Source organism: Vulpes lagopus, chromosome 24, assembly GCF_018345385.1.
Source record: "Vulpes lagopus strain Blue_001 chromosome 24, ASM1834538v1, whole genome shotgun sequence".
In the NCBI taxonomy this organism is placed as follows: Eukaryota; Metazoa; Chordata; class Mammalia; order Carnivora; family Canidae; genus Vulpes; species Vulpes lagopus.
This window is the reverse complement of record NC_054847.1, coordinates 45,789,248-45,861,336: the sequence shown is the minus strand read 5'-3', so window position 1 is coordinate 45,861,336 and position 72,089 is coordinate 45,789,248. Positions and strand designations below refer to the sequence as shown.

The window sequence follows — 72,089 nt, the reverse complement described above, 5'->3', positions numbered from 1 at the left end:
CCGAGAAACTTAAGCTAACAAAAAGGTTAGAGATTACTTCCCTAAAGTGTTTGCCACTACTGCCTTTGTAGCTCAGGTCCTGGGGACCCGTTTCAGCTCAATCAGATTACACGTTCCTTCTCAATGATTTCAGAAACAAAAGTCCACACTGTGGTGCTTTCTTCTTGTGCTTATGCCTAATCATACCCTAGAAAGAACCCACTTAACAGAAAGTTCGTTCAAACAGCTACATCTCAATTGGGTATTTGACGTTAGCAAAAACCTAAAATGTAACAAAGGTGAAATTTCCAGACTTCCTGTGGGACAGAATTATAGCTCACCTGACTTATCAAAGTCACCACTTTGCTATCACATATTGATGCTCTGATCTAGTAGCAAAAGTGACATAATGACTCGTTTGGTCAAGGTCCTGCAGGTGGGCTGTCAAGGTAGGCTGCAGGTTCTGAAACAATTCCCATTTCTGCCTCCAGCTGCTCTTTTTCCCTCACCACGGTGCCTCCTGCCACCCACCAGCCACCCGCCAGCCTGCCCTGGCTTCCATCAGCTGCTGTGACGTATGAAATGACGAGCTCTGTGAAAGAACCGAAAAAAGCGACCCACTGTTCTTCCTCTGCGACAGGCACACATACCTGGGACATCTGGGCAGCGGTGTTTCCTTTGGCCCCCATGAAGACCATGGCCAGGGCAGAGGAGATGCTCAGAGGGGAGCAGAACACATTTCGCGAGCTGTCCTCTCTACCCAACATTTTTAATAAGTTGATGGCAAAACTGCCATTTGCTTCATAGAGATCATCCATCAGGGAAGGTCTGTATCAAAAGGACAACACGAAGCACATCAGCCAAGCCCACCGTTGTGTCATCTGGCCAACAGCACCCCTGTCAGTGGTCAGTGGCATGGCCAGAAGAATAACCACACCCCCACAGCCAGCCACGTTCAACCTCCGAAACCTTTGTTATCTTGCACAGCATTAGAGGCCTTGCAGATATGATTCACTGAATCAAGGACTTGAGACAGGGAGATTTCCTCCAGTATCCAGGTGGGCTCAGCATAATTCCTGGGTCCTCCTAAGAGGAAGGCAGGAGGCTCAGAGCCAGAGAAGGAGATGCGACAAGAGAAGCAAAGGTCAGAATGACATGAGGCCATGATCAAGGAATGCAGGCAGGACACAGACTCTGCCCCTGCAACTGTATCTCCTTAGGCCTTGGGTGAGGCGGGGATCTCCTGGATGTCTCAGGGGCAGGAGAGCAGAGGAGCTCAGTGGGTGCAAGAGGACAGGGAGACAACTGTTTCAACCAGAGCCTCCCCAGGGTTGACTGGTTCCTTGAAAGCTACTTCTTAAGGCTTTTTTTTAAAGAGGAGATAGAAGATGTCTCTGATTTAGGAAGGAAAAAAAAAAAAGTGTGATGTCAAACCAACCAACCAAAAAAAAAAAAAAAAAAGTATAAGGTTGGAGTCTAAATATAGATTCTATAATAGACCCAACCAGTGCAAATTCAGGTTTAAAAGAAATGATATAACATATCAACCAAGGGGTGCTTGAATGGGTCGGGAGGTTAAACAGCCAATTCTTGGTTTCAGCTCAGGTCATAATCTCAGGGTCCTGAGATCAAGCACCACCACCACCACCCGCCCCATGACAGGCTCTGCTCAGCGGGGACTTGGCTTGAAGATCCTCTCTCCCTTTCACTATGCACATCCTCCTGCTCACACTCACTCTCTCTCTAAAATGAATAAATGGATAAATCCATCCATCTATCAATCAATCATACAACATCAACCAAGAGAATACAATAGTGGCAAAGCTTGCACAGCGGTATGCTATACTTTACAGGTCACTTCTTAGAGGACAACAGTGGAAGTTCCTCACTGTCCTCCCCTCTGGAAGCCTCTCCAGAACCTTCAGCTGCTCGGCTTGAACCCGAGGGCTGCAGGTGTGGGAACGCTGATGCATCTGCAGTGGGCAAGTCCCATGAGGGAGCAGTGTCCAGCCTGCCTGCAGGCCACCTCCGGCCACACATTTCCTCGCCTGGCATTGGAGGACTTTCAGAAAAGGAACAGCTAGGAGCCCGAGGGAGACGCAAACTGCACAGCACGGGGCCCAGCACAGGTGGCACCAAAGGGACCCGAAGGAGGAGAGAATTAGGTAAAGCAGAGGTGATAGACACAACTCTGGAGTTGATCCTACCTGAGCCTAAACTTAGGTGGCTGCGTGTGAGTGCTGTGTGTGTGTGTGTGTTTGTGTGTGTGTGTGTGTGGTCCTGCCTGAACAGGCAAAGGAGTGTACTGGAAATTCACACCAATGCCAACTGTACATTTTAACTGCACCTAATGGCAAATGCCTTCTTCTGGGTCCTTCCATCTTTCCTCTTCCTTCATTGCATTTCCACGTGGGCAGGTGCTGGTCAGTAGCAGGGTATTTCCCATCAGCGTCTGCCCCATCCATCAGCGATGACACACTGGCACACACTTATCCCGAGGGCGCCTCGGGGGTGTGTCCAGGTCACACCCATAAAGAGGCAGGAGCTGGAACAGGATAACCCTATGACTCTCTTTCCTCGTGATGCCCCATTACTTTGTGATGACCCAATCTCATGTGCACATTAAGCTTTCGAGAGGGCTGGGCTTGAAACAAAGAGGAATTTGCCCGATATAAATCTAAAAAGGGATGAATTTCAACATGATACGAAACAACACCTCTGGGTACCCGTGTCACCATCCCACTGCATCATAAGAACACAATAATGTGGAAAGGTCTGATTTCCAGCTATAGGGAGCCACACAAACATAGATGGGTGGTTTCAAGCCAGCCCTGTGCTCTGTAACTGGATCATTTATAAAGTCCTAAGGAAGCCCACAGAGAAGTGAAATAAATTCTCTTTAAAAGCTCAGGAGAAGGCGAGGGGTGAGCTGGCTTTCAGGGGCTGGGCAAGAGCTTCTGGGAGGTGAGGAAGGGGGAGGTGACGTTAAGGCCACGGTGATGGGATTGGCAGGAGAAAGAAGGTGGCAGGAGGTGCAGGGCAGGCGATGTGGGGCGGGGGCGCTGGCTCTCTGTGGTCGCGTGACACAAGGTGGCTGGAGACAAGAAGCCTGACCTTGAGCTATGGTCCGGAAAGCCAGGTATGGTTTTTAAACAAATGTTTTTCTATGAGTCCACTGGATTTTAGAAACTCAGCGGCTCACCGCTGAGCCTGGAAAAAGGCTGGGGAAGCTGCTGGCTGCCTACTGCCATTAAGCAGTGGCTGCGGGATAGGGAGGAAGCACGAGCAGGGCAGGGTGGAGGGTGGCACTGCCCGGGCCGGGTGACCCATCACATGAGGGGCACATGAGGGACACGGAAAAGGAGTCAAGGATGACACTGAGGCTGGCCAAAAACAAGACAACAGGCCCCAGGTGGAGTTGCTTATGCTCAGCCCCAGATCCGGAGTCTTGATTTCATTAGTTTCAGCTCTCCCCAAAATGGGATCTTAAACCTGTGAATCAGGAGCCGCCTAGTGAGGTCCCCTGCTGACAGTCCCCTGCCATCCCCTAATGGAAGATAACTTTGCAATAACCAACCCTCTGTTTTGCCAGGATAACTTCCTTAGTCCCACTCCCCTTCTGCTTAGAAGTCTTCGATTCTGGACAGTTCCTCAGATCCTTCCACTGCCAGACGGGATGCTGCCCCATTCGAACTAATCTGCGCTCAAGTGAACTCAACTCTTCAATATGCCTCAGTTTATCTTTTAGCAGACTCCTAGCTAATTGACGCTTCGGGCTGGCCATGAACCACTGGAGGTTTATCTGAGGAGCCACATGGAATGAGGAAGGTGATACATTCCATCTGAGATGTGTAGACCATGCAGAGCACCTAGGTACCTAGGAACCTGTGAGGGAGACAGGGAGGGGTGCTGGTGAACCCAGGCAGGTTCCTGAGGCCGGGAGAAGTCCCAGAGCAAGAGGTCCCGCCCATTAGCACCAGGTTGCCAGAGATCCCAGGCAAATGGGATGAACCTACGAGGTACAGAGAGGCCTACAGGGGAAATCCACCTAGATTGCTGTTGTTGTTGTTTTAAGATTATTTATTTATTCATGAGACAGAGAGAGACAGAGAGAGAGAGGCAGAGACACAGACAGAGGGAGAGGCAGGCTCCCTGCGGGACTGGATCCCAGGCTCTGGGGACCACGACCTGACCCAAAGGCAGATGCTCAACCGCTGAGCCCCCAGGTGCCCGACTCGCCTAGTTTTTAAGAATTTCCAGTATTTGCAGGTAGGAAGAGGAAGATGATAAGGGCCAAGGAGGAGGGGTCCCCTGGGGCCTGGGAGGGCGTGTGCCAGGGGCCAGGGCAGCGGGAGGGCGCGGGTGGGGGGCGGGAAGGCAGCACAGGCGGCGGCGGAGGCTGCTGCGCCCGAGGCCTCACCCGAGCGGCAGCGGCGGCGGGAGCCGGAGCCCGGGAGTCCCTTAAACTGATTCCTGGGGCCGCAGACCAGGCGCAGACAGGCAAGGGAGCGTGGTGTCGAGGAGAAGCGGCCACTGAAGGCCACGTGAAAGAAAGAAAAAGGATGAAGAAAAGCAAAGACTACGGAAGGGACAAACGGGGCACAGGAAGGACGGAGGGAAGCGCGGCGGGAGGGAGGAGGGAGGAGGGGGGAGGGGGAGGGGGGCGCGGCGCGGGCGGGGGCTGCCCGGTCGGGGGCGCCTCTCCCTTCCCGCGGGCTCCGCGCAGCGCAGGGGGCGCCCCGGCCCGGGCGTGTCCGCCTCCGCCCCCCCCCCCGCTCGGTGCCTCCGCCGGCCCCGCGGGCGCGGCCCCCCCGCCCCCCCGCCCGGGACCCCGGGGACGCGCGCCTCCGCCCGGTACCTGCGGCTCCGGCTCCGCGGCGGCTGCTCCCCGAGCTCGCTGCGCGCTGGCGGCCGCCTGACCTGGGCCGGGCTTCCGGGGCGGACTCAGCCGTCGGGTGCCGCCGCCCGCGCCCGGCGGGGGGGGGGGGGGGGGGAGCAGCGCCGCCCCGCGGTCGCCTGGGGCCCGGGCCGCGCGCTCCGTGTTTGGAGCGTGAGCGCGAGAGCGGGTGCACGGCGGCCCCGGGGCTCCGCGGTGTAGCGCCGCCTGCAGCCCGCGCCTGGTCCTGGGGACGCGGGGTCGAGTCCCGCGTCGGGCTCCCTGCGCGGAGCCTGCGTCTCCCTCTGCCTGGGTCTCTGCCTCTCTCTCTCTCTCTGTGTCTCTCATGAATAAATAAATAAAACCTTAAAATAAAATAAAAGCGACCCTCCACTCTGGAAATTTACCAAAAGCAAGGCCAGAGGGTAAAGGTTCTTAGGGCCCCTGGCTTCCAAACTGCTCTGGTCGGACTTCAATCCAGCGTCCCGAGCATGCACCTCTGGTATCGGTATTCAGACTTAGATGTGCAAATAGGCTAAGTACTAATATAAACGCTACGAACACTTCAAATAAGAAAAAATTTATTAGAAATACACATTTTTAAGTACTCAGAAAGTTATTTCAAGATTTAATGAAATCCACGAGATTGAATATGTGTCTTAACCTTAATTTAACGCTTTTAAATACAGTAACTTAAAGACCAGTTTTGGTTTTTTTTTAAGATTTTATTTATTTATTCATGAGAGAGAGAGAAGCAGAGACACAGGCAGAGGGAGAAGCAGGCCCCATGCAGGGAGCCCGACGTGGGACCCGATCCGGGGACCCCAGGATCACACACACACGCACACACACTGAGCCAAAGGCAGACCCTCAACCACTGAGCCACCCAGGCCTTGTCCCAACACCAGGTTTTTTTGTTTGTTTGTTTGGTTTTTGTTTTTTGTTTTTTTTTTAAATAATAAATTTGTTTTTTATTGGTGTTCAATTTACCAACATACAGAATAACACCCAGTGCTCATCCCGTCAAGTGCCCCCCTCAGTGCCCGTCACCCATTCACCCCCACCCCCCGCCCTCCTCCCCTTCCACCACCCTAGTTCGTTTCCCAGAGTTAGGAGTCTTTATGTTCTGTCTCCCTTTCTGATATTTCCCACACATTTCTTCTCCCTTCCCTTATATTCCCTTTCACTATTATTTATATTCCCCAAATGAATGAGAACATGCACTGTTTGTCCTTCTCCAATTGACTTACTTCACTCAGCATAATACCCTTCAGTTTCATCCACGTTGAAGCAAATGGTGGGTATTTGTCGTTTCTAATGGCTGAGGAATATTCCATTGTGTACATAAACCACATCTTCTTTATCCATTCATCTTTCGATGGACACCAGGCTCCTTCCACAGTTTGGCTATTGTGGACATTGCTGCTAGAAACATCAGGGTGCAGGTGTCCCGGCGTTTCATTGCATCTGAATCTTTGGGGTAAATCCCCAACAGTGCAATTTCTTCAGAGAGTTAGAACAAATTATTCTAAGATTTGTGTGGAATCAGAAAAGACCCCGAATAGCCAGGGGAATTTCAAAAAAGAAAACCATATCTGGGGGCATCACAATGCCAGATTTCAGGTTGTACTACAAAGCTGTGGTCATCAAGACAGTGTGGTACTGGCACAAAAATAGACACATAGATCAATGGAACAGAATAGAGAACCCAGAAGTGGACCCTGAAATGTACGGTCATCTAATATTCGATAAAGGAGGAAAGACTATCCATTGGAAGAAAGACAGTCTCTTCAATAAATGGTGCTGGGAAAATTGGACATCCACATGCAGAAGAATGAAACTAGACCACTCTCTTGCACCATCCACAAAGATAAAGTCAAAATGGATGAAAGATCTAAATGTGAGACAAGATTCCATCAAAATCCTAGAGGAGAACACAAGCAACTCCGCTTTTTGAACTCAGCCACAGTAACTTCTTGCAAGATACATCCACGAAGGCAAAAGAAACAAAAGCAAAAATGAACTATTGGGACTTCATCAAGATAAGAAGCTTTTGCACAGCAAAGGATACAGTCAACAAAACTAAAAGACAACCTACAGAATGGAAGATATTTGCAAATGACATATCAGATAAAGGGCTAGTTTCCAAGATCTATAAAGAACTTATTAAACTCAACAGCAAAGAAACAAACAATCCAATCATGAAATGGGCAAAAGACATGAAGAGAAATCTCACAGAGGAAGACATGGACATGGCCAACATGCACATGAGAAAATGCTCTGCATCACTGGCCATCAGGGAAATACACATCAACCCACAATGAGATCTCACTTAACCCCTGTGAGAATGGGGAAAATTAACAAGGCAGGAAACCACAAATGTTGGAGAGGATGCGGAGAAAAGGGAACCCTCTTACACTGTTGGTGGGAATGTGAACTGGTGCAGCCACTCTGGAAAACTGTGTGGAGGTTCCTCAGAGAGTTAAAAATAGATCTGCCCTATGACCCAAGACCAGGTTTTAAGTTCAGTTTATTTCTAAACTTAGATTGGTTGCTGTCAGAGAGAAACGCTTCTCAGAAAATGGGTTGATTAAAATGGGATAAAGTCATCATCATTGGTTCTGCTGACTAAACCGTGACATTTGATTTGCATTCACATACTAACCATGCAAAGATGTCTGGTTGAAATCTAAGTATTAAAAATCTATTTATCCTCCTGAAAATCATTGGCTTTGCAAACTCATGTTTTCCGACTTGTATTTTCCATATCTGAACAGTGAGAAGCCCACCAAATCTTCTCTGTTTGGAAGACTTTCATGAAGTTTAGAAAATTATATTTGCAAGTTTTTTTAAGTGCCCATGTTTGAGAGTTTTAACATCTTTTTTCTAGTAATAAAATCATATCACAATGGAAAAACATCCCAATGGATGTTCTCAAATGATCACTTTGCAATCCTCCGCAAGCAGTTGATTTCACATTCATAGCTAAAATACACCTTTACCTAAAGGCAATCAGTCAATGGCATTTAAAAAAAAAAAAAAACACTTTCTAGGGGCACCTGGGTGGCTCAGTGGTTGAACATCTGCCTTTGGCTCAGGTCCTGATCCTGGGGTCCTGGAATTGAGTCCTGCAGTGGGCTCCCCACAGGGAGCCTGCTTCTCTCTCTGCCTGTGTCTGCCTCTCTCTCTCCGTGTCTCTCATGAATTTAAAAAAACATTTTTTTTTTAACAACACTTTTTTTTACTGTAGGTGTTCTACTAGTGTCAGCCACTTAGCATCACAGGAGAGATCAGTACATTGGAACACTAGACTTTTTTTAAAAAAAATTAATAATAACAAGTAACCAATAATAATAATAAACTAATACTAATTAACTAACAAAAACAAGAGGTGAATTAAAAGGCTGAATTAGATCATCAGGAAATGCAGTAGAGAAATCCCTGTAGATGAATAGGTGAGGTATGTAGGGAGCAGGACCTGACTGCTCTGACATCTTTTCTAAATATTTAAAAAATTAACAATTTTACCAGTCAGAGCATTCTAACCCATTCACAATGAGTCATTTGTAAACAATTACAAAATTTTAATGCATTTGACTAAAAATATTTGATTTCCATATGTCAAAAAGGGGCCATAAAATTAAAAGATGAATGACAAAATAAGAAAATATTTGAAAAAAAATCTTTAAATGCCACTTAAATTGTTCAAGAGAAAAGTTGATTTAAAGAACCAAACCCCAGGAAAAACATGTACAAAGTACATTAGCAAATTTGCAACAAAGAAAGGCAATGGCTCTTGTAGTCCTGAAACTAATGTAACAAGAGTGTGTCAACTATGCTCAAAGTTAAAAATTGAAAATCAAAGAAGGAAATAAGAAAAGCAATGGCAATCATTAGATGAAGTATTATCCTTGAAGAAAATATTGAATATTTTTTTTAGTATAAACTATCTGCTAGATCCTATTCTAGAACTTCTCTTGAAAGATCTGAACAACTCTGGGAGGTAGGGGCTACGAATATCTGAGCAAACCATGGAACCTTAGCTTTTTAGGTTTCTGGTCCTCAAGATCCCACTGCTCCAAGGAACAGAGAGGATTGGAAAACCAGGTCTGTGTGACTCTGGAGTTCGCTGTTCTAATCACTGTGCTACACTATGGCCTTCCAAAAAGGAGGAAGTGGCAGAGAGGAAATAAAAGTTATTATTTTAAAACATAAAATTTGCAAGTATTCTTATTCTCCATAAGCAATGCTGTAAATTGGGTACCAGTTACGTCCAGAATTGTGTTTAAAAAAAAAAAAGAAAGAAAAGGAAAAAAAAGAGAGAAGAAAAGAAGGATGGGTGGAATAAGGAAGAAGAAATTACCATGAAAACATTGATATTTTCTGAATCCAAAATTGAATTTCAAAGAATTTCACTGAAAGTAAAACTCACAAACATGGGCCAAAATATTTTGCAGAATGATGACCTCTTCTTCTTTTACTTCATGTGCGTGGAGAAAACCTCCCAACAACAGAGAAGAGATTAGATTCTCTCACATCCCTGATAGGATACGAATGGAAATATTAGTAGAACAGAACAATATTGCCACAGGAGCATGCGATATTAAGAGTAAATTAGGAGTAAAGTTACCTGTGAGCATAATCTATAGATCGATGAGAAAGAAAGAAATTCTGTACCTCGTGTGTTTCTGAGTGACAAGTCATTTTTCTGTTATTCGTGTTTTTCTGAGAGTTTTTAAACTTTTTCCTTTTATGAAATTAATGTACATACGCTTAGCTGAAAAAAAAATCAGATAAAGCTAGAGGAGATAATTGAAAAGATAGTGGATTCCTATTCAGTCTTCCCAATTCCCCAGGAGCAGTCACTCTTTTTCCTCATATCAACCTCCATATTATTTCCAAATAATATGGCTATACTCCCATTCTTGACTTAACAATTCTAGACATTTATTGCCTTCCTATTTAGGGGCTGAGGATTCAGTCTTCTGGCACAATTCACACTTTTTCACTTGTCCTGAGTGTTAACTTTATTGCAACTATAGTATTCGTTGCTAGATTAACGAGTGTACTTAGAGTGCATTCCTTTTTTTCTCATAAAGCCATTTTTCCTTATGTTCATATTTCCTTCTTCCCCAGTTTCCTTTATACTGATGGCAAATATGCCTCCAAGTGTTCTACATATCGAGCAAAACTTGTCAATGTTTTTTCACATGTGCTCTCCCATATGAGAAACTCAACAATTCATCAGTTTTTCCTCTCCTAGTCTGCCACCAACCAGTACGGACAAGGTTCTCGAAAGTTTGTGGGATTTTTCCCTCCCACAGCTTAACTTCATAAGCAAGGTACAACTTTCCCTCCTGTTATACTTTAGCTAGCAGGCAATTTATTATTTGTCAATGGAGTAAAAATAATTTTTTCTCGGACATTAAAACACACTGCTTAAATAGCAAATACATTATTTTTTCTTAAATATTTAGACATTGATAACATAATCTGTCTGATTTTTTTAAGCTTTAAATACCTTTAAAGGCAAACTTACAAAGTTCACACACTTTTGCAAACATTTGAACTTCCATAAATCTAATAAATCAAGACTTACAAGTCCAGTGAACTAGACTCTCCTAAAACTCAAACATATCAAAAAAAAATACACAAAATAGTACAATGATTGCAAGACTTATTCTACTAAGATAAGAAAGAGTAATCTCATTCTTACTCATGTGAAGTTTCTAGTATCATCCTTTTTCCTCTCTTGTTTGTTTGAAAAATACTATGTTTAATACTCTCTCCTCGTTGGTCTCTGAGAATGTTATAATGGTCTTCCTGTATGATATTTAAGAACTTTTAATTTACTAGAGCAGAGACACAAAGAACTTGTCTCCTCTACTTAGTGTGAGACATAATGGATGGAGCCAAAATATTTCATAGAGATATGATTTTTTAAATTGTATATATTACAATTTCCTATCTTTGAAGCTAAGGCATAGATATGATAAAATGTCATATATATTACAATTTCCTATCTTTGGAGCTAAGGCATTTTTTATGCTAAACATTGAACCAAGATTTCATACAGAAAACACATTTTCTTATACTACTTTATATTGTTCATATTAGGTCTAGTCTTTCATTTTATTAGATGAATATCAAAAAAATATAACCTAGAATATATAATCAATCTAAACTTAGAATAACAGCTGATGAGACTACCAATAAGCAGTTGTGTGTGAATATTTTTTTAAAGAACATAGGAAAAGCACAGCCAATTTTACAGAGATTTAGCATGACTAAGAGTATCTTTTAATAACTTTCAATACATATTTATATCAATTAGAAATGTATTCTTCTGGGGCACGTGGGTGACTCAGTTGGTTAAGCAGCTACCTTTGGCTCAGGTCGTGATCTCAGGGTTCTGATATGGAGTCTGCTTCTCCCTCTCCCTTTGTCCCTCCCCCACTCATATGCTCACACTCTCTCTCTCTCTCTCTCTCTCTCTCTCTCAAATAAGTAAATAAAATCTTTAAAAAAATTTTTTCTTCCACTTCATAAGATTTTTAAAAGCAGGGAATGTTAATATGACTATACTTTGACACATGATAAATGCCTTCAACAAAATGTTTATTTTTGAATACTTTTAGCTTCACAGAAAAGTTGCAAAGATAATCCAGGAAATTCTGTGTACTCCTAACACATTTTCCCCAGTGCTAACATCTAATTATCAGTATACATTTGTTCAAACTGAGAGGACAGCATTGGAACACTGCTACTAACCAAACTCCGTATTTCACTTGGATTTCACTAGCTTTTCCATTAATGTCAACATTTAAGTATTTTTTTAAAATACTCAGCCGAAAGGGGAGGGCCTTAAATTTACAATGGTAGTTTATGAACCATTAAAATTATATTCTTGAGAAAATTCTTGCTAATCCATATATCACCTTTGTAAAGATTTTTCTTGACCCAGTGAGGTATGTGAAATATAAGTGACAATGATAATACAGCGACCAAGTAGTTCAAAAATTGTATAGCATTCAATTGAATAACATAGTACTTCTGAAATGTAAGTAAAAGTCACTTGAAGACAAGATGTTAAGTGGTAAACTCTACCTCTAACTATATATAGGTATGATAAAATCGCTAAAATGCATTGTTTCAAGGTTTATTCACTAACATTCAAATGTGAAAAAAGATGCAAGCCACAAACTGGTTTTTATTATAATTGCGTTTTCCCATCTTTTGGTGCACTTTTTACACCATAAGATGGTCTTGTTCGATGACAGAGAAATGTGGTTTAGGGGGAGCAGAATCTCCCATAAAAGAGAATGCTAGCAGTTTTGTTGTGCCTGATGAAGAAGAGGAATGGATGGTTTGCATTAAATTCAATGAGGGGGAGTCTGCTGCGAATACTCACCTCACTCCCACTGCCAGCTGCAGCCTCTGTACCTTGTTCATTTATTTCTATAAAAGACTTATGGAAAACATTGGACAGAAATAAGTTTCCCTCCGTTGACATTCCTGAGAAGTCAGCCGTGCCCTGGTTAAAGGCATCACTCATCCCCATACTCCTCAGGGATGACTTGAGATCATAAGTCTCTTCCAGCCTGAACTTGGGGAGATGCAGCTCCACTTCATACAACTCCATCATGTCTGCGCTGGTCCACTCACTCAGCTTCTCGTAGGTGATGGCCCTTTCCAGCTGCAGATGCACAATGAGGAGGAGAGAGTCAGTGAGAAATATTGGTTGAGTGAGTCCTCAAGGGATTACACAGAGGAATTACCATCACTCCTATTATCCAGGGTAACAAAGCACACACATTTGGAAATTCTTTGTGTCATGAGATTCTTCACACTGTTGACCTACAGAATCTTCGTTTTGCAACACAGTCATTCCCAGGACATGGGAGAATTTGACCTTGATTCAAAATGGCAGTACTTCTGTGCCATCAACTACACACAGAAATGCATCAATGTAAATGTGCATTTAGGTGCTATCTACACTAAAGTATAAACTTTAGAATAAATTATGTGCCAGGGAACAAAAATACATTTGTTATATTAACATGGGAGATGATTCTTTGAAAACAAAATTGGAGATAAAATAAAATGTCTGTATAATCACGACAATATGAAATTAGTAACCATAAACTATGACAAAAAAAAAAAAGCGAAGGAAAAGTAAAAAAAGGAAAATCTCCAAATCTGAATAGTAATGTCTATTTTCAGTCTAGTTTTTGACAGTGTTTTTTCCTATTACATTTAGAAATTTTAAGATAATATATATGAGGTATACATCCATATGCATAAGTATATATAAGAAAAAATATGCTTGATTTTTTTGAGTCACATGTTTGTTTCAAGACACATGCTTTTGCTACTTTGAGAGTTTTCTACACCCGAATATTGCGGTCAGTGACATACTTGTAGATGATATACATAGTAATCTGACAACATATTTAGCTTCCTGCATTCTTAGGAAGAAAGGCTTATCTTATAAGGGTGTGACTCTCATGGTTTAGTGTCCACACTTGGTCTTATTTTTACCAATCTTTCTAGATTTTATGATACAATTTGGAAACTTCTTTTACATTCCAGCAGGGCTGTGGACACTTAGAAGTATAAAGAAAGTGATGTACATGAAAAGTTATACATGGTGCAATGAAAGCCAGGCTGCCTATTGCATGAGAAACTAATGTTCAATTTAAATATACTGATTGCTCAGACACATGGTCTGACCAAAGTTATATCAGACTTCATAGAAATTTGGCTGATAAATAACTTAAATAATACTGGAAGGTAGTACTAATACACACTGTTTCTCCTGAGGACTTAAACAAGACTCTGACTTCCAAAACTTGAAAAAAAATCCATTTTAATTAAATAGAGTCTTGTTTAAAAAATATGTATCTAAAACTAGATTAACGCAAATGATTAAAAAATTAACCTCCAATTAGAGAGGCCCTGGCAGAGGGAGAAGAAAGACCTAGAGTGAGGTCAGCTCTGTGGCTGACAGAGAATATACGTATTTGTTGCTCGTGTGGCTGTTTGTTTAGCTACACAGGGCTAGAGCCTATAGATTACTTAACCTTTCTGAGGAACAGTAATACCAACTTAAAGAGTTTTATAAAGCTTAAATGCCACTGTGAAAGTAAATTCCCTAGGGAGCAAGGTACATTGGTTGTCTTCCTCTACAGGAATCAAAGAACAGACAGGGAGACCAGGTCTTATATTTCTACCCAGAGGGGTAAATACCAGAACTTTCCCAGGAGACAGACTGTACCTGATCCAGCCCATCAACATCTTCTGGCAACAATACAAGCAGGCTGAGGTCATGACTGTCATAGTAGAGTTGAAGGCCTATGGCTTGTGGCTTTTCAATGTGAAAAATGTGGAGCTTTTCTTTCATGGACATCATTAGCACTGGTTTGCTTGTACTCTACAGAAAGTAAGTAGCAAAGTCACTGAGGAAGTGTTTCAGCAAATCCTTAATTTTGTTTTATCATCATTAGTTCCCAGTACTCTGGGACACTGGCAAAATTGGTGATTCTCAACAAACTGCTGAATAAAGTTATTTAGACCTTACTTTCTGGAAACAGAAAATTTGAATTTCAAATTGGCAAGACTTTATCTACCAATCGATAACATTATCAATAAGTGATGTGGAAGTCTCTATTTATAATGCTATTGTGGCAACCCCTGTAAATTATAGCAAGCTGGATCCTACCGAACACTTAAAAAGTATCTAACCTTATGCAAACTATATAAATGTCGATGATTCGAAAACTGAATAAGGGGTATTTCACCTGTTAACATCTGAGAAAGTATTTTGGTGTCATAAACACTGAAATTTATTAAGAGAACAAAAAGACAATAGGCCAGGAAGAAATGTTTGCAAAACACATATCTGATTAAGGACTAGTATCAAAATATATAAAGAGCTTTTAAAAACTCAATGATAATAAAAGAACCCAATTTTATAAATAGGCCAAAGATAAGAACAGATACCTCACCGAAGGAACACATACAGCCTATGAAAAGATGCTCTATCATATGTCATTAGGGAATTGCAAATTAGAACAATGAGATACTACTACAGACCTTCTAGAAAGGCCAAAGTCCAAAACACTGACCATACCAATCACTTGCAAGGATGTGGAGCGACAGGCATTGTCATTCCCCATCAATGGGAAGGCAAAGTGGAAGCCACTTCCGGGAGACAGTTTGGCAGGTTCTTACAAAGCTAAACATAGCATTGCCATGGGATCCAGCAAATGTGCTTCTGAGTATTTACCAAAAGGAGTTAAAAACATATGTCCACACAAAACCTTGCACCCAGATATTTATAGCAGCTTTTTTCATAATTGCCAAATATTGGAAGCAACCAAGATGTCCTTCAGTAGGGTGACTGGCTAAACAAACTGCAATACATCCACACAATGGAATATTATTCGACAGGAGAGTGGATGATCTAGAAAACCATGGCACGACAGGGAGAAAGCTTCAAATACATATCTCTTCGTGGAAGAAGCCAGTCTGGAAAGGCTACATACTATACAATTCCAACTATATGACATACCAGAAAAAAAACAAAACAAGAGACAGTGAAGAGATCAAAGAGACCAAAAGGTTGCCAGATGTTTAGAAGGAGGGATGAACAGAGGGAGTACAGGGTATTTTTTACAGCAGTTAAACTATTCTGTATGCTACCTGGCGTAATGGCGGATACATGACATTATGTGTTAGTCAAAACCCATCGAACTATACAAGACCTAAAGTGAACCCTAACATAAACTGTGGACTTCAGTTAATAAAAATGTATCCATATTGGCTCATTAACTGTAACTAAGGCAAAAGGTTAATAAGGGAAATTATGTGAGGGGAGTTTATAGGAATTCTACTTTCCTCTCAATTTTGCTGCAAACCTAAAAATGCTCTTTACAAATGTCTATTTTTAGTAAAGCCCATGCTCAAACAAAAACAAAACCGTGCAATTCAGATGCTGTAGACATACTGTTTTGTCTATTCTATGTGGAGCTGTTGATCACCAAGTCCCAACCTTCTGCTAATGTAGTGGTCATATGACTAGACCTGTCCATTCAGAATACCTCATGACACAGTGATTTTTCAGGGATGAGCACATGAACGGCACAAAACAGACACCTCCTTGGGAGCATTCTATCAGAGTCAGCAGCAAAGGCTTTATCTACCAGAGTTGTGAAGCTCGAAGGCTCACGACGAGGCAACCATATTCCTGGTCATACAGAGAAATCATATTTTCAGGATTAGAGCATGAAGGCAACTACCAGAGGGACTGGTGACGGTGGGAGTAGAGGTAGAGAGAGATAGAGAAGTGAGATTATGGTTTGAGACTCCCTGGATGTCTTGGTTCATCTTAGTTAGGTGACTAATGCTAATACAATTCCCATTTTCCTGGAGCTGGTGTGCAATGTTATTGTATCACTTGCAACTGAAAATTCCTCGTGGATACACTAAGCTAGGCAACTATCCAGCTCATTTCTGGTTAGCCTATCCCATTGTATGTTTGGTCCGTTCCTATCTTTAGCCCACTGATTGTCTGAGGGCCGCCCATGGCACGCATCCCCAGGATTACCCTGATAGGTCCTTGGCAGCACTGTTTATGTGAGAAGACTGCACCCCACCCCCCAACGACTAAATAGCTTTAACCAATGATGGCTAATCAATTCCTTTCCTAGGAATTTAAAATGAGATCAGACTGGTCTCTAAAACAGAGGCAGCATTGTGAGTAGCTGTGTTCTGTCCTTGCGAAAGGGAAAGAAGAGAAAGTTAGACTTCAGCCTGAGGGAAGAATAAGATGGGAGAAGCAGAGCTGAAAAGATAGAGACTGAATCTTGACCACATCCGACTCCTTGTTTCCACTCAAGTTCTAAGGCCCAGCCACATTCCAGTCCTGGGATTCTCTGCAATCTATCTGTCACCTCTTATTAGTCTCCCTTCTTGCTGTCATCGGTATGTTCCTATCACACAAACAAGCGGGTTGTGTCCTAACATAAAGAGGAAACTTAATGAAAGAGATGAGATTTTTTTCATTTGTATTTCTTTTACTTTTGGAAGGGTAAGAGTTTTGTAGAAGAGAGCATTGGTCTAGTAGAGCAAAAACAGAACTAATAGTGAAGATTTGAGGTTAGAGTTCTGGTAGATGTCTAACTTAGGCATGGCTCCAGTCACTTTACCACCTGAAACAAATAAAATAACCACCTTATCTACTCTGTCATAGTCGTAACAAGGACTAAGTGATAAAATATGTGAATAGCCTATTTTCAGAGAAGAAAAAACAATGGAAGAGGAATTCCCAGGTGGGATGGACCTGGCTTTTAGCTCAGCCATCCCTGGCCTGGTAAGAGCCAGACTTCACAGGAACATATACTCAGCCAGAAGAGTGAATTTCAAACAGAATCTCCTTTATGAAGCCATGTAAAAAGCCATGATGACTATTAAAAAGTTTCTACCTTGTTTATTCTGAAAGGCTTTTCTGTGGTGTCTTGGACTGAGAACTGATGTTCCCAGATTCCTTTAAAGTAAAGAGCGTTCACCAGGACCATTCTGGTCGCAGAATCCACAGCATCATCAGGTAGGAGATTTGGGATTTTTCCTACGAGAACAAAAGGACAGATTGCAAATGGTATAGTTACATCCTAGCAATATGCCACACTTGCAAAAATGATAATTATGAAATACTGCTAAGTGATAATATCTTATATCCACCAATGAGCCACACCAGGAAGTTAGCATTAATAGAATATTACTAACAGGTCCTGTTTAAATTTCATCTACTGTTCCAAACAGTCCTCTTTCAGGACCAGAAGTCAATCCAAGATCTCAAGTTGTATTTAAGTGTCATTCCATCTTTGTGCCTTTGGTTTTTTTTTTTTTTTTTTTTTTTATTGGAGTTCAATTTGCCAACATATAGCATAACACCCAGTGCTCATCCCGCCAAGCGCCCCCCTCATTGCCCATCTTTGTGCCTTTGAATCTGGGACAGTGCTTCATTCCTCCTTTGTCTTTCACGACTATGACACTTTTGAAAAAGTTTGGTAGCATGCCCTTCAATTCTCAGTTCAGATTTGTCTGATGTTTCTCCTCAGTTGTATCTGCCCCCCCCCCCCCGCCACACACACACCAGAAAGATAAGTTAGGCCCTAACTACCAGCTCCTATGAATGTGAATTTATTTGGAAATAAGATCTGCAGATCTAATCAAGTTAAGATGAGATCGTACTGGATTAGGGTAGCTGTAATCCAATAACTGATGTCTTCACAAGAGGAGGAAAATTTGGACATAGGCACACAGAGAGAACAAGACTCTGAAAACACAGACATAGGACAGAAGTAAAGAAGATTATATGTTGACTGAGGCAGAGATTGAAGTGTCCATAAACGAAGGAATGTCAAGGATTGCCAGCAACCACCTGAAGCTAGGAGGGAGGCATGCAACAGTGCCTGTCCTAGAGCATTTAAAGGAAGTATGACCCTGCTAATACCTTGATTTCAGGTTTGCAGCCTCCGGAACTGTGGGAAAATACATTTCTATTGTTTGAAACCATCCAGTTTGTGGTAATTTGTCATGACAGCCCTAAGCAACCAACACAACCACAGGAGCAATGTTGTGCTTCTCAATGAATCATACCAGGAAATATATTATGTTCCTGTTTCCCATTATGGGTGATGTTAACTTTGATGATTTGAATCCCACAGGTTTCTCACTGTAAAATTACAACTTTTACCCTTTATAATTCCTAAGTATCATTTGGGGAGCTACTTTGTGACCACATAAATTTCCCATTTCTCATCAAATTTTTGCCCATCAATTTTCGCATTCATGGCTAATCTTGCCTGGAACAATTATGACTGTGGTGTTTGCCCAATGGTGATTTTTCAGTTTCCACTATTTTTCTACGTTTATTAATTAGAATTCTACTATGAGGAAGAACTTTTTCATATCTTCCTTTTATTTAGGTATTCAATAATTTATATCAATATAGACTCATGGATATTTGCTTTACTCTATGGGTTATGATGTATTATTATCATTGCCTATTTTGTTGCTCAAATCATCCCCAATTTGGTTATTGGAAACCTCCTTGAGGTGGCTCCCATGCCCTTTTGACACGTTCCCAAGTATTTTGAGCACTTCCCTACATTCTGGTACCACAATGTGTCCTAAGGTTTATCTGGTGCTTTCCATATCCCAGACCTAGAATTGGCATTTCTTCCAGAAGCCCTGGTTACTTTTTTGAAGAATGGCTTTTTAGAAATCAAGATGTGGATATTAGCTATGCGCGATATTACTAGAGTGTCATTGCTCAGCAGAGAAAGCTAGGAAATACATATATATTATACACACATCTGTCAATAGTTCTATATCAAATTCTCTTTCTACTTATATATTAAAGATGAGGAAGTCATATTGCTATCTCCTATTTCAATCCAGCACCACGGAGTTCATGCTCACCTTTGCTTTTCCTTATTTGCAATTCCTTTCTTTGTCAGTGAGAAACCTGGACCTTATTATTTCCAATATATTTATTTATCTACTCTATCCTAGAATATACATAAGGTAGTTTCAGACTGGCTAACCCATTCTCCTATGAAAAACAAATTTGATAACTAGGTTACAAGATTTGTGTACAGTTCTCTTTTTAAAGCCTTAGAGTACAAGGTCAAAATATTATTTTTTCTAGAACAAATATTTGTTCAAAAGAATAATTCTGCAACAGGAATGTCAGCCAAGAAAACATGCTATTGAAAGAGAACTTTGAATTTTGAAGAGAAAATACAGATGGGGTAGGCTGATAGGTGAAACCCTGCACACTTGTGTGTGCACACACGCTCCCCGATACCAGAGGGCTACTGAGCAAGTCCAAGTGTTATCCGGGAATTGGAAGCTGACAAATCAAGAGCAATGGAGCTTCTTGGGAAAAGGGGAGTGTCAATGGGATTGAAGTAATTATTCCATTTACAGCAATTATTCTTCCTTGACTGTGATTTAGAATCACCTAAGGATTTAGAAATGCTGATGCCAGAGCCTCACTCCCAGAGATCTGAATTAATTCATCCGGGGTTGGGCTTAAGAATTAGTAAACTTAGTTTCACGAACAGCAAGGACTGAGCGCCACTGGTTTGGAGCCACTTGATCTATTGGCCTTTTATACCTCTCTCTGCATGCCAGCAATGGGTAGCAAACCTATTAGCTTGCAGGTTAGTGCAGTGAGCAAGGATACCCATGTCACAGTGGGTTTAGGATATAATGGGGTAGCTGAACTGCATTTTTTTAGAAAAAGGATTAGATATAACATGTGTAATGAAACTTTTGGAAATAATGAAAAACAACTAAAGTTAAGTCTATTTAACTTCTCTATTTCCCTTTATTTCTACAAATGAAAAGTAGGTAGGGAAAACAATAATACATAAGTGAAATATAATAAAACAACAATTAAATGAAATCCAGAGCTCCAGCTTTCCATTTTTAGTAATTTGCTGGTAAACTGGGTTCAGGTAGGGGTGGGAGAGAAGGAGATTCTTGATTTATAGCCCACTTCTGCGGTGTAAATATTCCCACCATATTGATTTTAAGCTTCCAGCATGAAGTCTCTGAAAGGGGGATTGGAGAGAGATGTGCACATGCAGTAAATGGGCTCCCTTCTACGTCAGCACACACCCTGCCTGCGTAGTCATCACCGGTGCACATCAGAAGCACTGGAGTGGCTTTTTTTTTTTTTAAGTTCTGGCGGCAGCACTTTTAGAGATTCCGGTCGATTTGAGGCATGACTTGGCTATGTCTATTCAAAACAAAACAAAACAAAACAACACCTCCCTCATCTAAGAAACAAACATTTTGATTTTAACAATTAAATTTTAATTTTATTTTATTTCTTTTGAGATTTTATTTATTTGAGAGAGAGAGAGAGAGCATGAGGGGGGGAGGGGGGTGAGAAGGTGGGGGATAGGATGGTGGGCAGAAGGAGTGGGAGAAGCAGGCTCCCAGCTGAGCAGGGAGCCCAATGCAGGGCTCTATCCCAGGACCCTGAGATCATGCCCTGAGCCAAAGGCAAATGCTTAACTGACCAACCCACCCAGGCATCTCTGAATGTGATTTAAATGCTGATGTCAAAACTTTCTGAAACATTTTAGTGTTGTTTTTGGATCTTATTAATGACAGTATATTAAACTTAATTTAAAATTTGATGATTCAACATGGGGAGGCCGTCTACATTATTTTTTTAACTTTATTTTTGCATGGAAGTTTACTTTTTTAAAAGTTCTGTGTAATTTTTAATTACTCTATCATTTGATAGAGTTGTAGATGCAAATAGAGAACATCTCGAGGACTAAGTTTTGCACAGACTTATCTCAAGTTGGTTGCAATCCAAATGATGTTAGTTGTATTGTATTGTTCTCTGGGTTCATATGTTTTCAAAGAAACCAACCTTTTGAACCTAGGCTGTATTAGGACATGTAAAATATAATTATTTTACAAAGAATGTACAAAGTGTAGTTAAATACAACTTTAAAGTAACAGAAAAATTGGACCATGATTTTGCTTACTCTTTAGAGCTAAAGTGCCACCTACTGGCTCACTTATTGCACACACCCTTGGTAGTTTGAGGTCACGAGGACAGTCTTTGAAGATATTCACATTAAATCCTGCTGAGCATAGTTATTAATGTGACACGAGAGTGCCCATTGTGTGCCAAGCACACAATAGATTTCGAGATTACAAACATGTAGATAATAACCTTCCCCAATATCCACTTTTAAGTAGCTTCTACCTGTAAAGAAAACAAACCAGAAAAAAATGTGCAACATATGCCTGACACTATCATTGAGACTTTGACTCTAAATGCCATGTATATCCCAGTAGTGCATATGGCTACTTGAAAGCAGGCCTATTTCAAAGCTTACAGAAAGAAGCTTCTTTCAGGTGATTCAGATGGAATGTAGTCATGCCAAAGAGTTTCTTAGCAACTTTTTCTTAAGGATGTGCAGGACTCTGCCCTGACAAAGTCAAAGTTCCTGAGTAGCTGGTTAATTCCTTACTTTACTTGGTATTGAATAGCCCTCAAACAACTGATATTTGTGTTTAATGTGTAAAGAGAGAATAGAGAAGGATTACAGCTTTCTTCCTCTTTGGAAGATTCCACTTCTAAGACAGAGCCGGCAGGGCCAGCTGGAGCAATGAAGTCATGAGATGTGGGAAATAGGGGCTTCATAGAAGATCCTGTGAAAAATCTAACATGCCCTGGGTTAGATAATTTTGGAGGAACTCTCATTTTGCGAGTAGTATGACAACAGAGGATTTTTCAAAGTGTATCTACCCTATATCTTGACCATAGAGTAGCTGTAATCTGAAGTCTATTCTTTCCTCCATAATTTCAGATTATTAATTCAGCTCTTCCTCAAAAGCAAAACTTCTTTTGTGCTGTCAAGTATGGTGGCCACTAGACACACATGGCTACTTAAACATAAATTAATTAAAAAGAGCTCAAGTTAAAAATTCCATTCCTCAGTCACATTAGCCACATTTAAACTCATCCATAGGCACATGTGGATAATATAGGTGACCATAGCACACTGGGCACGGCAGACTTATGGCACATTTCTATCATTGCAGGAAGATCTCCTGGGCAGCTGTGTGATCTAGATAGATGGATCTGGTCATGTTCCTTGAGGGCCAGTCTGTTCTGGGGCAGCATGGCAAGGACCCTAAGAACTGAGCTTACAGCAGCAGACAATGGCTCTCCTCTAGGCTCTAAAATTAGCTTTGCTTGGTGCATAAATCTTTTCAGAGCCTAGAGGAGGGCCATTGTCTGGTGCTGCATAAGCTCAGCTTCTTCGAAGACAGTAGATCAACTGCTCTTAGCCTTTCTTTCTGTAGGGATCCCCTTCTCTTCCAGTCAACACAACAGTCACTGAGCTAGGAATTTGAGACCTCAGATATAGTTTACTCTCAGACCATTCTTGCAGCCACTTCTGCAATGTTGAATTTGTGTTGTATGTGACAACATACGTTTGCCTGTACAATCCCATTTGGTCTTCCTGCCAATGGAAACAGTACAAGCACTCAGCAAATCCTAGCTGATCTATAATTCTAAAAACAAGCTTGCTTTTGAATGAATCTAAATCAGGTGTAAGTTAAGTAAAACAGTCACTCTTGCCTCACATGTGGCTTTTGAGTCACTAGTTCAATGAAAAAAGAACTGAGAATTCAGGGCTGCCAAGTTCCTCAGTGCATTTCGATAAACATTAACATTCTGAACAACTACAATTAGCAGGCCTGCTGTGTGTTAGTGACTTAAAACTGAAAATCCCATCAGGCAACATCATTGCACTTGAGCCCTTGAGTCTAGTAGGGGAGGCTGCAGCAGCTAACCTCACTAGCAGGGTGATGCATGTCAAAGTAAATTTTCACACCGAGTGCTATGTGAGCAAAAAGGAAGGCAGAAATAAACTATTGGAAGTTCATTAAGATAAAAAGCTTTTGCACAGCGAAGGAAATAATCAACAAAACTAAGAGGCAGCGTATGGAATGGAGGAGAAGATATTTGTAAATGACATATCTGATAAAGGGTTAGTATGCAAAATAAGTTTTAAAAACTTAGAAAACTTAACATCCCCAAAATGAATAATCCGGTTAAGAAATAGGCAGAATAGGCAGAAGAATAATCTGGTTAAGAAATTCATGGCAGAAATAGGCCATGAATACACGTTTTTCCAAAGAAGACATACAAATGGCCAAAAGACACATGAAAAGATGTTCAACATCACTTGGCATCTGGAGGAAAATGCAAATCAAAACTACAATGAGATATTGCCTCATACCTGTCAGAATGGCTAAAATCAACAACACAAGAAACAACAGGGTGGGTGTTGGTGAGGATGTAGAGAAAGAGAAACCCTCTTACACTGTTGGTGGGAAGGCAAACTGGTGCAGTCACTTTGGAAAACAGTATGGAGGTTTCTTAAAAAGTTAAAAATAAAACTACCCTATGACCCAGCAATTACACTATGAGGTATTTACACAAAGATACAAAAACATTAATTCAAAAGGATACATGGATCCCTATGTTTATAGCAGCATTATCAACAATAGCCAAGTTTGGAAACAGCCCAAGTGTCCATCAACTGATAAAGAGATAAAGAAGATTATATATACTCAATGGAATATTGCTTAGTCATAAAAAAGAATGAAATCTTGCCATTTGTAATGATACGGATGGAACTAGAGGATGTTATGCTAAGTGAAATAAGTCAGAGAAAAATGATTTCTTTATACCAGATGATTTCACTCATATGTGGAATTTAAGAACAAAACAAATGATCATAGGGGAAAAAAAGAGAGAGCAAACCAAGAAACAGACTGTTAACTACAGAGAAAAAAACAAACGGATGGTTACCAGGGGGGAGGTGGGTGGGTGGGTGGGTGGGTGGGGGATGGGTAAAATAGGTGATGGGAATTAAGGAGGGCACTTGTGATGAGTACCAGGTGTCCTATAGAAGTACTGAATCACTAAATTTTATACCTGAAACTAATATTGCACTACATGTTAACTAAGTAGAATTTAAAGAAAAAATAAAAGCATTAAAATTAAAATTAAAAAATTAGGGATGCCTGGGTGGCTCAGTAGTTGAGCGAATGCCTTCGGCTCAGGGCGTGATCCTAAGATCTGGGATCGAGTCCCACATCGGGCTCCTTGCAGGAAGCTGGCTTCTCCCTCTGCTTGTGTGTCTGCCTCTCTCTCTGTGTGTGTGTCTCTCATGAACAAATAAATCAAATCTTTTTCAAAAATTAAAGACGTTTATGTTGGCAAATCAAACTTCAAAAAGAAAATAAATTAAAAAAAATTAAATAGAACACTCACCTTTTAGGTTAGCACGTGGCTACCCAGTTAAAAACTACATCTTATTGATCTTTATGACAGCAAGTCTGGGTGACCAGCTATATCCTGGTTTGCCTGGGCCTGAGAGGCCTTTCGGTGCTAAATCCAGGAAAGTCTCAGGCAAATCAGAACAGGAACATAAAGCCATGTAACTGAGTTTGGGATATGAGTGCAACTGATGTGTGAAACTTTCAGGTCATCTCCTTAAAAAGCAAAGAAATTTTCCTTTCCCCATTTCCTGGTGGCTGTTAAATGACAAAAGCAAGAATCATCTTAGATTTAAATATGAAAGCCAGGTTTTGAGGGTGGCGCAGCTGACGCTCCAGTCTGGGTCTCCAGATCACCTCAGGAAACAGAATACTTATCTATCTGCCTTTTGACTATTAGGTGAAAGAATAATAAGCTTCTAGTTATCATTAAGCCACTGTATTCCAGGTCTCTCAGCTGCAGCAGCTTAGCCCACTACTCTAATATGACCTAATTTTGAAAATTACTTCAGATTACATCTAATGCCACAATTTTGTTGTTAATTACTAGCTATTTTTCCTTAGAAAACACAAATGTAGCAGTATGTCAACTTTCCCCCTTGCATTTTCCTGCTTTTTGTCCCTGGGCTCCTCTTTGGAATTATTGGGATATGATAATTTTCTTGTCCACTTAGTAAAGTGGGTATCTTGACATGTATGTTTTAGATACGGCCGATTGGGAAAGCTGTGGATCTGAAAATCATGGGCATGGATAGAAAGAAATATTCTGAATATTTAAAATGTGTCCATAGTTCTAGTTAAGAAATACACATACTTCCACACAATGCAAGTTCAAAAAAATACAACAATGCTCAGCAAAGACCCTCTGCCGGAGGGTGAAAGCTTACCCTCCGTCTGGCTTTCAACCCAAGAATTGATCTCCTTTCGAATTTGTCCAGAAGCTCCCACAAAGTTAACAGACTGTGGTTCTGCACCAAAGTATTCTTTCATGTCTTCTAAGTATTTCTGGAAGATAGAGGTAAAAATCTCCTTTTGTAGAGTTTGTCCGAAACTGGGAAATCCAGCCTATCGAAGGACAGTTGCAAACCCTCACCCTGTTGTCCCCTTCTGTCTTTCCATACTCTGTTTTTGGTCAAAAACTAAGGGCTCCCCTCTTTAAAGTTAGCTGGACACTGACTAGCCATGTAGAAGTCCAGGTGTGAAGGAAGGCCTGCCTCCCATAGTTCTGGGGGCTTCTATACCCTCGCCTATTTTTTTTTAAGTAGGCTCTACACCCAATGTGGAACCCAACGAAGGGCTTGAAGTCACAACCCTGAGACCATGACTCAGATGCTTAACCAACTGAGCCATCAAGGTGCCCCAACCCTTTCCTATTTTTATTCATGCCTGTGGAATGGGGCTGGAATGAAAATGAAGAGAACTCTAGGAATCTCAGGACTGACTCCAGTGACTAAGACATATTAGCAGTTGCACTTGGCTTTCTGCAGCAGAGCAGGAACCAACGTGAAGCCTGTAGTTCTGGCAGCTGCCTGCTATGGACTCTAGTGCCCAAGAACCTGTGGAGGTCCCCTGTGGAAAACTGTAGATTGCTAAGCATGGCCAAAGGTTCAGAAGCCTGTCTGAGGGAAGAAAGCTGACATCATCCTCGCAACCCTTTGATGTCCAGCCTGGTGGCAATCATCATAAGCAGGCTGTAGGGTTGTTGCTATGAGGGCACTGCCATGAGAGCATAATTTATTTCTCAGGACTGCTGTCCTTCATACTCCTTCAGTTTATTACTCTATGGAGGAATTGTGTGCAATAAAAAGTGTGAGTTAATTTAGCCTCCAGGCAGCAGTTTGAAGATTAGGAAGTCTAAATTCTATAGAAATTATCACCTAGTAAGAAAGGAAAGCTTAGAGATTTACAAGGCATCATTCCCTGTCTCAACTCAGCGGTTCTGATCAACCTCTCCAAGCACATCCAGAGCTTGTGAACATTTTAAAAGACGTATCATTTTGTATTTATGCATCCTTCTCATCTCTAAGTACCCACCCCACTCAAATACCTCCTACTTCTGGACCAAACTCAAATGCACGAGACTACCAGTAACAGAAATGTCTTTAAGTCCTCGTCTGGATGCTCTTCTGTCTTTAGTAATAACAAAGCCCAAGTCCTTAACTCCCCAGAATTCACTGGCTATGGGCAGGGACAGTACTGCTTGTTATCACAAAAAAGCTTTATCTTTTCTATTGCTCCCCCTCTACCCTATGCAATTTCCTTGCTCTTTGCTCACTGGGCCAAAGGATGTGATGGACTAACATGAAGGAAGTCAATGCTTGGCCTGGTTCAGGGTTGACCACTCTGAGGAGCCCTTGAATCTAAACTGAGGACAAAAGCATGGTCTGCATTGTGGGGTCTCAACCATCTGAGAAGGGGAGAAGTTGATTTTATTCCATGTTAAGAGTCTTTCGTAAAGTCTCTAAAGTTATGCTGTGACATGACTTGTCTGATCTCAAAGTCAGCTTTGCACTTGAGGACTTGAGTCTCTTGCCTCACTCCTAGGACCAGCACCACCTTCTGCTCCTGCAGATTGACCCTACTAAGTTACTTGGCATCTTTTGCTCCATTTCCTGTGAAACACATGCTAACCTACACAACCCACATTTCTATGCATGTTCATCTGCTGAGGTGCACCCCTTCATTCTGAGCATAATGATCTGCTCACTAGATCTGGTTTGAGACCCATTATTGGTTTCCTCTACAACTAGACACGTATTGGTGGTCTATAGGATTGTTTACCAGTAAAGCCGACCACGTCCATTAACATTATCCTGGGATCAGTAGAGAAATGTACAGAGTTTCCTGATTGGTCTCACATGGCTCTTTCTTTCCCACCAGCTTAAAACAACATATTTGCACTTACAGTGTGAAATGGGTAAGTTTTCTCTCCATATAGCCTGTTGGCTGTTTTAAGGATGTAAGATGTGCTGGGATTGTTGATTTCTGAGATAAGAGTCTGGAAGTGAGAATGTATTTCTTCAACCTTGCCCAAACTGAATTCCTTTAAAAGAAAAGGCATTAGTCAAATAGTCAAATTAAAACATTGAACAAGAACTATGTATATATGAACACCCTATACCTAAATGATTTGGTGTACTGCAAACAAAAGCTGAAATCAATTTATGGTGGACAAAAAATGTTTTCTTCAGTGATAGCAGGGCAAGACTTTAAATGTTGCTGGGGCATCGTTTTCTTCACATTTAGTTTGAAAAAGCAAGAACAGATTAGAAGGTGGGGAAGTTTTGAAGGGGAAGAAAAGATGGAGATAGAGAAAGGGAATGAATACAACACCCCTTCCAAAAAAGTGTACAAATTTTTGTATTTTTGAAAATGTTCCATAATTTTATGATATTTTTCTAAGAAAAGTTCCCTATCAAAAGTTGCTTAAAATAGCCACTAAAATACATGTGCTGCAAGTGTTTTCTGCTTAATTATCAAATGTATATTAAAAATAAGACATACCATCTTTCTTTTCTTTTCACTTTCAGGACAAGATTTGAGGTCCTTGTCTCTGCTAAAGTGAAGCACCTGTCATTTCAATAAAAAGGCAATAAGTGAACATGCTTTGTGAATACATAATTATATGAAATACTTATCAGCAAATACAAGGCAGTCATACCCATCACTACAGAACGTATAATTAATTAACTAGGGGGTCTCTGATTTCACTTAAATGATGTGTTAACTGAATGGATGGAGTAAGTCAACAACAGCTTTTAAATAAATTTTTTAAACTCCTGTTTAAATAGCTGGTGTCTTTATTCTTATTCTCTTTATAGGACATTTAAGATGATGTTGGGAAGATCCTTAGAGGTAAAAATCTTGTATTCCATGTTTTATTTTTTTCTCTAAAGTTCTTTTGAAAACTAGATGTCCAACTGAGAGATTCATTTAGACAATTTAAGCGTAAGCCACTGTTGCCCCAATTATCTAGAGAATTTGGGGATTTTAGTCATTTATTCTAGTTAAGTGTTTGTTCTCATTGTCTACCCCACTTGGCAATTATAGACACAGTCTCTGTGGTCACCCCAGCATTTCATTTGAAAGTTAACTAGAAGGTTGTGGACATCCTTGCTTTCCCTGACTTGTACAACAGTAGAAAAATAAGGTGATTATTCCATCTCCCACAGCCTGGACCCAGCTCACAATAAGGAAAAAACTCTAGTTTACCAAAGGTTGTGCTGACACATAGTGATGGGGTGCTTGAGTGACTCAGTCTCAATTACAATTCGATGTTGTTGATATATAAATAGTATTTAAATAAAGCAAGGCCAAGAAACACACAGCAATATATTTATATGAAGTTGACCTAAATTGGAATCCATCTAAGATTGTCTATCTTAGTAATAAACAATTATTAACTAGTGGTGAACCAGGATTTGCTGTGAACCAGGATTTTGTTGTTGTTGTAAACTACGCAATATCTTGTGAACTAAAAGAGTAAGGATGACATCCTAGGCCCAAACTGACAAAATATATATTCTTCCTATTTCTTTTTTTTTTTTTTCTTCCTATTTCATTCAGAATTACTGGCTGTACCTTTTTCTGTATTTGGCCCTGAGGGCGCCACCTTGAGTGGAAATTCTATCACTTGGCCTTTTGATTATTGCATGACTTAGGGCTGGATTTGCTCTTTTCTATTTCTGTTTTAAAAACTGACACATATATTTATGTTTGCGCACATGCACACATATACACGTGGCTTTTTTAATTATGTTTTTGCTATCCTTGGCTATACTTGGGTGCACACATGCACACACACACAATGCTTTGAAGATGCTTACAGCAAATCAATAATTACTTATACAATACTATTGTTTTGTTATTTTAATGCTCTCAATGGACTCTTTACATTCATTCAAACAACCAGGGATTGAGCACAGAAACAACCAAACAAAACAGAAAAGGCTTGATTGGTTAGAAAATCACTTGATTTTTCTATTTGTGTCTCCAAGAAAATCCTTCTGAGATTGGAAAGATGATGACTAATTCTATTGTTTAAAGTATGCGCCATTCAAAAATGATACGGTATCACTCAAATGTATAATTTAAGAAACAAAACAAATAAACAAAGCAAAAAGAGACAAACAAAAAACCAGGCTCTTGACTACAGAGAACAGAGGGTTACCAGACAGGAGGTGGGTGGGAGGGTGGGGGAAATAGATGAAGGAGATTAAGAGCTCACTTGTCATGATGAGCACTGAGTAATGTACAGAACTGTTGAGTCACTATACTGTACACCTACAACTAATATAACACTGTAGGGTAGCTTCACTGGAATTAAAATTTAAAAATAAAGTATGAGCCATTTCTTCTTGAAATATATTAATAATCAAAATAAAATTGTTTTTGGTGTTGAATCAAACTTGGTAACCTTATCATTTGATCTTGCTAGGGAACACGAGCTCTTACATGGTTTTTCAAGCAGCAATTTTCCAGGTGATTCTCTTTCCCAGACTTCTTTTTACATCCTAAAATAATATGTTTAAGAGTATCCTTTATTTTGAAGGAGATGGCTATAAAATGTAAGCTATTTGGACTTCAGGAAGCAAATGACGATGAAAATTAAAGAAACACTGTTTACAGGCCACAAAGAATGCTTGCCCTCTTCTGCTCACCTGGGCCATTTGGGCTGCAGTGGTACTTCCGGTGCCCAAATATACCATGGCCAATGAGGTCGAGATGCCCCAGGGAGAAAAGAAAATATTTTTGCCCTCAGCTGATTCAGCTAGCTTTTTGCTAAAGTCCAGGGCAAATTGGTTGATTGATTTTGCTAGAGAGTCCATTGGGAAAACCTAAGAAAAATAAAGCAGAGATGGAAAACTTGTTAATAATCCTTTCCATTTATTTTACTTTTATATTTTACTGTTGGCTGACACAATTATCTTCTTCAATCACTCCTTCTTGAAATGACAAAAATATATATCTAATTTGATTTTATATAGTATATTTAATGTATATACTTTCATCCATTTTATACGCATGCATTTCCATTTATTCTTACACGGATACCTATTCATAACAACCAAATGGGCTGGAGGAAACTTTCATACCAACAGTATTAATTTACATATTAGAAAACTGAAATCCAGAGAGTTTAAGAGAATTGCTCAAATTTTCGTGCTAAGGTGCAGAAGACAACAATTGGGGGCTGGTTAGTTGGCAGCTCCTTGTTGAGAAAAGCACAATAACAATGGCAATGGAAGCAGGTTTTCACACTGTCAGGCTTGAGCTGCTTTTCAATGCACAACTTGACTATTGACTTTACACAGTAGTTGAGAAATTGTTAGACATATTTTCAAGACACTTTATGTTTTTTCTCACTTATCAATCATTCATATTTTTATACTTTTGAACCTTATTTATTCATTCTTGCCTTTAGATATGCTCTTCTCATTTCCGAGAGTGCTCTGCTCCTCCTTTACTCTATTGGAATCCAATTCTGTTCAAGTTTCTCTTTTTTCTTTAGAAGCTTTTCCTGATCTCCGTGTGCATAGAAGCTAAGTCCCACAACATCATTTCTGCCCCTTGCTTGACATCTATCCCACTGGTACTTCTGTCTTCATATATTTATGTTTTTCCAACTCCAGGTAAGTTCCTTGAGAGTAAAATTGTCTATTTCTCCAACCACACCTCACTCAGGACTTTACACAAAATGTGTGCATATAAATTCTTGTTTATTATTTCTTTACAATGTTCATTATTTGGGCTTTAGCCGCCTTTTTTTATTCATTTAAACTTGAAACCATACAGTATAGTGGGAAATGCTCATAGAGAAGTAGGGAGATCAAGGCTCTTTGCCTTTACTCCCACTCACTTGAGTCCCTCTGAAACTGGTCTTCTTGAACAAAATATCTCAGTTTTTCTCATTAAAAAAAAAAATATGTTACCTAGAACTTCATCTTATACTGGCATTACCTGACCCTTAGAACTTTAGAAAGGCCAAGAGTTCTCTCTAGTCAAATAGTTGAATCAAGGGAGAGCCATATGTAAGCCAAGTTTTGATTTCATCATGAATTATATTAACAGTGATCCTGCTAAAATCCCTCCTAAACATAGGCTTAAACCTAGTCAAAGAACTTTCCAGCCTCTAAATCCTGCTTCAGCCATAGTTCCTACCTATTATTAAAGATGATGATAATCCTAGGCTAGAATTACTTGACTAAAGAAGAAACAACTCTGGTTTTGTAGTAAATCTACACCCTTTCAAAATGTTCGAAACTTGCCAGTACATATTTTTTCTTAATAGATCCAGTGACATCTTGGAAATAACCTCCTTAATCTCTTTTCAGCTATATTCATTCAACAATGTGTTGTTTATTGCCTATATATTAAGTTTTATCTCTTTAGAACTCATGAATCACATTCATATGGAAAATGCTTGGCTCCTCGAAACCATACTAACCATGAAGGGAGGAAAAAGTAAAATCTTAGGGCCTGAGATTTTTATCTTTCTAACCATAGGTAGAATATAATAAATTCCTGAAAACAATACTTTTATCTAATGAAAGAGCTCATTTCTTGTAGAAAGCTAATACCCAGTTATGTTCAGCTTCATTAATTCTCTTGTTAATATCATAATTAATATATAAGATATTGCCCAGAAAATAAAGGAACAATCCCTGTCATTTTTTTCTTACAAAAAATATATAGACATGATAATCCATTAGTAAAAGTTAACCTAAGTGTGAAATGTGCTTTCTGAAGAATGCAGAATTTTAGGATGATTTTTTTAAAGATTTTATTTATTTATTCATGAGAGACAGAGAGGGAGAGAGAGAGAGAGAGGTAGAGGCACAGGCAGAGGGAGAAGCAGGCTCCATGTGGGGAGCCCCAGATGGGACTCAATCCTGGGTCTCCAGGATCATGCCCTGGGCTGAAGGCAGGTGTTAAACCACTGAACCACCCAGGCTGCCCTAGGATGAATTTTTATAAGAATTAATTAATCCATACAAGGGTTAGACAATGATTTTTTTTCAGAGATTATAAACATTTAGATCAGAAACCTACTATGCCATTTTCAAAAAAAAGTTTTCTTTGCAGTTTTCAGGAGTTATAGATGTTTCAGCTTATATATATATATATATATATATATATATATATATATATATATGCAATATGTATGTAAAGTATGTAAAATTTCAATCTCTCAAGGGCTTAGGGGAAAAGCTGGAGAATTATGAAAGTAATAAAAGGATTGTGTCATTCATCAAAACGTCCCATCATACACATAATCCCAAAGAACCTTGGAGTCCCCTTTAGTCCAATTGCTTTGTTCTATCTACTAGGAAACTAAGGCCCAGAGAGCTTACACGTGCTGCCCAATGTGTACAGCCAGCTAAGAGCAAAGTTACTGCTGCAATCCCATTCTCTGGGCTCTGAATACGATTGCTTTTGTCATTGCATCTCATTGTCTTCAAGATTTTAATGGTAAAAGGGAAGGACTGGGTGAGGAAAGAAGGTGAACAAGAGGAAGAAGAAAGGAGGGAAAATGGTGAGGAGGAGGAGGAAGTGGGAAGGATACTCGCCCCTTTTTCCATAAAAGGATACCCAAGGTTCCTTGACTGCCCAACAAGACTACACTGCCCACTTTGCGGAGCTGTGCCTTCCAGAGGATGACATCTCTCCTCAGCACTTCTACATTTACCCAAAGCCATTTTCTGAGGGAAGCAATAGTTTGGGGTCTTTAACATTGAGCACATAGTGGAAGGCTGGGGCTGAGGCTACTTGATGGAAGAGAAGAAAGCTACCAGCCCAGGGAATGGTGGCCAGTATGGGATGTGAAGTGGGGACAGAAGAGAACCAAACCATTAATTCTACTCATTAATGACTGGGACCAATTCATATTGCCAAGCCTGTTCTCCTGAAGGGTTAGAATGGGTTGGGCTCAATTATTCTAAGAATACTCTATTTCTCTTTGCCTATGTTGGCAGACACAGAGGTGGCCAATCTAAAAATGTGACAAGAGGAGATTCCATTCACGGCCTCACAATTCCTGGTGAAACCATTTCTCTACCTCCTTTTAAATGAATGCTCTCTCTCTTTGCCCTCTTTCTCATACAAACTTGGAACCAGTCCGGGGTTAAATCCATCTGACTTGCATAGAATTCTCAGGAGGATGAAACTTTATCAATATTTCTGTTTTCGGAGTCTTGATCATTTGTTACTCAGGTAGGCACTTCAGTATAAAAGGAAAACATAAACATTTTGAAACAAAGAAATGCGTACAATACCTTGTTTTCTTCTGCTGGAGCAGAATTGGCAAGTGGTTCGTTCAGTAAGCGATTGTGGCTGAGTTAAGTAACTTCTAACTGTAGAAATATCTTTAAAAATCCTAGCTCCTCCCTTTTCTTAGCTCCACCCTCTGACTCACTTTTACAAGCCCTTACACTCTTCCTTTCAGGCCTGGCTTGGCCAGGAACTCAAATAGAAAGACAGAGATAAACAGTTAAGGTTTTGCCTGAATGACTTAATTACCCACACTTTCCATGTCTGTCTGCATGTGGAGACCTGAACTCTGACAAATTGTAACTCACACTTTCCTTGCTTGCTCTCTTCTCTAGTCTGCCAGTTGGCAGCAGTTATAGTAGTTTCCCCAGTTGCCTTCCTTAAAAAAAAAAAAAAAAAAGCTCCAAATTAGTGGAATAATAATGGGCAGTAAATTGGAAAATATGAAGTGAAATATTTGCAGTTAAACTGTTAAAGCCACTCTAAAGGGGCACCTGGGTAGTTCAGTGGGTTAAGCATCTGCCTCCGGCTCAGGTCATGATCTCAGGGTCCTGGGATCAAGCCCTGAGTCTGGCTCCCTGCTCAACAGGGAATCTGCTTCTCCCTCTCTCTCTTTCTCTGCCCCTCCCCTCTGCTCATGTTCTCTCTCTCTTTTTCAAATAAATAAAATCTTAAAAATAAAATAAAGTTGCTCTTCAGGTGCCATGTGCAAGAGGCATCCAACAAATGTTGGTGCTCTTCTCCCTTGATGGGTTGATGCAGAACCCAGGCACAATTCTAACCAGTCCCATATCCAGTCTCCCACCCCAGCGACAAAGGGTCTGGATCAATGTTTTAGGGACACTGTGTCGGATGCTGGTTCATCATTTTTAAATTTTCTTTTATTTCTTCCTATGAATGTTCCTTCACTCCTTCATAGTTATTGGGCAGGAAAAACAACAGTTACCATTTTATCTTCTACCACTGAATACCTGTCCATGGTGGGGTTGTAAGGGGATCAGAGAGAGGAATGGGACTGAGGATAATTCAGAGGGATCAAGGGAAAGAAGGAGCCTCTCTACTTATCAAAGATTTGGAATGTTCTTCATACACTTTGCACTTTCCTTTCACTGGTAAACTGGCTCAGAAAACATTTGAATGTTAGTGGGGACCCCAGGGCACAGTTTTTCTCTTGACCTCACTAGGGAATGTGACCTGTGTTAGAAATTCCATCGCACCTGCCTAATGTGGGCCAAGTAGATAATTATATCTATGGGTGCCTCCAGACTCTAACATGGAGGCTGTAGATAGAGAGGCTTCATCTCACCAGGCAGCAGTTCACCCGAGAGTGACCCGGGCTATATCAATGCACAGAGATGTGCTCTAGTTATTCATGTTGCATTAAATGCATCAACACAGGAACTGCCAAACCAGCCAAGAAGTTCTTTCATCTTCTCTAAAGTCACAAACTAAGTTTTACTCATTTGTTTCCCCCAAACCTTCTCCAGATTCCTTTCCCACTTACCCCAATTAAAAATAGTATCCTGGGGGGACACGTGGGTGGCTCAGTGGTTCAGAGTCTGCCTTTTGCTCAGTTTGTGATCCTGGGGTCCTGCTTCTCCCTCTGCCTATGTCTCTGCCTCTCTCTGTGTGTCTCTGATGAATAAATAAATAAAATCCTTAAAAAATAAAAATTAAAATAGTATCCTAAGCTAACAATGTAATATTATCAACACAATTTTGTTTGTTGTTATTTATGACCTGCCTATGTATATGTGGTAATCCATACAGACATTACTAATGGGGCTTTAAGGATAGGAACTATATGAATGGGGAAGAGCAGTGGGAGGGATAGTTTTTGCTTCAGCCTTTTAATGCTATTGTTGTTTAGACCACATGAGTTTATTAGGTATTCCAAAAATTTCCAAAACAGAGAGAACCCCAGATGCATCAATATTATTCTAACAGGAATCCAGAAGAAGAGCATGAATTGAATGGACAGAGACAATGAGTAGATAATAGTTGTCCTATTTGGTTTGAGTTGCTATAGAGAATACCAAAGACTGGGTGGCTAAAACAACAAACATTTTTTCATAGCTCTAGAGAAATCTGAGATCAGGGTGCCAGAATGGATGAGTTTTGCATAAGGTCCCCTCTTCTCAGGTCACAGAAGGCTGCCTCTCTCTGTGTCCTTATATGGTGGAGAGAGGAAGCTCTGATCCCTTCATCTCATCACATCAGGAATTAGGGCTTTAACATTTACGTGGAGGTGAGGGGCTACGAACATTCAGTCCACAGCAATGGCTGAGAGTTTCCTAGAACTGAAGCAAGATACACATTTCCAGATGGAAAAAAATATCTGATGAACAAGATAGATTTTGAGGAACAATTAAAAAATATACTTAATGCAAGGAAATATCAAGAACACCATGAAGAAAAAAAAGTGAAAACTACAAGGAGCAACAATTATCTTGACATAAATTTTCCTATTAGCCACTTTGGTGCCAGAAGACTGTAAGAATCATACCTCTAGAGTGTTAAAGAGTGCTCTGAATCTAGAATTCCACACCCATCTTCTAAGTCCATTATGAGCGTGAGACATATAGATACCCAATGAGGCACGATGATTCCAAAAGCTACTACCTGTTGAATTGCTTAATTATTGAAGAGCATAGAAAAATGAATCTAAATGTAAGAGAATGAAAGAAGTAAGAACTCTTAATTTTTAAGAATGTCTAATTTGGAGGAAGCAAACCACGATGCAAGCCTGAAGGACTCATTTTTTAAATAATTTCCAGGGATTCTATGTTTGACCAGCTGACTGGGAGACAGTTTTACTTCTGACAAAGATAATAAATATCAGCACTAGTACTAATTAAACACCGTACATACTCAGCATTCTCCGAATTGCTTATGATGTGTAAATTCATTTAACCATCATGGCAACCTCATGAGAAAAGCATTGGTTTTTCTAGTTTACACCAAAAGAAAATTGAATCATAAAGAAGCACCATTCCTGGCCCATGGTTAGATGACTCATAAGTGCTAGCACTGAGATTTAGGGACTGACTGTCAAGGGCCTGGAGTTACTTGTTTAGCCACCATGTTCCAGTGGGTCATCGTCTCTGCCTTGTGTCACGGGGAAGGTGCTTCCTGGGAGACACTCTCAGAGTCCAGCCGCACTCCCGCAGCCAGGCTCTGTAGCTAGCTCGGATACCCCAAACCAGATCTGTCTTCATTCTTGTGACTTAAGCGATGATCTGCTCTGTCTCTGATCCACTCAAAAGCATTCTGTGCTATTTGAAGCAAACACCTCTAAAGGAAGACATTTGTGGTTCCCCTCTGACTTTTTTTTAAATAAAGATTTTATTTACTTATTCATGAGAGACACAAAGAGAGGCAGAGACACAGGCAGAGGGAGAAGCAGACACCCTTTGGAGAGCCCAATGAAGGACTTGATCCCAGGACCCCAGAATCATGACCTGAGCCAAAGGCAAATGCTCAACCACTGGGCCACCCAGGCGTCCCTCCCACTTACTCGTATACCCAGCCCATCTCCTCTTCCCTGAACTCTCAGCTCAATCCTTGATCTTGATTCTATGTCTGAACCACTGGACCAAGTGTTTATTCCCACTATCCTTGAGGTTTAAACATGAATATTCCCAAAGGACTTTGACTCAAACTTTTCTGAGTTGCTTTTTTTTTTTTTTCCCCTGCTATAAGAAGGCAGCTCTAAACCATTTTACACACAACCCCATCTGACTCCTAATACTGGCTCCCAGCAGGGGCGGTTATTCTCTTATATCATTTATTCTGTTTTTCCTTGTTCTCCCACAAAATGAAGCATGATTCCTGATCCCTGGGAATCAAGGTATGACAGGTCTTATGAACTAATGACCCAATGGAATGACAAGAAACAAATGGTTGCATGGAAACATGTTTATTTTTTATATATGTTTGCAATTTTACATTAGTTATAGACACATCTATGTAATAATAATGCTAGAAATACATATATATTTCAATGCTTTCTTCTAAGTATTTATTATAAAAGGGCATGGAAGGGCAACTACTCATCCCTCATTATACAAACAAGTAAATGCATATTTTAGAAAAATAACTGATCACTCGCTTCTGTAACTATATCAGTTACATAAAACTGACAGTGAACAATAATTAAAACCATTATATAAAATAATAAATAATACAATTAAAGTTAATGCTATAAAATAAACCCATAGTAAGGAAGACCTAACTGGGACATCCTTCTACTTACGAGAACAAATGATTAGTCAGCTTTGCAATGCTAAGGTGGATAGTTGTCTAGTTATTTCTGTACTTATCATTAGTGTGTAGTAGAAGTTATTCAGAAAAGAGCAGAAATGTGTAGAAAAAAAGTCTCTAAATTTTTGGCACTCATCACAATTCTGAGGCTTACAGCTCATACTACAAAATCCTGTGCAGAAACAGAACTTTTCAATTTTGGGGTGAGACAAGCCTGCCAAAAAAGAGGATGCTCTTGGTGATTTTGTGCATGATAAGGAAGAGGAAAGGATGGTCTGCCACAAACTGTGGGCCTCCGTGGCCAGTTCTCCCTGACAGAGTGGCCCCAGTGCCAGCAGCTGCTTCCGTGCCCTCCTCGTTCACATCAACTGTGGCTTGATGGAACACTTGGGACAGAAACAGGTCATTTGTGTTGGACATTCCTGAGAAATTGGCCTGGCCTTGGCTGAAGGCTTCCTCCATGCCCATGTTCCTGAGAATGGATCTGAGTTCATAGCGCTCCTCTAATTTGAACTGGGGGAGGTACACCTCCACATTATCTTCGGCCATCATGTCTTTGCTGGTCCACTTAATGAATTTGTCATAGGTTATTTCACTTTCCAGCTACAAATTAAAACATTAAAAAGTGCTCAGAAAAGAAGGCAAATAACTTAAAAATATCATGTTAAAAATCAATGACTTTAACTTTACCATATGGTGGGTGATATAAAAATTTTATACACCGGTAAAATTTTTGCATGAATGTAGCACATATGACATATGTTAACGGTCTAAATTAAACTTTGAGACATGAACATTTATTATCAACCAATTCACATGTTTCTGTGAGGTGCTGCACACCATTTTCTATGCCTGTAGACATGTTTGTCATGAAAGGTAAGTTTAGCTGCAGAGGTTTAAAACAATACAAGCTGGAATGGCTTACCAACTCCAAGCCAGTGGACACATCAGCAATTTCGTCTGGAAGCAACAAGAACATGCTGATGTTTCCAGCATATGGGAGTTCTAGAATCTGAGTCTTCAGGTCCTCTATGTATCCAATGTTCAGGTCTGCATGCAAGTACATCATCTGTACAGGAACGCGCTGAGTCTAAAATTATTAAAAAGTAAATTATGAAAGTCGATATTAAGATGTCAGGAGATCTATAATTAGACATAAAAGAGAAATAGGTTCTGCTTTAGTATTGAAGAAGTATCTTCTTAAAAATCAACAAAATAAACTATTTATACCCTCACAGCTGCTCTGATCTTATTAGCTTTATCATGATTACATCTATTATTTAGATGGACAATAATAATAATTATAATAATACTAAAATATTTGTTCAGCACCTGCCATGGGCCAAGAACTCTGCAAAATCTCATTGAATCCTTACAATAGTCAAATTCCACTGATCAAAAAATGGAATCCATGGAAGATAAATATCAGTAGAACCTTAGTGTAGAACCTACATCTGCATCCAGAATTATGTAATTCTAAAGCCCATGGTCTCAACATTACTCATACAGCCTCTCAGAAAATTACTGAGTGGTACTCGGTAACTTGAGTCAACCAACTGTTCAAAGTGCATAATTTATGACTAACAAGTCATGTAGGAGCATGAGTGGTCTCTAATTTTTTTTCTCTGTCTTGGCCAAGGTCTTAAATATATGTTAGGAAAAGTCCATCTTGTCTCATACCGCGTTCACACGGAAAGGATAAAGTCCATTTAATTTCTTCTCAAATGGAGTCTTCCATTTTCCTTTGAAGTAGACAGCATTCACCAGGACCATCTTGGTGTCCCCATCTACAGAACCTTCAGGTAACAAGTCTGGGATTTTGCCTACAGAAAACATGACACATGTTTAGGTTTCATGACCAAGAACTGCGACGTTATTATGATTTGAATCTTTTGAGTCCCCATCAAACTCAGCATGTACATTTGTCAGATTCTGCAGAGGTAATGACCTCAAGCTAAAGTTTTTCTCCCAATGTATCTAAAGCATAAGTAAAGCAGACTACATTTCTTGGAAGGCTTGCAAAGTCCAAGAGAAAATGAAGAAGTAATGCATCTAAAATTTAGAATGCCTATCAAGGGATCCCTGGGTGGCGCAGCGGTTTGGCGCCTGCCTTTGGCTCAGGGCGCGATCCTGGAGACCCGGGATCGAATCCCATGTCGGGCTCCTGGTGCATGGAGCCTGCTTCTCCCTCTGCCTGTGTCTCTGCCTCTCTCTCTCTCTCCCTCTCTGTGACTATCGTAAATAAATAATAATAAAAAAAAAATTTAGAATGCCTATCAAACTGGAAAATTTTCACCTCCTTTTTTGTTGTTTTCTCAAAGTTTCTCAAAGTTTAGAGCTCCTTCTAGATCTGATCCAGACAATCTATGAGTCTAACCCACTGACTCATTCAAAAACTTTTTTTTTTTTTTTTTTAAGTCATGCTACACCTACAGCAGAAGTCAGGCAGATACAAGAGAGGAGAAAGGAAGAACTGCCCTGGAGGGAAGAGAATGTTGGAAGAGGTGTTCAAAATAAGCAGTGAAACAATGTGTCAGAAATTCTACAACAGAATGCAAAGTACTTTGGCAGTGCAGAGAAGGGAGTACATGAGCATGCCAGGGAAGGAAGGGTCTCAGAAATTATCACATCCAAGTGTGATAGTTAACAACAACAACAACAAAATGGCTTAAGAAACAGCCCGTGTATAGTAAATACCTGCTCTATAATTTTTCAAAGGCTCAAATACATCATTTTACTTAATCCTCATAACTATTCTGTTGGGGTCTCAGTAGTGTCATTTTACACAAAAAGACCCCCTGCTGAGAAAGGTTAGCAACCTCGTCAAGCTCACAAACTGGTAAACTGGTCAGGCTTGTGTGCCCACCTCCACTGCTACCAATCCTACCGACAGATACAAGACTAATACAAAGGTCAATGTAATCTGACCAGCTTCCATAGATTCATCATTATATCCCCAGTCAACTGAAATTCTTGGAGACTTATAGATCAATGGAACAGAATAGAGAACCCAGAAATGGGCCCTCAACTCTATGGTCAACTAATATTCAACAAAGCAGGAAAGACTATCCATTGGAAAAAGGACAGTCTCTTCAATAAATGGTGCTGAGAAAATTGGGCAGCCACATGCAGAAGAATGAAACTAGACCATTCTCTTACACCAACACAAAGATAAACTCAAAATGGATGAAAGATCTAAATATGAGACAAAAATCCATCCAAATCCAAGAGGAGAACACAGACAACACCCTTTCTGAACTTGGCCACAGGAACTTCTTGCAAGATACATCTATGAAGGCAAGGGAAACAAAAGCAAAAATGAACTTTTGGGACATCATCAAGATAAAATGCTTCTGCACAGCAAAAGAAATGGTCAACAAAACAAAAAGCCTACAGAACGGGAGAAGATATTTGCAAATGACCTATCATATAAAAGGCTGGTATCCAAGATCTATAAAGAACTTATTAAACTCAACAGCAAAGAAATAAACAATCCAATCATGAAATGAATTGGCAAAAGACATGAAGAGAAATCTCACAGAGGAAGACATAGACATGGCCAACACGCATATGAGAAAATGTTCTATATCACGTGCCATCAGGAAAATATAAATCAAAACCACAATGAGATACCACCTCACACCAGTGAGAATGGTGAAAATTAACAAGACAGGAAACAACACATGTTGGAGAGGATGTGGAGGAAGGGGAACCCTCTTGCACCATTGGTGGGAATGTGAACTGGTGCAGCCACTCTGGAAAACTGTGTGGAGGTTCCTCAAAGAGTTAAAAATAGAGCTGCCCTACGACCCAGCAATTGTTCTGCTGAGATTTACCCCAAAGGTACAGATGCAGTGAAATGCTAAGACACCTGCACCCTAATGTTCACAGCAGCAATGTCCACAATGGCCAAACTGTGGAAGGAGCCTCGGTGTCCATCAACAGAAGATGTGGTATATGTATATAATGGGATATTACTCAGTCATTGGAAACAACGAATACCCACCATTTGCTTGGACGTGGGTGGAACTGGAGGGTATTATGCTGAGTGAAGTAAGTCAATCGGAGAAGTACAATTATATGGTTTCACTCATATGAAGAATATAAATATAGTGAAAGGGATTAGAGGGGAAAGGAGAGAAAACAAGTGGGAAATATCAGAAAGGGAGACAGAACATGAGAGACTCCTAACTCTGGGAAACGAACAAGGGGTAGTGGAAGGGGAGGTGGGCGGGGGGATGGGGTGACTGGGTGACAGGCACTGAGGGGTGCAGTTGACAGGATGAGCACTGGGTGTTATACTATATGTTGGCAAATAGAACTCCAATAAAAAATATTCAGAAAAAAGAAAGAAAAGAAAAGAAAAGAAAAGAAATTCTTGGTGACTAATGACAATTCCTATGGCTTCACTTAACTTTGTGACGTGAATGACAGCACTAATGTGATCATCACAAATAAAGTAGACAATTCCCTCAAATTATTATAAAATATGGTAAAGCAGTCAGCCCAGGGGACCACGAGGCATTCTGGCAACACAACTGTTTCCTTCACGGCCACTGAAGACAATGCGTAAAGAGAAAAAAGAATTGGTGCTGTTCTCAGAAAAGCAGAACCTCCACATCTCTTGAATGTTGCAGCTTTTACTTTCACTTCTGCTAACCTTCACTTTCCCTCATTCCTCTGTGTCTGTGGTTTGTCAGTATTTTAGGACAGTAATTGCAAAATCTGTTATAGAAATGAAGAACAAAAGTAATCAACTATTTTCAGAGGAACAGAAATATTTTATAAATTCTACAGAACTCAGTTCATGTGTTGTTTCCCATTATGGGCGCCAAGAAACCAAGACACCAAACTATTGCTTGAAACAAAGTTTTAAAACATAGTAGTTACATGAAAATTTACTTCCTGCCTAAATTGTCTAACAGACTCTTTAAACACCCAAATGAAGAATTCAGAATTAGACTAAGGATCGAACAAGAGGAACCCCCACTTTCACCACTAACTGGTAGTGGGATCGTGAATGAGCCAGTTAACCCCTCAGGAACTCGGGGTCCAACAAAAAAAAGGGGCAAATTTGGGTAAATTATCTCCAAGGACCTTTCTGTCCTATCAGCTCATAAATCTATGGAATACCCAAGCAATTCACCTTTGCAGTAATCTCTATATTTTTCTTCTTAGAAATTTGTCTACATGTTGCTAGTCAGCAGTTACTTATTTAAGTCCTATTATTCTACCTGGAGATTTGGAAGAATGAAGGATTTTCTTGATCGGTCAAAGGCTGTGCTAATTTTTGTGGGGACACAGGAGAAGGGTGACATATTGCCCTTATCCTCAAATTATTATAGTCTATATGGGATGGCAAGGCAAGCAAAATAAAATCAGTTCAGTCACAGTTGAAGGCTGTACAAAGCAAATGTTTAACAGGAGTCATGAAGCTGACAAAGCTCCAGAAGAGTGGAGAAGAGGCTGGGAGATACCGCTAAGAAAGGCTAGGACTCTGGTGAACCCCTTAAACTCTGAAGTTAGGGAATGCCGAAAAAGTAAGCCTGGATGGAAGTAGCAGCTGACATGCCATGGAGAGCTGGGGAGCCAGCAGTCATCAAGCACAGTCGGTTGGATTATTAAGAATTCAAAAGTCAGGGTGAAGAGTAAGATCCTCTGCAGAGGCCAGCTGGAGGGCAGTGAAGTTGTTCCCATGTGGGGACGTTGGGGACATAGTGACAGCATGACAAGTGCGTGACTTCGCCTCTGCAGTCTCATCCCCTCCCTTGTGCTTTACATTCAAGTCCAGCCAGTCTCTACTCCTTGCCCCAGAGGGCCAAGCTCCCTCACCTCTGCATCCTGGAACAACTGAGCCCTCTGTCTGGAACTCTCTCCCTGAGCCTCACCAGCTGCAGCCCATTCTCGTAATCACAACATAAACACTTCTCATTTCCAGAAGACCCTTCCTGTCATTACATTGGAGGCAAGGGCCTTTCTCGTGTGCCCCCATAAAAGCACGTATGACCACCTTGCAGCCATGGCCGATTGAACTGAACACCTCCCCTAGCCGTGAGTTCTAGGTTGGCGGGGTTGTCTCCTTTCCATTTTTATCCTCCTTTGCGTGCACGGTGCCTGGCTCTTGTAAGTGCTGGATAAACCATTGCTGACTGAAGGATTGAATTCAGTAACAATGAATGGATGACTTAATTAAGTTTGAGTCCTGGTAAAAACCACATGGTGAGACAGGAGCCCATGAAAGAAGTAGGGGTAGGGACATGAGCTGCACCAGCAGGGACCTAAAGACCTCACAGCAGATTGGCTGTGAATGGTGAATACCAGTTAAAATACTTTTCTGATCCTGCCTCTTCCATTGCCAGTGGTCTCGCACCACTTACTCAAGGGGGGGGGGGGGGGGAGGAACACATCTTCTTTCTTTGTTTTTGTCCACACCGGACATACAGCACAATTATTTCAACACTGGTATTTCCTGCCTTGGAAATCCTCTCTGCCTGCCCTCATCTTCCATTCTTAGGTAATATCCAAAATCAGATTAGTAAGTACGGAACAGATGTCTTCCTGCAGGAGGCCTCAACTATCCTTCCTCACTTAGAACACCACTCAGTTGAACAAGAATAAGGCTGCACTAGCCGAAGTAACCACGGTTGGGTGAATTTTAAGGGAGTTAGGGCTAAGGGCGGGGAATGATTTCTTTAAAAAATTAGATGGGAGGTTTCTAACTGAAAAGAACAGGAAATATTGCTTTGGTTGTACCTTTGGTTTGAGTCTTGACCCAGGAATTTATCTTTTTTCGGGTTTCTTCAGCACATTCTAGGAAGTCCACTGCCTGGGGTTCTGTGGAGTAGTATTTCTTGGAGAGTCGCATATATTCCTTTAAAGCAAGAAATAGGCAAAAGGTGACACAGAATATACACTGAACAAGACTTGGTGTCATTGTAAATCATGGGCTCCCTGCCCAAGACTTGGGGGGAGAGATGGGGGGCCCGAGATAGGGGAAGGGGGGCTGGGAGGCTGAAAGAGGAAACGGTGTGGATTATGCGTGCTCCCGGGACCCCCTTGCCCACACTCATTTGCACTCCTGCACTGTGCACTACGGCCACTGGGTAGGAGGGGAAGGCTGGGCTCGCGGGAAGGCTCGGGAAACCAGCGCTCCCCCAGCGCCAGCGCTCGCTGTGCACGCGGGGCTTCTGCAGCGGCGGAGGGAGCGCCCACCACGGAGCATGCGCAGCGGCTGCCGTGACCCAGGGCGCGGGATCGCCGCTCTCTCAGCCTGGAGGGTCGCTGCACGTCGTCGGGTGGGGGCCCCGCCACTGCAGCTACAGGCTTCACTCACTTCCTTGAACCTCGCAGTCTTCTCTCCGAACAGCTTGTTGACGCTCTCCAGTAAGTACTCCCCTGAGGCTGCGCTGACTGCGGCGCTGAGGGAGCTGAAGGCCGAGTGGAGTGCGGCTCCCGCTTGGGCCTTAAACACAGACGAGGCGCTCTTTAGAGAACACAGGACGCCCAGCAGGATTATTTGTTAAGCAAACTTTTTTTTTAATGCCACAATGAAATGCTGTATTAATGCATACTTTGAATTTTCTTTTCTTTTTCTAAAGATTTTATTCATTTATTCATGAGAGACACACAGAGAGAGGCAGAGGCACAGGCAGAGGAAGAAGCAAGCTCCATGCAAGGAGCCCGACGTGGGACTCGATCCCGTGACCCCAGGATCACCCCCTGGGCTGAAGGCCGACGCTCAACCACTGAGCCACCCACGTGCCCCTACTTATTTTCTGACACTTTAGAGGAATCTCTGAGGAAACGTTTTCGGTGTAGTGCATGAAAACTCCTAAGGTAAGGTTTTCCTTGTTTCAGACTTAGCTGCACCTACAGATTGTGTTTAACCAGCAAGTGACCAACATCCTAGAAGAAAGTGAGGCGTCTTTGAGGAGTTCCTAAACCTCAGGGTCTCTAAGGAATTTTATTCTATTAAAACGTTACCTTAGAAATGTTTTAGAAAAAGTTAATATATATAAAAAAAGAAAAAGTTAAAAAAAATTGTAAAAAAAGAAAAAGTTAATATAACAGCTGAAAGTATCCACTTTATAACTAAAGGGTGGTCTGTGCAGTGGGAAATCTGGGTTCTAGGAAGCCACGAGAATGCGGGTGGCTTCCAGTCCGCTCCCCCCGCCCCCCCATTTGTAAGCGTGATGACAGATCCCCGGGGCCCTACAGATGGGCTGCCGGGAGTCACAGGAGGCCTGACTGAGCCTCCATACTGAAGAGGCCTTCTCCACCTCCTCTGGCCCATGATTCCCTGGGCAACAGGCCATTGGAGCAGCCTTCCAAGAAGGAAGCTATGCAGGATCCCACTCCCCCCTCCAGCCCATGAACATATTATGGAAGTTGCTAATCAGTAGGAGTATATCTATACCCAATTTCTGTAAGTTATCTGGATAGCTGGTGCTGAAGGAAGTAGAGTACCAAGAAGAGATATTGGTACCTGAGATAGGTGAGAAATAGATACATATGTATATACATACAGGGACAGGTGATAAATAGGTAAATAGAGGGGCTGGAGAGGGATATCTGAGGGTCATGGTCTCTCATGACGTCATCCCATTCCTCAATTGTTTGTCACTCTTTACCTTCTCCCACCTGGAAATCTACATCCGGGCATGTGCATGCTCATTGCCACAATGGTTTCAGAATGAATTGCACATCCCCAACCAGCGGCAGAGCAGTGTGATCGAATTTAGAAACAGTTCTGGCCTAAAAGCCATGAAGCCTAGGTTCTCCTCCACCCCGCCACCCCCCCGCCCATACTTATCAGTGTGCTCAGAGGATATTTATTTAAGGGCTCTGAGTCTTTGTTTTCTTTCTATGAATGGAGGAAGTTGTACTAGGTTCTTTCCCTGTCTTCCACGGTGACTTTAAGATGAGAAGATTCTAGAAATAAAATGCAAAATAAATTATGAACCGATGAGTTAGATACCTGTGAAATAGCCTCAGGATAAGGGCTCTTCTGGATCTGCTGCATGAGTTCACAACCTGTAAGGTTTTCTGGGGTCACAGGGGTCTCAGGGGCTCCAACTTTGTCAAACTGAAACACCTATAATTGGAATTAGACAGAACACAGTTAATTGTATCCTTTCCTGCCAGATTATTCACCTTAAAACCAGCAGCTCTCAGGTATCTCTTAGTGGTCCTGTCTACTTCCCTGCCTTTGTGTCTCGGGAACAAGCAGATACTCTTTATACATAATATGTAAGTGTCAGCAACTGGAATTTTCCTCACAGGAAACAGCTTGAGTTATTTTATACAATCCATAGACTGGCCATTTAGACAACACTTTGTTATTATGAGGTGATTTACAATCTCTTCACTAAATTATCTAAATTATCATCCAACCCATAAATGGCCTTGATAAAAAATGCCAGTATTGTGAAGAAAGTAATAAGATTAGCTCATGACCTTGTATTTCTTTGTCTTGTCAATGGCCTTACATATTATACACTTTTCATCTGTCAAAAGTCAGTTTAAGCATAAAAACGGTTATTCAATATGAACAGGGATCACATAAAATATTTGCACATACCGTATTACACATGGAAACCAACATCTATGTGGGGGACAGGCAACAGGGGTCAGATGACATATAGACAATCTTTATATTGTGAGTGGCAGATCCAGAAAACACAGGGAAGGTGTGCAGGTGAAGGCTGGCCCCTAGGAAGCTGCCTCAGGCTCCTTCCCAAAATTACAGCTTCCCAGCCTGGCCTCTCCAGTCTCAGCACCCCCACGCTGGCCCTGCACCCAGGCCTTCCCCCAACCTCCAACATCCTCTGGGTCTTGCTGGTCCTGCGGGACATCCCTTGGGGGGCCCAGGGTGAGGAGGAACTTATCTGGTAACTAGATTGATGGTGGGGACTCTGCTAACAAAGGAAAAGTAGGCTTGCCCAGCCAGGCAGTGAGTTTCTGGGTTGGCAGGAAAGGTGTCAGGCGTTGTGAGATCTTTCTCAGCTCATCAAATTATATATCAAGTGGCCCTACTCTGCCCCTACATAAGGGAAGAATATTTCCTGAAGCAGCTTTTCTGCTTTTCATCCCCTCAAAGGAAGTTGATGCTTAAATCAGGAGTCTCCTGGCTAGCACCAAAGCCTTCCTGAATCATTGCAAAGCCTTCCTGAATCATTGCAAAGCCTTCCTGGATCATTGCAAAAGCCCCCACAGAAATGGGGGATGGGGGGGCCCTGGGTCATGTGGAGGCCACAAGATAGAGGCAGGCACAGTGCCCAGACAAGCAGCTGAGCCCGGGCAGGTCTGGGGCCTCATCCAGAACATAAGAGCTGGGAGGACCACTCCTTGTGCACACCAATCTCTTACAGACTTGTGTGCTCTAGGAGTTCATCTCCTTTATGTATTCATTGTCTCCACTTCCACACTATCACTTGCCCAGCAACACTGAGTCCCAGCTATGTGGCCTCTCCCTGGTCTGTAAGATGAATGTGGGGATCATAGCCTCTGTTTCACAGGCTCGTGCATCATATGGGCAAATTCACAAAACGCTCCTCAAAAGGTGCCTGGCGAAGGCGCTGAGGAGCACAAGCTGCTAGAACAGGTACAGCTACCAGGCGCTCTATGGGTTATCTCTAATCTGCACAACCATCATGCAGGCTGGGCATTTGCATTCTCACTTTGTAGATGGGAAAGCTGAGCCTCAGACCATGCCTTCCCTCACACACCTAGTAGGAATGCCAAAGCCACCACTCAACACTGCTTGGGCTGTCCCAAAGTCCATACTTCCTCCAAGCCAGCGAGCCTCTCTTTTCCTTTCAATAGGGAGTTAACCCAATTTTCCCTTGAATTGTAAAATCAGCACAGGCAGCAGAGTTATAGGAAAACAATATGACATCTTTGCATAGACCCACGTGCTTCAAGCTCTTTCCAGATACGGAAAAGCTGGCTGGACCCGGAGTGACCAATATGTTCCTTTGCCTCTGGTATCAACATTTATTTGTTTTTTTAATTTAGCACCCTACCCTACCTCATTTGTCATCCCCCCCCCCCTCAAATAACATTGCTTCTGATTCCTTTACATTTAAAAAATCAAGATCCTGATGTTTTCTAAAACTCACCATGCAGTTCACGTTTTCTTTTCTCCAAGGGGAAGAGAACAAAGGGGAAGGAGTGTTGCCACATGGTGCTGGTATTAGAGTTGAGCAACTGTTTCGTTGTAAGCCTTGATGTTTAAACTTCCACACACACAGGGAGTGAAGGCTTTTACCTCCCTTCCTCCTGCAGTGAGACTGGCCAACACCCCCCCCCCCCCCCCCCCCAGTGAACCACCTCATAAGAGGCAGGTTGTAAATGGGTCACTGTGCACCAGCGAGGGATGTATGCATCAGGTAGGGTTCTCATGGGAAACCCAAAAGTGGCTGGAGGCATTTTGGTGTAACTGAACACACAGTGTGTACCCGTGAGAAAGCAGAGCCTGTACTGTGAGCATACAACGTCAGTGTTTGTCGCTACATGAATCCGAAAGAATCATTAGATGATTACCTTATCTGGCTCCCTGACCTGGGACATAACAGGAACGTGTGCATTTTAAATGTGCTGAATGCATCTCATGGGAGCACTGAAGTATGTGGTGGAAGCAGGTCAATGGATTTCTAAGGCCCTGGGTCCAGTCCCCTGACTGAGTCCCTTCACAGAGTCCTTCCACCAATACCTCACGATGCTGCCCCACATCCTGTCCACCCTGATTTTGAAAACTGGCCATCATGCCAGCCCCTCATTTTGTTGATGTGACCTCACAGAGTTGATAGCATGGCTGGGGCCCTCTGAAGTAACGCTGCTCTCCTTGCATCTTCAACAGTGTGGTGACCACAGCTCTTCACGAAAAGCTCTTAAAACCAAAGGAGAAATTCTTTACATGTGTGGGGAGCAAACACAGCCCAGTGGGAGAGGCACAGAAGGAGCCTGAATGGACTAGGCATCAGGAAACCGTAGGAGACCCTGGCAGGTGCGCCATTCACGCTGCTAGGCTTCCCTCTATAAGATGATGCTTGTCTTAAAACCAAATGAGATAAAGCATGCAAAATACTTTGAAAAGTATAAATATAATCTTATAAAATGTAAGACATGGTCCCTATTTCCAGCCTTGTGGGATAAGAAAGATGCAGTATGCCTTCTGCTATCCACAGTTGAGAGTTTTTGTGGTTTAGCTATTTTGCATATTTGAATCTAGAGAACTTGTGTTGTAATAGCATGTGACAACCATCGACCTTGATAACATCAAGCTGTCTGAAGCATGAAATTACAATTCTACTCTTCCATTCAGGTGGGACCCAGTCCTAATTTGGAGCTTTAATAGACACTCACCTTGGCCATCTGGTCTGCAGTTTTTCCCCTGGCACCCAGGTAGACCATGGCTATGGTGGATGAGATGCTCCATGGAGAGAAGAAGAGATTCGGGGTGGCACTAGTATTTGCCAGATGCTTGAAAATATTGAGGGCGAAGATGGTGTTTGCCACATAAAGGTCTTCCATTGTTTCAATCTGGAAGGAAAGCAAGGAAGAAAAAAGCTCTAAAAGATGACAACATTTTGGGTCATGTCAGCCAAGTAGTACAGGTGTACCCTGCACAGGACAGGGCTTCCCTCTCTGTTCTTCCTTCATGGGACAACATGAAGTAGAGCCTGGATGGCATCATGGTCCTATGACCTGTGCAGCCTTATAGGGCTCCACACTTGGTGCGATGCTCTGCTGTCACCAACTTAAAATTCTTGATAATTTTGAACAAGGGGCTCTGCATTTTCCTTTTGCACTGGATCCTGTGAACTATGTAGTTGATCCTGAGATGCAACAAACAGTTAAATGATGAGTAGGGACGTTCCATATAATAACCATAATAACAGCAATGACAATAAATAGCATTCATTAGATTCTTACTACACAACAGATGCTGTTCTAAACATTTTACCAACCATTTAATTCTTGCCAAAACCCTATGTGAAAGGCGTTGCTATTCATGTTCTACGAAGGAAGAAACTACAGCACAGAGGATCAGAAAAGTGACCAGTGTCACCCAGCTATAAGGGGCAGGAGGCATGGAAGCCAGGTGGGTGGCCTCCAGGGTCATGATTTCAACCTCTGCTGCATCTGCAAATATCAGGGACCCACATGGGCAAATACACACCTATTCAAACATATGCCACATGCACACATATTATTGTTGGTCCCTGGTGAGATTGTCAATTCTTTCAGATTCCCTGTTTCTAAGAGTGTCTCAGATTCATCATCTGAGGGTTGGTTTTTTACCCAGCTCCTATCTCCTGTACCACTCCCCCCCCACACACACACACACATATCCATCAATGGCCTGCAGTGAAACAGCTTCCTATATTATGAGGGGCCATGCTGGAAACGCCACCTGCTTCTCCTGCCACCCCCAGCAGGGCAATCCATTGCAGCACTGCGGGGATCATACGTACACACACCCTGTCACCACCTGAAGATAAAGGACAGACACACCTTCCATGACCCAAGTCTCTGTGTGAAGCGGAATGCGGGGACACACCCAAGGTATGCATGGGTATCTGTTGGTACTGGCCAGTGATCATTCTCTGGCTGTGTGTTATGCTTTCAATGTGGCTTAAACCACACCCTATAATTACCAAAATATATAAATATACCAAATGACGCTGACACTCAGCATCCTACAGGAAACTTTGTGACAGTGGCTTCCCAGAGCTGAGGAGAGGCTGGGGGAGGTTCCAAGGTGAAGGACGTCCTGCATCTGTAGGGCTTGGCTCACTCAGCAGGCTTCCTGGCAAGCGCCAGCTCCCACGTCCCTCCCTAATCCAGGCTGTCTTAGGTGAACACTTGGCTCATGACCACTTTTTAAGAAAATCGTTGCAATTTGGATCAAAATGGCTCATGTGAAATACCACCCAATTGTATTTTAGCAAGACAAAATTGTGAATTAAGCAAAATTTGTCCCTGAAGCTACCTCTTCTCATTCAATCCTCACAGGATCTATAAAAGGTAGGTACTGTTATCTTCATTTTATAGGTAACCTTCTGATGCGCAGAGAGATTAAGTAACTTGCATAAGGTCACAGAGCTTCTATGGATGATGCAGGGATTGAAGCCTAGGTCTGCTGCAGGAACCCACTCGACCCACTGCCTCTCCTGCTGGAGGTGAACTTCACTATTATGTGTAAGAGTTTAGGCAGCTTACTAGCTTGAGAAATGCTAGAAAGAGGAAACAAAAATAGGAAGGTAGTAAGTCCACAATGCTCCTAGAAGGCTTATTAAGTAGGGGGAACAAAAAAACCACTATTGTATTTTCTTGTTTCATCACAGAGATTAGGTTAACTTGGGTGACTCAGACATTTGTTTCCTCGTCCTTCTACTGATTTAAAATTGTCTTTATATTAACTAGTCTTACTGGGCAGATTGTTTTTGTAAGTTATCTCAGTAACATTTTGGAAACAAATTGAGAATTAATTTCATAAATAAAATACATCTCTATCCTCTTGTGAAAAAAAACTAATTAAAGATTCAGCCTCAGACGAGTAACTGTAGCCTTCTCCTAGACTGAATTCTTTATAGTATCCTGCGTAGTAGTAGGTCACTGACACTAACAAAATTTAAGTGTTAAAACAAGCTATTAGAGAGGCTTTTGATAGCTTTCTGGTGACTTTATAAATGAAACAAGTAAAGAAGGACAGAATTAAATTGTCCCAGGTGCATTTACTTCTTTTAAAAATAGTCTATTTTTTATACTTTTAAGTAAGGTGCAATTAACTACATCTAACATTAAAAAATAAGATCTCATGTCTATATTGCAGTTACCAAATTCCTTCAGCAGCATTGTTTTCATTTAATTTGTGTCATTACTTGCTCAGGAAAACCTAGTAATTTCTTGTTATCAAAACCTGAAGATGCAGACTGCACAGCTAGTTAGCTTCAAAGCCTAGACCAAATCTCAGCCTTCTGATTCTGAGTCTGGCGCTTTTCACATGAAGTTTGAGAAGTTTGTTGTCTTAGAAATCTATGAAGGCACACGTATAGCATGTTTCCTCTCAGACAAGTCCATGCCTTACCTTTGGGTAGGAATCTGCCTGACACAATGTAAAATCAAAGTCACAGAATGGTGTCAAATAGCATAATTGCCCGAAACAGGTAACACCTGTTGTGAGTTTCTTACCACTCAAAATTTACAACTTCATTAACTTCCAGATATCATGCTGCTAATTAAGGTTTAATATTATCACGAGGTAGAATAAATGGAGAGCATATGTGGGGCTGGGCTTCTCATTGGCACTGGATGTTAGATTGGAGTTTGCTGTGGCATTTAAAACAATTTGTTTTGCGACTGCATAGTGCAAATATTTAGAAATTGACCACAAAAAATCAAAGAAAACAAAGAGGAAATAGTACCTTCAAGGAAATGTCCCATCCAAACTTAGTGCATTCTCTCCCCAATTAAAAGCAGTTCCTGTTATTTGATGACTTTCATAATGAATGAGTGTCTGTTTGGGGGCATTAAATTATTTATCGAACTATTACTTCAGTCAGTCCAACAACCAGTTTGGCAAATTTTTCTCTTCCATTAAATTGACCAATTATTGACTAAATTCAATAAATATAATGGGGTGTTCAATAGACCCAACCCAGATTGCTGCTGAATTTCTGCAATTTCTGACAGTTTTAGGTAAAGACGGTCATCCTTCTTATTTTTATTATATTTATATGATACTTATAGATTATTTTCATTGCTTAAATTACTGCATTTTAATGACATGTTAATTATATCAATTAATAATCGATATAGCCATTTCCACCCAGTTCAGTGTCAAAATCCTAGTCAGTAAAGTATATACATTTTCTAACCTGTTCGATAAAATCGACATCACCACTGATAGTGCACTTTGGTTAATGTTACACAGGCATCAGCTGGCTTCTGAGACTCAAGATTAAGCCTTACTATAAATTTAGGTCAACTCTTGAACTAAAATAGTTTCACTTAAAAATAATCTAAACAAGAAAACACCATGACATTTCTACTCATTTTCTAAAGACATCCCACACTTTAACTTTCATTATTAATAATACCAGTACAAAGGAAGAGGGGGGAAAATGAAAGCCTGTTTCACAGAGAGGCCACGGCCTCTGAAATACCTGGTTATTCCCGGAGGCGCTGCTGACAAGAAACCGTCCTCAGAGAGCTGTCAGTGCACACATGAAGAGGACTGGTTTTATAAAGCTCTGCCCCTCCCACACAACATTGTTTTTTTCTCTTTCTAATCTGTATCCTTTGAGTGATTCAACATTTTACTCAGAAAGACATCACTATTATAAAAATGCTTGTTTGCTAAGGCATCATTTAAGAAATTTGTCCAGAGGATGACATCATTCAGAAACCTAAGAATTTGGCAATACCTACACATGCCTGTTAAAATTAGCTAAAGTCTGTCAGCCCGTTTCAAGTGTCCCCCTCTATACCGGTGCCCAAGGACAGTGCCGAACTCGACAATAAGCCTTCTGTCATTGTGCAGGGATGGCCGATGGGCTCTTGGCAATATTTAAAAACAACAGAATCCATTCTCTCTGAGTCTAGACACCCCTGAAGTGACTCTTTGGGCATGGAAAGGAAAAGAGAACCACTATTTTTCTTTCTTGGAGATTCTCTATTTTAAATTGTCTTAGATATCTCAAACTATAATTTCCTAAATAATTCTGGGTTCCACCCTAATCTCCCGTCACCAACCACACCCAAAGAACTTTCTGTTTGCCCCTGTTTCCAATACAGATCTTATCTTTTATTATACAGAGAAAATCTGTGTACTTGATACTGACTTTTAATTTTAGGATCGTCATGTTGAAAACTTGATTGAAAAAAATCACTACGCAGGGGTGCCTGGGTGGTTCAGTCAATTAAGCACCGGACTCTTGATTTCAGCTCAGGATGTGATCTCAGGGTTGTGAGATTGAGCCCTGTGTCCTAGGGCTCCTCTTGAGCATGGAGTCTGATTATCTCCCTCTCTCTCCCTCTACTCTTCCCCACCATTGCCACACATGGCCACTCTCTCTCTATAAACAAACAAACAAACAAACAAATAAGCAAGCAAAGTTAAAAAAAAATCACTAAGTGTTTTGATACAGCCAAGGGAATTTGAGGACAAAAACAGATTTAAAAAATAGGTATGATAAAAGACAATTTAAGTCTAAAAAAGGTTATATTGTTAGAACTAATCGAAAAGTGCAACACATTATAAAGGTGGTCTCTTCTATTTGCTTTACTTCTATGTACAGAAAATCCTCAAAGGGAAGGGAAGGTTAGAAGTAAAAGCATTGTATTTCTTCTCAGTTGCCCTGGGGAGCTCCGTGTCTGTGCTGGGAGAGCTGGGTTGACAACCTGAGTGTCAGTGATGCCAAGTCTGTGGGTTTAAGCCCGGCATGAGTTTCTTCATTTGCCTATGGTTTAAAGAACCAGATATCCCCTGATCTCATCGCACTCATGTGGTTTCCTGTCCAAAGGAGTGGGGGTTTCTTAGTCCAAACCCCTCGGTATTATCAGAGAGACAATGGGCTAGGCATATTCTTCAGAGTCTGTATCTGGCAGCCAAAACCCAAATTATTTGATTTTTTTAATTGCTGGAATATCTCAGCTCACATAAAGAAAAAGCTGGAATCCCACCCTCAATAATGATCTTGCAACTCCTAAGTTCCTCTGTGACACCAAAGGAAACTCATAGGCAGCCACTGATTGACCCTTTTACTAATTTTTACATCCCCAGGTGCTCGGCCAGCTCTCTGCCTCGGCAAGTGATCAGCAGGTGCCACTTCTGGTCTAACGATCTCTCCCCTTCCAGACTCCGTCCCCTGGAGGGCCCTTCTGGCAATGTCTACAGGACCAATCTGTTCAACTGTTCTTGAGCCAGTGCAACAGTCTGCTGAGCTAATAGAAGATGAAGCTAGAACCCTTTGCTTTGCTCACTTTTCAGACTCCACTGTTTCTACCTGATTGCTTTCACTCAAGTTATCCTTCTCAACAGGAAAGCCATCCTTCTTTCTCCCCACTGACCCAAATCTTTGAGGTTCTACTCATACTCTACAGCTTCTATGACATCTGGTCTGACTTATACAATCCTCGGTGAACTCCTGCTACACAGAACTGCACCTCTTAGAGCTACAATATAAAAATGTATTATTAATTAATTAATCAGATGTCTTCTAGACATTTCATTGGAGTGGGCTTCTATTCCTACATAGATTCTACACTTGATGCCCCTTCAGCAGCAAGAACAGTGCTGAGTCTCAAGTTGGTACTTACAAAATATCCCTTGACTGAGTGAAATGCTAAAATTTTCTAGAAAGGCTCTTTAGTATGGTGAGCAAAGATATGGATTCTGAGGGACTCAGAAAGGTATGACTTGAATTTTCTGTCAATTACGAGTGTATAATCTTGCACAAATGTCTTTCTCAATCTCTCTGAGCTTAAGTTTCTTAATGGATGCTGGTACTGTTCATTGCCTCTGCAAAAGCAATCCATTTTTTGTGTTTCTTTTTCCTGATTTTTCTTAGGTATCAGAGATTCCTTGTCTTAGGAAAAGAGGGCCCGGTTGTTGGTCTTGGAGGGTAGCTATATAACCCAATCTTGGTCAACAAGGTTTGGAATAAGTCTGTTGGGGTGTGTCTGGGGGAAATTTTTCCTTCCTGATAAGAGAGAGACATACAAAGAGAATCTCCCCTATCCTATGCCATCCTCTTCTACCAGACTTTGAGCATGGCTGTGTGAAGATGTGATGCCAGGAAATGTTCCCACCATATATCAACCAGAGAAGAAGGCCAAGAGGTTTGCAGAGATGCCAAACCAGAGCCCTGACTTCAGAGCACTCCCAAGTCAATGCTGGAAACTACCTACCTCTAGTTTTTGTTCTTGTTGTTACCTGAGATGCTAAATAGTAAGTCTATATTATTCCTAAATGACACAGACTTTTGTGAAGAATAGATCAGACAATGTCTGTCAAGTGCTTAGCATACTATCTTTCATACTGTGAGTGTTCGACAGAGTGGGTTAGTGGGTAAAATAGAGTACTTGTGGGTGGCCATATTTGGAAGTTGTCTTCCCTCCTAGATTAGAGAAATTTTGGGGGCTCAGTATAAAAAAGAGAAGATGGTCACACATCAAACTATCAGAGGAAGCATAAAAGGCAATATATGATTAGAAGCCAAAATGAGTGGCACCAATGGTAGGTGGTGTCGCAGGAAAGAGAGGAAGGGTTGATACATGTGTGTTAGGGGCCTCAGAGAAAGAATAAAGATAAATGAAAAAATTGAAGATTTGAAAGGGTAAAGCACTAAAATTACAAAAGTGGGAAGTGATGACCATTCACTGGCTTCCTGAGATCTGCCTGGTGTGGTCAGTGTTGTAGGGAAAGGAGAGAGGGGAAAAGGCAACAGCATCTCACAGGGGGGACTTGACACCAGAATGGGCTGAGATCTAATCTAAAGATATCTTACATAAACTCCTGAGAGGGGAAGTTGATTGTGAAAACTGTGAAAGGGAAAAAAAATCCGAGAAATGTAGAAGAAGAACTCAGATGGTGAGACCCCTACCAAGAAACCACTGCAAGAGCCCAATCAGTAGGTAGATTAGAAGAGCAGAACTACTACCATTAGTAGTAGCTACCAGTCTTACCATTATAAGATAAATAAGATTAAGCCCTCAATTAACTTCAAACAGTACTTAGAACAGCTCTAGGTCAGATCACTTCTACCAAAGTTGAAAATGGTAGAACTGGCATGACTCTTACCAGCTTGTTTTCTTATCTTCTGGTGGTAAAGAGGATATAACATTATATATGCAATATGACCTCAGCCATATAAGTAAAGTATGTGCAGAAATATGACTTGAAAGAAATGTGTCAAAATGTAAACAGTGATTGTAGTAACTTTATAGATGCTGGTCAATTTTTTTTCTTAACTTTAAAAGAATTCCCCACATTTTCCACAATAGGCATGCATTACTTTTAAAACCAGAAATATATGATCAAAATATCTGTATGGAGGTGTTTATTCTCTTCCCAGTAGCACTACAATGAAACATATCTAAAGAGAAATAAGACCGAAAATAAGAAAACAAGTAAGGTTCTAATATTCTAATCGGGAGATTACATGCATTGTTTTTTCTCTGAAGCACCTGTCCAAATGTGATTGAGTAGCTTTAACCACCGGGTCTTTGTCTGCCTGTATGCAGTAAGCACCATGAGTTCCGAAACCACGGTAGTCTTCCCCATGACTGAGATACGCACTTGGCTCAGATTAAGGTGCTCACTGTTTGCTGAATGACTTGCTCATGCTAAGCACGTTGCCATGTTATTTCTTTTCTCTTATCCACTTTGAATGAACAACCACTGGTGCTTCCAGAATTACCCTCTCCATGGGATTTGCTGGTAGATGGGAAATATACAAATGTATCCTCTCAAGAGCATCAGTAATGTCACCACTGAAATTATCCAAAGCACAGTACAATTGTAGGTCAAAAAGAAAGTCCCATTTTGACATAAAATGCCATCTAATAGTCTTACTTTACTAATGACTTTCCATTAAATATACTGAAACACTGTTTTTATAACGGATCATTAATATTAATTAGCCTGAGTATTACAGTAGCATGGTTCACCCTAGAAATTTAAGCAGCTGTTGCTATGAGCAGGACCCAAGGCATGTGAGAGTGGCCACCTCCGTGGTGTGAATTTGGGGTCATCTTGGCTAAGACATCATGCGGTATATACTTTTTGAAATATAATTATCAGAGAATAAACATCTTCTATTATTAGCAATAAAAGTCATCATGTTAATGGCTCTGGGAGAAATAATACATATTTCTAAATTCCTGCAAAAAAAAAGGCTTTTGACAGAGTTGGGAGAGGCGGTCAGGCCAGGAGTCTTGGGGTGTGTGAAGAGGATAAGAAAGGAACAAGAAGGTTTTGAATGAGAGTGAGCCAGGCCATAGAAAGGGACAATACCAGGATCCAGGGCAACGGAAAGCAAACCTTATCTATTTTAAGATATTGCCCTGGGCCAGCCAGGAGTATGAGAAAGTTTGCACATGAAACAAGCTCTGTTAGGGAGTGTAACACTTCAGTTAGAGTATTTATCTTGTTGCCAAGTGATAATCCCAACATAGATTCCATAGTTGGTAGGCCGTGGGAACACATATCCAGTGTTCTGTGATTCAGCTGTGTAAGAAAACCAATAACCTTCCTAAAACCTGTCATGCCAAAAGCATGCAAAGAGAGATCACATTTGCAGAGCAGCCTCAGAATGCATCATGAATCATGAATTCACTCATCCTATACATCAGATGAAACTCTGTGCTTATAGTGATGCATTTCCTTCAAGGATCTAATGATACAACACCGGATTCATGTAACCACAATTGCATGCACCATTTGGCTCTCTGTTATCCTTGTGGATTATTTTTGGATAAATGGATTATTTACATTACTTAACAAGTGCTAATTTAGTCTCTCTTTTATCTAGCATGTTCCCAGTGCATCTAGGCGAATGCTGTATGCCTAATAAGAGTCACACATTTCAATGATAACTTTCATAAAACATACTGAGAAAGTAAAAAAATAAGACATGTCATAGAATATATTCCAAATCCAGATGTCAGTTACTTTTGTTTTGTCCTCTTTATGAATTTCTGTATCTTTTTTTCATTAAGAGTAGATAAAAGACCAGACACCCGTTGACACTTTTTACTAAAATACGTAAATGATTCACACACAGATTTCAGATTTAGTCCCATCTAAAATGACTAGGTGAATCTCTGATTTCTAGGAAGGAACTGTCAAAAGAAAAGAGTATGAGCTGGGGGACAGTGATGCATTTTATCACAGGGTGGGACCAGAGCACCTAGTCTCCAAGTTAAGACAGCCTTATATAGACTTGTGTCAAAGTGAGAAGGATGGGGAAATGATGGCTCAGTTCTCTCTCTGTTAATTAGTCATCATTCATGGACATGGCGGACAGGAATATGGGAATGCAAATGGGATGCTAGGGTGAGAGTAGCAGGAGGGGAGGAAAGCAGACAACAGAGAAAAGGCTGCTTCAACTCTATCGCCAATCTTGACCTCTCCCCAGATCCTGAGCTAACCAAATGCAGCCTCCTAGCAGACAACCACCCTTGACTGCCAATGGTCCATCATTCTCCACCTATTTCTCAACTACTTCCCATTCATCTACCAGTCATCCAAACCAAAATTGAAACAACACCTTCAATTCTTTTCCTTATATCCACTTCACATCTATCATTTAACAAGTCCCACTAATTTTAGTTTTAAAATATTTTTTGAGTTGATGAGCTCCTCTCTTCTCTCTCAAACTATTGCCCTTTGGTCTCCATCATCTCTGGTCTGATCTCTCAGTCTCTAGTGTCTTGTCCCTTAAGTCATAAGCCTGCTATATTTACAATGTAATCTGAACTAGCTATGCCTCTTCTTAAAATTTTTCAGTGAGTCCCCAGTAAATATAAGATGTATATTTCAGAATTGGATTCATATGTCCAAGACCATCTGTCATCTGGCCCCTGCCTTCTTCTCTAATAACATCAATTTAAATATTGTAAAATAGTCTTTAATATCTAGTACATAATAGGTGCTCAAATTTGTTAGCACTTGTGATCAGCTCTATTACTGTACTTAGAACACTGGATTAAGTTCTATTTTTACATATTTGTTTCCCTGTAAAGTTTTTGAGAACAGAAGCTGTATATCTCAGTTTTTATACCCACAACTTTTGGTATAAAGTGTGCTCCCTGGGGATGCCTACTTAGTGTTTTTTGAACTAAACTGGAAACAAACTTTTGTATCCTAATTTTGATCCTCCTTAGCACTACTGAGATAGCCTCAAAATATGAGTCTTCCTTCTCTTCCTTCTTTGGTATGAAGATAGGAAACTTTATCTTTTGGGACAGGGAGCAGTTAAGGGTGAGTCTCACAAACTAATGTAAGATAAATATCGGGATCCCGCTTTAAGAGTTCGGAGAACTTCAGGGGCAGGTGCTAAGATAGGACTCCATAAGCAGAGGAACAGAGACCTTGATCTTGGCTAGCTAGCTGTAATAGATACAAAGGGGTCAGACCTATAGCAGGGAAAATACCCCCTCTACTCCAGGGTTTGCATGAAGGCATCATAAGAGTTGAGGCCCCAGGAGCTATAAGCGGTGAGCAAGTATCAACCACTGAGAAAGGAGGCTAAGAGCTATGAGAAGATAGGGGTGGGGGTGGTTAAGACCACAACAGAAGAAGTCTACTTTGTGTCAATTTTCTAAGTTTTGTATTGAATACTTGCCTACAAACAGAAATACATACTTTTTAACGGAAAAAAAGTTGAAGATACTGCTAAACACCATGCTAGTAGTAGGGCTGCAAGAATATTGGCTCCAGGGAAAGAAATAATTTAAATGATTTATGTATTTGACATTGAATAGGTTAATGAGATCATAAAAAGATCAGAACATCTCAGATTTCCATCAGGTCAGGACTTGTGATGGTTTTGTGCGTGCCTATGTGACATTTCATTCCAGATACTTAATCTATTCCTTTGGAGTGCTTGTTTATCTGAAGTCTGAGTCAAAGGAATGACTATCTCCAAAAGGATATAATTTTTCAGTGATTTTTGCTCTTCCCACTTTTCCAACACTATTTCAATCATATTTCTTGATTGTTTCTATATTTGTACCCATATGCTTGTTGCCTTAATATGAAAGTGATATTTCATTTTGTACCCAGGCAGGGTATAGTTCTGAGTACAGTAATTTAAGTTTTCTATAATAATGACTTCTTGGAGTTCAGTGGCTCTTTGATTAATCAGAACTGTGTACTTCATTAGTCTTACATTTCATCAACTGATGCTAAGAAACCCAAATACGTAAAGGGATAAAGAATAAATCCATACCATTTACTTGAGGAAAGTTCTAGATCTTTCCACAGAACTCAGGTATGTACATCTTTGTGACCCACTCACCCACTCCTAGGGTTACAAATGTTTAACTCTTACTTCATAACAAGTTCCTGTTTGCCTGAACATGAGTACATAAAGCTCATTTCAAAAATTTTTTTGAAAAACTTTACCATCAAGGAGGAACCTTTGGTCATTACACTATGTTAATGAAGAGTCATAACCCCTTAGCCTGACTCATATTGAAATTATATTGCATGATTTTCTAATACAGCATCATAATCTTGAAGTGTAAGATCCTCTTTTTTCTTAAATTAATATAGAAAGTTAAGCACATCCCTGCATTTTCAAAATTTCTGATAAAGTCATGTAAAATATAATAATGCTCATGAGTTCCATCAGCTCTGCACAAAATTATAAAGTAAGAGAGATATAAAAATAGCCATATATTATATATGCAAGACTAAAGTATTGTTATAAATGGAATAATGTAAAGTGTAAGACAGAATGTCTAATAATAATTGATATTATTACTACTACTATTATTATTTTTACTATTGAAATCTTGTTGGTAATTATCTCCGCTTGAGTATTATACTAACATCTGATAATAGTCATGTGATCGTGGGTAGGTGATTCCACTTCTTTGGCCTTCCTTTCATTTACATTATAGTGGTCTCATACAAATTATGAAATATTTCAATGAACATTATCTTATTATTTTCAGTGATTGTTTAAGTAGGTTAAATCATTGTTTTACAGCTGAGAGAACAGTAGTCAAGTGATTTGCCTCATTGTTGGTAAATATTAAATTAAACCCAAATGTTTTAGGTCAATGCTCTTTCCATGGACAATAGCTTCCATGTTCTTTTCAGTTTTTAAATGTATAATTCTAGGTTTCTGGAATTGTTTAAGGAGCTGTTAGGAACTCAAGGACAGAGACAATGTCCTATTCATTCTTGACTTGCTTAGTGCCTAGTGATGTCATTAGCAAATGGTAAATCCTCAATCAGTGTGCTAAACTGGACCCTCCCTTGTCCGAGCTACCCATGATAAGGCATCATCCAGCATCACACCTTACTAATGGCTAGGATTTGCTCTGTATTGGATGCTGTTAGAAAAGGGAGGGAGTGTAATTCCTTGATTGGCATCTCAATAAATTTTGTTTATAGGGAGGATGAAACTGTAAATGATAGAGAAGTAGCAATCAATCATTTTTGGGTAAGAGGCAGGGGTGTTTGGTATTTAATGGGTGGCACAGTGACCTTGCTTTTGTCTGAACTTGAATAAAATTATGAAATGTGCAATTTTATCTCATTTTTCATGGTCTCAGAGTAACTTGTCTGAGGTTGGTATCCCATAATAAAGTTTATGTCTAATAGAAGAACAAAATGAACTGGAAGTTTCATACTAGTTTCTGAGTGTCAAAAGCTGCTTTCTTTTTCTTTTCTTTTCTTTTTCTTTCCTTCTGACTGCCAGACAACACTCATTTGTGGAGGAACAGCTTCACATGAATGGAAAGATTGCAGAATGTAATATCTTGGTAAAGATACTACCAAGAAGATAGCGTCTCATCCATGAGTTCAATGTGACTTGTTTAATTTTTTTTAAGGGAAAGGCTAATTCCAGATATTGCTATACTTTCTAGGATGGTTGGTTAAACAATTGTATTGTATTTAATACATTAGGCTTTGGTTTATGGTGTCTTTTGTAACTTATTTTTTAAATTGTAATTAAAATAGAACAGGTACAAAATTTTTCTTCTCAGATTTCTCCCTCCTTAAAAGAATTAGTTTTAACTTCCTTTAGCTAATTCTTTCAGTATTTTCCTCCATATCTCTCCTAAAATTGTTTTAGGAAGTAGCAAGATAAGCATGGCCTTTAGAACTACACGTGTGCACATTTCCCATCCTACCATATTCTAATATAGTAATACTAAATTATATTTAGGTCAAAATTCTCTGTTTTAATTATTATGATTATGTGCATGGAATTCATAGCTGGGCCATATTATATAATTGTACTTTCTGTACATTTTGCTTTCCTCACACTCTGAATAATCTTATCTTTTAAAAATATGTTTAGTTTTATATTAGTTATTACTAACTCAACCACAAACCTCTATTCACTAGATAAATCTTAATACATTTAATGAGATAAAAAGCAGGAGGTATCACACTCTCAATTTCAGCTATCCTATAAAGTTCTGGTCATCAAAACTAGCTTAAGAACAAAAGAACAGGGCAGCCCTGGTGGTCCAGTGGTTTAGCGCCGCCTTCAGCCTGGGGCGTGACCCTGGAGACCCGGGATCAAGTCCCACATCGGGTCCCTGCATGGAGCCTGCTTCTCCCTCTGCCTGTGCCTGTGCCTCTCTCTCTCTCTCTGTCAGCCTCTGTGTCTGTCATGAATAAATGAGTAAAATCTTAAAAAAAAAAGAAGAAGAACAGAAGAACAGATCAATGTAACAGAGTCAAAAGCCCAGAAATAAACCCAATAATATATAGTCAACTAATATCTGACAAGGGAGAAAAGATAGTCGCTTTAATAAATGGCACTGGAATAATTGGATACTTACACATAAGAAAATGAGGAAACTCTCTGAGGAAAGTCCATAGTATTTTAATAGGGACTGCATTGAACATGTAAATTGCCCTGGGTAGCATAAACATTTTCACAATATTAGTTCTTCCAATTCATAAGCATGGAATATTTTTCCATATCTGTGTATCTTCCTCAATTCCTTTCAGAAGTCTTTTGTAGTTTTTAGGGTATAGATCCTTAACTTCTTTGGTTAGGTTTATTCCTAGGTATCTTATCTTTTTGGGTGCAATTATAAATGGGATTGACTCCTTAATTTCTCTTTCTTCAGTCTCATTGTTAGTGTATAGGAACGCCACTGATTTCTGGGCATTGATTTTGTATCCTGCCACATTGCTGAATTACTGTATGAGACCCAGCAATCTTAGGGTGGAGTCTTAGCCAGGGGAATATTGAAAAGAAAACCAGAGCCGAGGGCATCACAATGCCAGATTTCAAGTTGTACTACAAAGCTGTGATCATCAAGACAGTGTGGTACTGGCACAAAAATAGACACATAGATCAATGGAACAGAATAGAGAGCCCAGAAATGGGCCCTCAACTCTATGGTCAACTAATATTCGACAAAGCAGGAAAGACTATCCACTGGAAAAAGAACAGTCTCTTCAATAAATGGTGCTAGTATAATTGGACAGCCATGTGCAGAAGAATGAAACTAGACCATTCTCTTACCACCACACACAAAGATAAACTCAAAATGGATGAAAGATCTATATGTGAGACAAGAATCCATCAAAATCCTAGAGGAGAACACAAGCAACACCCTTTCTGAACTTGGCCACTGGAACTTTTTGTAAGATACATCTATGAAGGCAAGGGAAACAAAAGGAAAAATGGACCATTTGGGACTTCATGAAGATGAAAGCTTCTGCACAGCAAAAGAAACCGTCAACAAAACTAAAAGACAACCTACAGAATGGGAGAAGATATTTGCAAATGACATATCAGATAAAGGGCTAGTATCCAAGGTCTATAAAGAACTTATTAAACTCAACAGCAAAGAAACAAACAATCCAATCATGAAATGGACAAAAGACATGAACAGAAATTTCACAGAGGAAGACGTAGACATGGCCAACAAGCACATGAGAAAATGTTCCGCATCACGTGCCAGCAGGGAAATACAAATCAAAACCACAATGAGATACCACCTCACGCCAGTGAGAATGGTGAAAATTAACAAGACAGGAAACAACAAATGTTGGAGAGGATGTGGGGAAAGGGGAACCCTCTTGCCCTGTTGGTGGGAATGTGAACTGGTACAGCCACTCTGGAAAACTAATATTCGAGGTAGAGGTTCCTCAAAGAGTTAAAAATAGAGCTACCCTACGACCCAGCAATTGCATTGCTGGGATTTATCCCAAAGGTACAGATGCAGTGAAACACCGAGACACCTGCACCCCAATGTTCACAGCAGCAATGTGCACAATAGCCAAACTGTGGAAGGAGCTTCGGTGTCCATTGAAGGATGACTGGATAAAGAAAATGTGGTCTATATATACAATGAAATATTACCCAGCCATTAGAAACGACGAATACCCACCATTTGCTTGGATGTGGATGGAACTGGAGGGTATTATGCTGAGTGAAGTAAGTCAGTCGGAGAAGGACAAACATTATATGGTTTCACTCATATGGGGAATATAAGAAATAGTGAAAGGGATTATAGGGTAAAGGAGAGAAAATGAGCAGGAAAAATCAGAGAGGGTGACAAAACCTGAGAGATGCCTAACTCTGGGAAATGAACAAGGGGCAGTGGAAGGGAGGTGGGTGGGGGGTTGGGGTGACTGGGTGACAGGCACTGAGTGGGGCATTTGACGGGATGAACACTGGGTGTTATACTCTCTGTTGGCAAATCGAAGTCCAATAAAAAATACAACAGAAAAGAATGAAATGACCCATAGCTTACACCACTCACAAAAATTAACTTGAAATGGATTAAAGACTTAAATGGAAGACCTAAAACGATGAAACTCCTAAAAAAATAGGGACAAAGCTCCTTGAGAAAGGTCTTGGTACTGATTTTTTGGATATTACACCTATAAGCACAAGCAATAAAATACAAAACAAATTGGACTACATCAAACTAAAAAGCATCTGTACAGCAAAAGAAACCATCAATTAAGTAGAAAGACAACCTTTAGAATGGGAAAAAGTATTGGCAAACCATATATCTGATAAGGGTTAATATCCAAAATATATAAAGAAGTAATGAAACTCAGTAGCAAAAAATCAAATAACCCAATTTTTAAAATGGGCAGAGGACCTGAATAGACATTTCTCCAAAGAAATATGTATAAAAGATATACTAAAGGCAGGTATGAAAGATGCTCAACATCACTTGTCCTTAGGGATGTGCAAATTAAAACTGCAGTGTGATACCACCCCCTGCCATCAAAAGACAAGAGATAACAAGTGTTTGTGAGGTTGTGGAGAAAAGAAAGGGCATCCTTGTACACTGTTGGTGGGATTGTAAATTGGTGCAGCCACTATGGATAGCAGTATAGAGTTTCTCAAAAAATTAAAAATAGAGCTACCGTATGAACCAGCAATTCCACTTCTGGGAATATACCCAAAGGTAATGAAAACACTAACTCAAGAAGATATCCACACCCCCATGTTCATAGTAGCATTATTTATAATAGGCAAGAAATGGAAACAGTCTAAGTGTTTATTGATGGATGAATGGATAAATTGTGGTTTTGTATATGTGTATACACACACACACACACACGCTGGAATATTTAGTTAGCCATAAAAAATGAGGAATGGTAGGACCTTTGCAACATGGATGGGCCCACAGGACATTATGGTAAGAGAAATAAGTCAGATAGAAAAAGAGAAATAATATATTGTCTTACTTATATATGGAGTCTTAAAAAAAAAAGAAAGAAAAACTCATAGGAAAAGATATCAGGCTTGTGTTTACCAGAGATCAGGAGTGAGGGGAAGAGGAATTGAAAAAAGGTGGTCAGAAGGCACAAAATTCCACTTACAATAACTGAGGACTAGATGAATGTACATGACATGTCATTAACACTGCCGTCTGATATATCAGAAAATTGGTTAGAGAGTAAATGCTAAGTATTCAACCATCCTAAGGAGAAAATTTGTTTCCTTTATTCTTTTCGTCTTCCTTTTTTTAAAAATTGTATCTATAGGAGAAGGTAGATGTTAGCTGAACTTGTAATAATTTCACCATATATGTAAATTAAACCATCACACTGTATATCTTAAACTTCCAGAGATGTATGTCAATTATTTCTCAATAAAACTGGAAAAAATACATTCAAATGCTTGAGATATCGAATCAATTACATTTTTAAAAATGATGATGCTCAGAGCCTCTGATCTGGTGCAGACCAAAACAGTTGCTCTCAGTGCTCCTGAAAGTCTGTTGTCCTCTTGTGATGACCTAGAATCTGAGGTTTTTTTTTTTTTTTTTTTTATTCTTATATCTTTTGGATTGGATTCTCTTTTCCAACATCCTTTGTCATCCTCTTTTTGTTTCACTGACTCGATTTGGGGGAGCACATGCTCCATCAACAACTTGAGCAAAGAGACGGGGAGTGAGGCTTTTTAGATCTTGAACATCTGACAATGTGTTTTCTCTCTCCTGTACTAAATTACTAGTTTGGTGATATATAGAATTATAGACTAAAAAGCATTTTCCATCCAAAATGCCAATAGGTTTTTTCTGCCATATTCTCAAATTTAGCCTTGCTATTAAAAACTCAAAGGTTGTTCTAATTTCTGATCTTGTATATATGACCTTACCTTTGATCTCTGGAAGCTTACAGAATTTCTCTGTCTCCAATGTCCTGAAATTTCATAATGATTTGCTTTGGCATGGGCTTACTTTCATCCAATTTTACTGGTACTCAGGCCCTTTTTAATCTGGAAGATTATGTCATTCAGTTCTAAGAAATTTTCTGGAATTATTTATTTTTGTTTTTTAAATGTATTCTTGTTATATTTTTAATATATTATTTAATACATAGAAGGGAATAGTGCCATTAATTTCTATTTACCATGGGTTTCTCCCCAGTTTCACCCTCTACCTTCTTTCTGAATGCTACCTGAGGCAAACACAATTTTGAATTTTATTCATCATTCTCTGGTTTTATTTGTATATCCTTACCGTGAAAATCTGATAAAATAATAGGTTATCTTTGCTTGTGTGTGAGCTTAATTAAAATTTGGCACTATCTTGCACATACTCTAGAGAAGTGGGGTGGGGGGCATCCAGCAAATGTGTTTGGTAAAGGGCCAGATAGCAAATATTTTAGTTTCTGTGGGCCATATGGTCTCTATTACCGTTATCCTGTTGTGGTGGGAAAACAGACATGAATAAATGGGTGTGGCAGTCTTCAAATATGATTTTACTTGCAAAAACATATGGTGGGCCATATGCTGTAGTTTGCGGACTACTGCCCTAGGGAAAGTCTGCATACATACACAGATAATGCAAGAGTCTCTCGAGGGTGTATACAACACAACATCAAACTGTTTATAAAAATCCTACATATTCTATGTCTTTTTCATCTTGGTTGTTCCATTCCATCTTATGTTTCTCAAAGTCAGGTGGTTTAGGTGGTTTCTAGGTGTGGTTCATTTTTTCACTGCTATTCCACTGAATAGCAATTAATTGAATGAAATAGAGTATCACAAATTTTTTATCCATGATCCTATCAGTACATATTTAACTTGGTTCCAGTTTTTGTCTTCTGATGTGGTTTTCTAATACATATTCTCATCAGCACTATACAAAAACATCCCCAATATGCACCTCGACAGCACTCGATATTGTCACATTTCTTAACTCTTGGCTATTTACCACAGATAAGATGATATGTCATAACTTGCATTTCCCTGATTGCCAAAGAGGTTGAACATCCTTTCCTAACACTGTGATGATGTGGATTTCCTCTTCTGTGAAATTTTTATTTGAAATTTACTTTTTGTCAGGGAAAGTTTGGGGAAAATTTTTTTCTTTTTCCTACTAACTTATCAGAGTTCTTTCTATATAGTGTTGATTATATATGATGCAAAAATGTTCTAATTTGGCATTTTTACAAATTTTAAGATGTCTCTTGATGCTATTAAATATATCTGTATTTTCTTACATGCTTAGCATTTTGTGTCTTTTTAAGGACATTTTTTTCCTATCTCAGAGTTAGAAAAATATTCTCCTATAGTGGCTTCTAAAACTTTTGTTGCTATAGAGGACTAGGGCTACTTGAAGAAAATAATTGATTCTAGGTCTGGGGCAGGAAAAATACAGGATGAGTCTAAACATGTTGTTATGCCAAAAAGCAAAGCCATTAAAGACTACTAGGGTCCTGTCAAAAGGACCCAGAAACCAACATGAAAAAGCTCCCACTAACAAAAAATAAGGCAACTTGAGCATGAAAAAGAAATGATAATGGCAATGAATTTAAACATTTCAAGTATATTAAAATTCATGAGTTAAAATGATACTTAAAGGGAAAAACACTAAAGAATACACCAACAAAACAATGGAATTTCATGGGAATATGTTTAAGACAGGTTAATAATTTTCTTCAAAACTTGTAATTTTAGGATAAAAAGAAATCTAGATTGAAAGAGATTTTATATATAATTGAAATTTGTGAACTTATTTGAATTCTGATTTGAATTAACCAACTACAAAAGGAGAAAATTAAGAATCAAGTAGAGAAATTTAAAGAATGATGGGCTTTCTGATGGCAGGAAGAAATTACTTAATGTTTCAGTTATGATAAAGATATTGTTTTATGATTTTAAAGAGTCCTTACCTTTAGTGAGATGTACTGAAATGTTTGCGGAAAACATGGGATGATGCCTAGAATTTGTGTCAAGGCAGATTCTAAGTTCATCTAAGTTCAAAGTTGAGGGAGAAAGAAAGTAGAGGAAGAGACCTTGAGTGATCATAACTAGAGCTAGCTGGTGAGTATATGGAAGCTCATGAAATTGGTATCTCTACTTTTGTATGTATTTGAAATCTTCTATAATAAAAGTAAAATAAAAATCAGTATCTTAATGCAATAAAAGCCTACTTTTAGTTCCTCCATTGTCCCATGTGAATCAGTAGGTAGAGGGTGAACAGTCTGCTCTTGGTGGCCATTCTCAGACCTGGGTGTAGTATCTGATGTCCAGCAAAAGAGCCTAGGGCAAAGCTCGCGTGCTAATGGTTATCATTGGGTCCCATTCCAGGGCATCGAGAGGAAGAGAGTAGGAAAGTGATACAGAGGAAGAAGGAAAGCTATTACTTTGTTGGCCAGAGCTTGAAAACCCAACCAGATTCACACATCTCATTCATCTCAGAGAAGCTGTATGAAAATAGCACCTGTTGGAACAGCCTTTCAAAGTGAAACTGAGAGGGGTTATTCTATTCTCTATGGGCTTATTCTATTCTCTGGTCTCTCTAGTCCAAGTTGTTCTGTGGAACATTAACTCTTTTAGCTTCTGGGCTGTTTCCCAGCCCTTCTGGACAGCTGTTGAGAGAAGCATCTCTGATACAGAAAATGCTTTGATGTTGTTCTTTCATTTTAGATGCCTTTCTTAAACACATGGGGATACTTGTCAGTCTACTGTTTTAGAGTGGGGCATCAAAAAGTTAAGTGGAAACTGTTTAGAAAGGAACCAGGGAGGAAAGGAGAGAAATGTAGAATGATCTAGCTAGGCTGTTTCTTTGGGCGATCCCCAGTATTATTATCTTCAGATGCCCAGAGAAGACCGTTTTGGCCTCCTCCTAGTTGCAAGATAATGACTACTGGATTTCTGGGGCCCAGGGGGACCTGCATAGTTCAGAATTTAAACTTGCAGTTACTCCTCTTACTTCATTACAGCAACCCTGATCTTAGCCGTGTCCAGTGTACTACTATCTGAAGGTGACCGTCTGGTTCACTGTCTCTAGAGAATCAGCCTCCAGTCACCTGCCAGTCTTCCTGGACATGGAGGGGCAGCACTGGCTGCATGGGTGGTGGGAACAGATCTGAATGTCAAACCGACTATCAATTGTCCCACTGGTCTGTTTCTGCTTCAAGCTTCCATCCTAGTGCTGCTAATTCTTCAGCCTTTACAGACATTCTGCTGGCACATGAAACTGATTATCAGCCTTCCCCATTGCTCATTCTCTAGGACTCAATGATCTTGGTTCTTCCAAGCCAATTATCACCCATAATAATCAATCTACTTTTTTAGCCTCCAAAAAGCTACTGCTGTTATATTCTCTT

General features: G+C 40.4%; 3 protein-coding genes across 3 annotated transcripts in view; all 3 read right to left on the bottom strand.

The window, feature by feature from the left end:
* The window catches only part of LOC121481783 (serpin B8-like), a 13,808-nt gene extending 8,868 nt beyond the window's left edge, over window positions 1-4,940 (bottom strand). The window contains exons 1-2 of the mRNA XM_041739291.1: window positions 4,838-4,940; window positions 630-807 (exon numbers count right to left, since the gene is read on the bottom strand). Of these exons, the coding sequence (XP_041595225.1) occupies window positions 630-797 (168 nt within the window). The 5' untranslated portion in view covers window positions 798-807; window positions 4,838-4,940. The remainder of the gene's footprint in view (window positions 1-629; window positions 808-4,837) is intronic.
* A 7,105-nt stretch (window positions 4,941-12,045) lies between these two features.
* SERPINB10 (serpin family B member 10) lies at window positions 12,046-34,091 on the bottom strand. The gene is made up of 8 exons (XM_041739731.1): window positions 34,030-34,091; window positions 30,415-30,591; window positions 28,259-28,324; window positions 27,660-27,797; window positions 25,642-25,759; window positions 17,341-17,483; window positions 14,133-14,288; window positions 12,046-12,551 (listed from the first exon to the last, which is right to left on the bottom strand). The coding sequence occupies exons 2-8, from the start codon at window positions 30,580-30,582 to the stop codon at window positions 12,147-12,149; spliced, it is 1,194 nt and encodes a 397-aa protein (XP_041595665.1). The 5' UTR covers window positions 30,583-30,591; window positions 34,030-34,091; the 3' UTR covers window positions 12,046-12,146.
* A 3,836-nt stretch (window positions 34,092-37,927) lies between these two features.
* Window positions 37,928-54,541, bottom strand: SERPINB2 (serpin family B member 2). Its single transcript, XM_041739742.1, has 8 exons — window positions 54,460-54,541; window positions 50,654-50,830; window positions 47,265-47,381; window positions 45,621-45,749; window positions 45,041-45,158; window positions 39,968-40,110; window positions 39,213-39,377; window positions 37,928-38,890 (listed from the first exon to the last, which is right to left on the bottom strand). The coding sequence occupies exons 2-8, from the start codon at window positions 50,819-50,821 to the stop codon at window positions 38,480-38,482; spliced, it is 1,251 nt and encodes a 416-aa protein (XP_041595676.1). The 5' UTR covers window positions 50,822-50,830; window positions 54,460-54,541; the 3' UTR covers window positions 37,928-38,479.
* Between the last annotated feature and the right edge of the window lie 17,548 nt (window positions 54,542-72,089).

What these genes read in the sequence shown, in the direction of transcription:
- SERPINB10 (XM_041739731.1), bottom strand. Translation starts at nt 30,582, where the DNA reads ATGGACTCTCTAGCAAAATCAATCAACCAATTTGCCCTGGACTTTAGC. An exon ending in GTGAAAAGAAAAGAAAGATG is followed by an intron (nt 27,798 to 28,258) that starts GTATGTCTTATT and finishes TTTCTTTTAAAG; the next exon opens with GAATTCAGTTTGGGCAAGGT. An exon ending in GGTTGAAAGCCAGACGGAGG is followed by an intron (nt 17,484 to 25,641) that starts GTAAGCTTTCAC and finishes TTGTTCTCGTAG; the next exon opens with GAAAAATCCCAAATCTCCTA.
- SERPINB2 (XM_041739742.1), bottom strand. Translation starts at nt 50,821, where the DNA reads ATGGAAGACCTTTATGTGGCAAACACCATCTTCGCCCTCAATATTTTC. An exon ending in CTGCAGACCAGATGGCCAAG is followed by an intron (nt 47,382 to 50,653) that starts GTGAGTGTCTAT and finishes TTCCAATTATAG; the next exon opens with GTGTTTCAGTTTGACAAAGT. An exon ending in TGTCCACTGGCTTGGAGTTG is followed by an intron (nt 38,891 to 39,212) that starts GTAAGCCATTCC and finishes TTTAATTTGTAG; the next exon opens with CTGGAAAGTGAAATAACCTA.